The 68,726-nt window shown below is 46.6% G+C and overlaps 5 protein-coding genes across 14 annotated transcripts; 4 read left to right on the top strand and 1 right to left on the bottom strand.

Annotated features, from left to right (window-relative positions):
- Window positions 1–4,605: 4,605 nt before the first annotated feature.
- On the top strand, window positions 4,606–13,470 carry LOC121440293 (protein FAM3A). Of its 5 annotated transcripts, none has more exons than XM_041641077.1 (9): window positions 4,606–5,126; window positions 7,155–7,268; window positions 7,768–7,791; window positions 10,468–10,591; window positions 10,717–10,775; window positions 11,159–11,209; window positions 11,521–11,605; window positions 11,696–11,822; window positions 12,763–13,470. In XM_041641077.1, the coding sequence occupies exons 1-9, from the start codon at window positions 5,114–5,116 to the stop codon at window positions 12,856–12,858; spliced, it is 693 nt and encodes a 230-aa protein (XP_041497011.1). In that variant the 5' UTR covers window positions 4,606–5,113; the 3' UTR covers window positions 12,859–13,470. The 5 variants fall into 5 exon arrangements, with proteins under 5 accessions (XP_041497011.1, XP_041497009.1, XP_041497010.1 ...); XM_041641075.1 differs by having other exon boundaries at window positions 4,997–5,126; window positions 11,464–11,605; XM_041641076.1 differs by having other exon boundaries at window positions 4,997–5,126; window positions 7,155–7,301.
- Window positions 13,471–22,318: 8,848 nt separating this feature from the next.
- On the top strand, window positions 22,319–26,972 carry LOC121440307 (P3 protein). Of its 2 annotated transcripts, none has more exons than XM_041641117.1 (2): window positions 22,319–22,447; window positions 24,824–26,972. In XM_041641117.1, the coding sequence occupies exon 2, from the start codon at window positions 24,955–24,957 to the stop codon at window positions 26,383–26,385; it is 1,431 nt and encodes a 476-aa protein (XP_041497051.1). In that variant the 5' UTR covers window positions 22,319–22,447; window positions 24,824–24,954; the 3' UTR covers window positions 26,386–26,972. The 2 variants fall into 2 exon arrangements, with proteins under 2 accessions (XP_041497051.1, XP_041497052.1); XM_041641118.1 differs by lacking the exon at window positions 22,319–22,447 and adding an exon at window positions 22,481–22,651.
- A 296-nt stretch (window positions 26,973–27,268) lies between these two features.
- LOC121440308 (ubiquitin-like protein 4A) lies at window positions 27,269–28,457 on the top strand. The gene is made up of 4 exons (XM_041641119.1): window positions 27,269–27,428; window positions 27,591–27,696; window positions 27,948–28,156; window positions 28,272–28,457. The coding sequence occupies exons 1-4, from the start codon at window positions 27,381–27,383 to the stop codon at window positions 28,380–28,382; spliced, it is 474 nt and encodes a 157-aa protein (XP_041497053.1). The 5' UTR covers window positions 27,269–27,380; the 3' UTR covers window positions 28,383–28,457.
- Window positions 28,458–40,562: 12,105 nt separating this feature from the next.
- On the top strand, window positions 40,563–41,830 carry LOC121440310 (EKC/KEOPS complex subunit Lage3-like). The gene is made up of 3 exons (XM_041641123.1): window positions 40,563–40,815; window positions 41,080–41,208; window positions 41,506–41,830. Exons 1-3 carry the CDS (start codon window positions 40,616–40,618, stop codon window positions 41,618–41,620), a joined length of 444 nt encoding a protein of 147 aa, XP_041497057.1. The 5' UTR covers window positions 40,563–40,615; the 3' UTR covers window positions 41,621–41,830.
- Window positions 41,831–46,828: 4,998 nt separating this feature from the next.
- LOC121440272 (plexin-A3) lies at window positions 46,829–63,299 on the bottom strand. Of its 5 annotated transcripts, none has more exons than XM_041641045.1 (33): window positions 63,006–63,299; window positions 60,599–61,221; window positions 59,662–60,201; window positions 59,044–59,226; window positions 58,558–58,686; window positions 58,387–58,487; window positions 57,862–57,985; window positions 57,622–57,778; window positions 57,434–57,533; window positions 57,061–57,175; window positions 56,714–56,926; window positions 56,335–56,431; window positions 56,011–56,201; window positions 55,780–55,925; window positions 55,589–55,709; window positions 55,330–55,466; window positions 55,047–55,217; window positions 54,693–54,786; window positions 54,368–54,607; window positions 54,137–54,280; window positions 53,823–54,057; window positions 53,590–53,732; window positions 53,242–53,498; window positions 53,051–53,117; window positions 52,799–52,945; window positions 52,560–52,719; window positions 52,308–52,411; window positions 52,032–52,128; window positions 51,575–51,765; window positions 51,149–51,318; window positions 50,446–50,658; window positions 50,147–50,297; window positions 46,829–47,969 (listed from the first exon to the last, which is right to left on the bottom strand). In XM_041641045.1, exons 2-33 carry the CDS (start codon window positions 61,193–61,195, stop codon window positions 47,874–47,876), a joined length of 5,631 nt encoding a protein of 1,876 aa, XP_041496979.1. In that variant the 5' UTR covers window positions 61,196–61,221; window positions 63,006–63,299; the 3' UTR covers window positions 46,829–47,873. The 5 variants fall into 5 exon arrangements, with proteins under 5 accessions (XP_041496979.1, XP_041496981.1, XP_041496982.1 ...); XM_041641047.1 differs by having other exon boundaries at window positions 52,560–52,695; XM_041641048.1 differs by having other exon boundaries at window positions 52,799–52,894.
- Window positions 63,300–68,726: the final 5,427 nt, after the last annotated feature.

Here is a 68,726-nt window from a genome sequence, read left to right as displayed (position 1 = left end):
TAGAAAATATATGGCACATTCATGACATAAAAATGCATGGCCATGTGTATGCAGGGGAAATCACATATATTATTGCTCAAATTTGCTGTTAACCTACAATTGTTCTTATTCTAGTTTGATTTTCTATTACCTTGATAAACATTATGATCAAAAGCAACTTAGGGAATAAAAGAGCTTATTTCATTTTATAATTCCCAGATCATAATGCATCACTGAGGAGAAGTCAGGGCAGGAACTTAAAGCAGGAATCTGAAGGCAGAAACTGAAGCAGAGGACATGGAGGAATGATATTTGCCAGTTTGTTTTCAGGCTCACATTCAGGTACCTTTTTTCTATAGCTCAACCAGGTCTAACTGCCAACAATAGGCTCAGTATTTCTACATCAACCAGCAATCAAGAAAATACCCCCACAGACATTCTCACATGTGAATCCCACCCAGACAATTCACCAATTGATGTTTCTTCTTCCCAGGTGTGTCAAGTGGGCAACAAAATGAGACAGGACAGTTGTTTAAAAAAAATAAAGTCTACTTTTAAAATTTGTAAAATTTAGACTAGAGATGTAGTTCTGATGTGAAATAAACATTCTGTATCCTATGAATATATGCTGCTCTCATTGGCTCATAATAAAAGCTGCTTTGGCTTATAGTAAGATAGAATATAGCTAGGCAGGAAAGCCAGACTGAATACAGGGAGAAAGAAGGGCAGAGCTGAGTGAGTTGTAAGCCAGCCACCCAAGAAACAAGATGTCAGAGAACCAGTAACCCATAGCCATGTAGCAATACATAGATTAGTAGAAATGGGTTAATTTAAATGTAAGAACTAGTTAGTAATAAGCCTGAACTATAGACCAAACAGTTTGTAATTAATATTGAGCCTGTGAGTGATTATTTAGAAGCAGCTTCAGGATGTGGAGGGGCAGAGAAACCTCAGTTTAAATAGATCAGATGGTAGAGTGCTTACCTGGCATGCATGATGCCCTATATTCCATCCCCACTGAGTACTACATAAGTCAGGCATGGTGGTACAGACCTGAAATACCAGCACTTGGGAGGTAAAGGCAGAAAGATCAAAAGTTAAAAATCATCCTTGGCATGCAGCAAGTTCAAGACCAGCTTGGGCTATGTAGTAAAATCCTGTCTTTTTAAAAAAAAAAAAAAAAGAAGAAGAGAAAGAGGGTCAGGGAGATGGTTTAGTGGCTAAAATACTTGTCATGCAAACAGGAGGACTTACATTCTTTGAGGGGGAGGAGGGGTTGTTAGTTTGTTAGGTTTTTGTTTTGTTTTGTTTGAGATAGGGTTTCTCTATGTAGCTCTGGCTGTCCTGGAACTCACTATGTAGAACAGAGTGGACTTGAACTCACAGAGATCCACCTGCCTCTGCCTCTGCAGGACTCCTATGCTGTTCTTATCCCCAGAATCCATGTGAAGCAGGACAGAGTAGCACCTGCCTGTAATTCCAGCACTCCAGTGGGGAGATGGGAGACAGAGACTAGAAGCTCTTGTGCCTTCTAGGGAGGCATACACAGCAATAAAAAGTGAGACTGTCTCAAACAAAGGGGAAGGTGAGGACCAACACCCAAGGTTGTCCTTTGATCTCTACACATGTGCACTGGTACATATATGTCTACACTCAACATATAAGAACATGGACACAAGGCTGGAGAGATGGCTCAGCGGTTAAGAGCATTGCCTGCTCTTCCAAAGGTCCTGAGTTCAATTCCCAGCAACCACATGATGGCTCACAACCATCTGTAGTGAGGTCTGGTGCCCTCTTCTGGCCTGCAGACATACACACAGACAGAATATTGTATACATAATAAATAAATAAATATTAAAAAAAGAACATGGACACACACACATACATACACACAATAAAAAAGAATTAGAACATTATAATCAATTTAAAAATCTTACAGGGCATGTTGTCATGGATTTAATTCCAAGACATGGAACGTAGACCAGGAGAATCAGCAGTTCAAGAATACCCTGGAGGTTTGTAATCCTCCACACATAAGTCTTGCCTCAAACATTAAACAAATAAAAGGAACATCCTTGAAGCCAATCTGATGGAACTCACCTTTACTCCTAGCACTTTAGAGGCAGAGACAGACAGGTGGATCTATATGATTAAAAGCCAGTTTAGAATACAAAGCAGGTTCCAGGCCAGCCAGGACTACACAGTAAGATCCTATCTTAAAAAACAAAATGGAGCTGTGGTGGCGCACACCTTTAATCCCAGCACTCAGGAGGCAGAGGCAGGTGGATCTCAGTGAGTTCGAGGCCAGTCTGGTCTACAGAGCTAGTGCCAGGACAGTCAGGACAGCCAGGACTGTTACACAGAGAAGCCCTGTCCCTCTTTTTCTGTTTTTTTTTTTTTCAAGACAGGGTTTCTCTGTAGCTTTGGAGCCTGTCCTGGAACTAGCTCTGTAGATCAGTGCTCTTGTAGTCCCGAGTGCTGGGACTAAAGGTGACACACACCTTTAGTCCCAGCACTCAGGAGGCAGAGGCAGGCAGATCTCTGTGAGTTTGAGGCCAGCCTGGTCTACAGAGTGAGTTCCAGGACAGGCTCATTCTTGTGTGACTCTGCAGAGTAGGAAATTGACCCTAGACCTACAAGGAGATTTAAACTTCCTCTGCGTGCTCTAAGCAAGGTACAAGCCTTGTTTTCTAAGCACCACTAATCTGGCAGATACTTGGGTGACCTATCAGTTTGAGGATATTAGTAGCTGGCAGCTTCTACTGAGCCCTACTGAGGAGGGCATTGTGCCCAAAGTTGATGCCAGAAGTACATGAGGTCACCAAACTCGGTGACAAAACACAAACACAACCCCCTGACTACAGCAGAAGGCTGCTAAAACAGATGGCCTTGACCATGGTAAGGAGAGTGCCTATGAAGGATTGTCAGCCAATATAGAAACTACTATATTCTTTCTAGATTCTTTTTTGGTTTGTTTTATATTCATTTTGTTATTACTATTTTATCTTTTTTTCTTTACTAAATGTTTTCTTTTAAAAATTGTAATTATTGTGTGTGTATGTGTATGTGTGTGTGTAGGAGGAAGTCAGAGAACTGTCAGATCCCCTGAAGCTGGAGTTACAGGCAGTTGTGAGCAGCCTGATGTGAGTGTTGAGAATCAAACTCTGGTATTCTGTAACATTATTCTGTATATGTGCTCTTAACCACTGAGCCATCTGTGCACCACATGCAAACCTAATGCCTGAGGAGGCCAAATTAAGTCATCAGATCCCCTGGGACTGAAGTTACAGATGGTTATGTGGGTACTGTAAAAATGAACCTGAGTCCTCTGAAAAAAGCAACAAAATAGTCTTAACCACTGACTCATTTTTTTTTTGGAGTGGGGGTTCAAGACAGGGTTTCTCCGTATAGCCCTGGCTGTCCTGGAACTAGCTCTATAAATCAATCTGGCCTCGAATTCACAGAGGTCCGACTGCCTCTGCCTCCCTATTACTGGGATTAAAGGCGTGCACCACCACCACCCAACAATTTTTTTTGAAGATAGGTTTTCATGCAGTTCAGGCTGACTACAAAGTCCTAGCTGATACTGTCCTTGAATTCCTGATCTTCATCCCTGTACTTTCCAAATGCTGGGATTAAAGGTGTGAGCTCCATTCCCATCATTTTTTTTTTTTTGAGACAAGGCCTAATGAAGTTCAGGCTGACCTCAAACTTGATAAATGGCTGAGAATGCCTTAAACTCTTGATCCTCCTGTCTCCACCTCCCAAGTGCTGAGATTACAGTACCCAAGCTGAAAATGTTATGTTTAAGTGCTTCTGTAAACTTTTTCTATATTTTGGAGCATTACCTAAGTGGGGTAGAGTTCCTGTAAATCATTGGGTCAAACGACAGGAATGTTGTTTTACTTCTGTCCAGCTGCTGCCTGAGAAGACAGATTAATCCAGCTGAAAGGACCATCTCAGCTGCCCTGGCACTCTAGGTGGTAGAGACAAAAAGATCAAGCATGAAGATGGATGGTAACGTTCCAGACAGCCCCTCACTGAGTGATACATAAATCAGAAAGAACACTCTCTGGGAAAAAAATACACACGTAAACACAAAGCAGAAAGACAGCAACCAACAGCTCTAGGACTCAGGCTTTGTTTTACCTCCATATGTGCTTTCTGGACTTCCCATGTTTTTAAAGAACACATGTCAACCTTATGTCGTTATCTGTATCCCCAGATCCATCTTACCAGCCATGAGAGCTCCAATCTCAAGACACAAGCAGAGTTTCAGCTCACCAAATGTAGAAATGGAAGCTCTCCCACTGAAGAGAATGTGTGGAGGCAGCGGGGGAGCTGGATATGGTGGTTTGCGCCTATAACCCCAGCATGAACTATAGGGTATGGTCCCAATTTTTAAAAAAAGTGTAGAAGGAGATTCATCTGGCAGCAATGACTCAGGCTCTTTCTAGGAAGCTAGGAGGCTGAGCTTGAGCTCAAGCAGCAGAGAAACAGCTTCTCCAGGCACCTCCCACCTAGCCTCTGGTGAAGAGGGAGGAGGCGGGTCTGGAGGTGGAGCATACGTGAGGACCTGAGGCCCCACAGCGCAGCCTATGGGCCTATGGCGGAGCGGCGCCTATGGGCTGTGGCCCTCCCTGGGCCGCCATTGTCGCGCCTGTCAAGCTTGTCTACGTGACTCGTTTGCTTCACCTCGCCGGCCGAACGAGACCACTGGGAAATTCCCTGATCCGGTCTGCGTCTCGCTACACCCAGGCAACGTCCTTGGCCGCCGGGTCTCTGTCACCAGCCTCGAGAGGACGGACCCAAGCCCCGGGCCTAGCACGGGAGGGGCCCGGGTCTGGGAGAATAATTGCTACGTTCCAGTCCTGGAGGCTTCTGTTAGCCAGACTGTGAGCCCTGACGGGTTCTCAAGGCCCTGCTGGCTAGGCAGTGGTGCTTCTCCCAGCGCTCATGAGGAACTGAGCCTAATCTGGTGTCTGGAGGAACAAGTTGTAGCACCGATCGCGCCCAGCACAGATTTGCCCTTTCCCCACCACCCAAACCTACTCTCCTGCTTCATTCCTCCCAGATCCCACGGTCCCTAAACAGTGCACCAGCCGGAGGTCCCAACCCAGCGGGAGAAGTGGACATGAGGTTGGCAGGTGGGTGGCTTCCACAGCGAACGGAAGAGAGTCCAGGTGTCCTAGTGGCTGTGTCAGGACTGGCTCGGGTAGTCACTGGTTTGTTACTAATGGGTGACTGTGCACAAGCACTTATTTTATGAGCAAATTCTTTCACCTCTAAGGATTTCAGCTTCCCAAACTATAAGTCAAGGATTGATATTTAGTCAATTGGCCCAACTCAAATAACAGGCCAGATGCTTTTTGGAAAATGACTTGTGAGGAAAGGGTTCCAGAGAATCTAGTGACTGGGTCGGGAGGGGTGGAGAGTAGAAGCAAAGAGATGTGGACTAAGAAGAGAATTGACGTAGGTGACTGTGAGGTTGGATATGATCCAAGTGGCCGCCTTACTGTCAGCTGGAAAACTAAGATGAAGATGCCTTGTGGGAATGAAAATGGTTTTTGGAGGGGACTGATTGCGGTAAGAGTAGAATTTGCGAACTGGTAAGGTAGCAATTTCATGGATAAATCCTGGTAAGGGTAGTAAGGAACTGACTGGGAGGATGTGGGTTCAAGACAGATCAAGACTAGAGCCAGAAATTAATGTGTCATTGTCACATGGTGTTTAACTTGATAACTGTGGTAGATGAAATCTCCCATAAACAGAATATGCAGACAAGAGAAGGCAGTCTGAAAAAGAATAGCTTTTAAGGAGAGAGTAATCAAAGATGGCCTAACCAAAAAAAGAAGTCCCAAAGAATCGGGTCAAGAAACTGTGGTGTCCAAGAAGCTAGCAGTGAAGTGTTTGCATCAGGATGGCTAGGGCAGCCCACCAAGATGTCGAAAAAGAGCAGACAGGCAGTCAGAAATGTGACATGAAAGTCATGGATGGTCTGGTTTGGAAGGTCATTTGTTTGCTGTTGTGGCAAGACTAGATTGGTAGAATTTTGGGAGAGAGTGAGGGGTAAGATGATAGAAATCACAATGTAGATGACTTTTTTTAAATATTTATTTATTATTTATTATGTATACAATAGTCTATCTGTGTGTATGCCGAAGGCCAGAAGAGGGCACCAGACCCCATTACAGATGGTTGTGAGCCACCATGTGGTTGCTGGGAATTGAACTCAGGACCTTTGGAAGAGCAGGCAATGCTCTTAACCACTGAGCCATCTCTCCAGCCCTGTAGATGACTTTTTATGTGTATGCTGGGGGTGGAACCCAGGGTCACATGCATACTGGACAAAAGCTCTACCACAGAGTATAAAGTTTTAAAGAATTTGGTGGGGAAGTGGAAGGTGAGGAGTCAGAAAATGAGATTTTTCTTGCAGGAGTTCTATTTCATCTTTATCTTACTAAGTTAGGACCTTTTAATAATCTGAAAGTGAGGTAGAAAGAAGGAAGGAGCCTTAGCACAGCATACCTAAGACAGGAGAGAACTTGATGGATCTTGAAGCAAGTAGGAGAACTGGTCTTTATTTTTTTTAATATTTATTTATTTATGATGTATAGTGTTCTGCCTGCATGTATGCCTGCAGGCCAGAAGAGGGCACCAGATCTCATTACAGGTGGTTGTGAGCCACCATGTGGTTGCTGGGATTTGAACTCAGAACCTCTGGAAGAGCAATCAAGTGCTTTAACTGCTGAGCTATCTTTCCAGCCCTGAGAACTGGTCTTTAAAAGGAATATAGATCCTCCATCAGAACAAGAGGAAAGGAGAGGCAGATGGTTGAGTTGTAAATACAGACAGTTTCAGAGGCAAGATGCTGAACTTGGTGATATGGAACCTATTCAGAGCTTGAGTTCTAAAAGGTTCCTCCCAGCCTGCTGGGGAGAACCAAACAGAGCAACCTCAGCGTTTGAACTCACTTTCTTCCCTCCACAAGGAGGGAGGGAGTTCAAGTCTCCTTCTTGGGTCTGGTGGGTAGCAATGGGTTCTCCACCTTCTAATCCTTCCATAACTCATTCCCAAGTAGAAGGGGAGATCTGGTCGTGTAAGGCAGTGGGTCATTGCTGCATTTGTTCACTGGTATCTGAGATGGGCCTGCCCTGTGTCTACCCTGCCTACAGGCCCCCTGCGCATCGTGGCCCTAATCATCACTATGGGTCTCACCTGGATCCTAGTCACCATCCTCCTGGGTGGTCCTGGTGGTGGCCTTCCTCGAATTCAGCAGTTCTTCACCAGTGAGTGTGGGGACCCTCTTGCTTCACTAACAGGTTAAAATATGGGGTGTGATGGTTGGGTTGTCCCTCCCCTTCTTGAATAGCTTCTTTTTGCTGCCCTTAGCCTATCTTCTAACACAAATGCAGCCTTGTTGTCCCTACCAACTGACCTAGAGAGTAACACCCCCTAACTGCAATCCAATATTGAGTAGAAATTGATAGAGTAAGAGTAAGGAGTGGAAAGCCCTCCACTAAACATTGATCATCTTGGACTTTCTGCTGGGCTCTGACATACACAAGGGATTCTGCATCTTAGTACCAAGTCACCTAAGCACTACTTATAATTCCAATTCATCCTTTTCCTGGAGCAGGCAGTTTTACATCAGGGCATCATTGAGACTTGAGTGGGGAACATACCAAGTGTAGCCTGATTTGGCCCCAAGTCCGTGATCCTGTCTGCTCTGCTATATAGGCTCCTGGAGGCCTCCATGCTAACAGAAACAACCCTCTGTATCCACAGGCCCAGAGAACTCAGTGACAGCAGGTAAGCTGCCTGTCCCTCCCCTGTCCCCTCCTGTGCCTGCATATCATACTGCCTTTTGTGACACCCCTGCCTGCTCCAGCCTGCCCACCAGGACTTCTGTTGTCCATCTGACCCTCTACCCACTAGCTGTCATAGCTTTCTGTTCTGTGAACCTAGTAAATAAGGTATCCACCATCAGAAGGCTAGAGAAGCAGGCATAGTAAAAAAGAAAAAAAGAACACTCCCATTCTAAATGGGAGACACTGGAGAAAGGAAGTAGGGCACTCATGGTTCTAAGCAAATCCCAAACATAGCAGGGCAAGGCAATTTTTCTAAATTCCAAGTTCTAAAAAGAAATGTCTATGTTCAGATACTCTGCTTCTAGACCCACTAAAGTGACCCCATCCTCTGGAATGGGAGATAGTGTCACCCTCTGAGCTTGGACCCTCTTTGGCCTCTTCATTCCTGGCTCTATATTCAGAATCTTCCTTCCTTCTTTCTTTCCTCCCTCCCTCCCTTCCCTGTTTCTTTCCTTCCATGTTTCCTTCCTTTCTTGCTTCCATCCTTATATTCTTCTTGTCTCTGTCCTTTTCATAGACTGATAGTGTTTCTGTTTGTATAAACTTCTAACAAAGTTTGCTGGCCTCTCATGGGATTCATGAGGGCCCAGGTTATATAAGACAAGAGAATCCTCCCATTTCAAATCCAGGCTTCTGAGAGGCGGGAGCACATCCACAATTACACACTTCATTTCCTTAGCAAATCCTAAGCTAGCCATCCTCTTTGTGTTCTCTCTAAAGGATGCTTTTTAAAAAATATATAATGCTGGAAATTGAACTCTACACTGAGCTATTTTCCTAGCCCATAAAATATTTCAGACTTTTTTTTTGGATAGAGTTTCACTCTATAGCACAGATTGGCCTTGAACTTACCTATGTAGCTCTCAAGCTGTCAGTGATCCTCCTGTGTTACCCTATCAAATGCTGGAGTTACAGGTTTGGACTGCTTTCTCGGTTTTTATACTATAATTAGGCTAACATTTTCTTTCTTCCCTTCTTTTTTTGTGACAGGGTTTAATGAATCCCAGACTGTCATTAAATTCACTATATAGCCAAGAGTAACCTTAAACTCTTGATCCTTCTGCCTCCATCTCCCAAGTGCTAGGATTTGTTTTCAATCTTCATGTTCTAGCTCCTTCATGATCGATAGTTCTTTCCCCAGCTGCTCTGTCTGCTCACATTTTACAATGAACAGCAGCAAGCAAAAAAAAAAAAATCCCCATTATAGAGATAATACCTTTACCATTGTTTGAGAGTCTCCTCTGCTAAATCTACAGAACAATTGACACTTTATAACAAGGATGACCTTTCCTCCCACGCCCAGTTAATGGCTTCTTCAACTTCCTTCTAAGATCTCACCAAAAGACCTGTAATATTCATGTTCCTATCAACACTTGTTTAGGATGATGCAAGTGAAAGATTCAACAGAAGAATCTTTCTCTATTGCTCATTTTTCTGAGCTTGCACCAAAACTGTGTTTACTATCCATTTTGCTAAATCTGTTTTAATACAAAGACTTACTAGGTAGCTCAGAATAGCCTTGAAATCATGATTCTCCTACCTCAGCTTTCCCAGTGGTGGGATTAAAGATATGCAGTAGCATATCTGGCTTCACTCTGTATTCCTATTAGCAGGTTGTTTTCTTTTTTTTAAAGCAGTATAGACTCTTTCTATTATATACCTCAAAACTCTTCATCCTTTGTCCACTCAACCCAGTGGCAAATTCATTTCCACATTCTTAGGTATTTGTGTTATTTGTTTATATAAACCCCCCAATTCCTGGCACCAAAACGTATATTAGCTTCCTGAAGCTTCCCTAAGAAAAGTAGTGCCTTAAACAAACCAAATTTACTTTGTTACAATTCTGGAAGCCAAGAGTAGGAATGAAAGTATCAGGAGTGCTGTGCTCCCACTAAAAGCTCCAGGTAAGGGTCTTTCTGTGCCTCTGCAGATCCTAGAAGCCTTCTATGTACCTCATCTTGTAGCTGCATCACTCTGACTTTTGCCTGTACTATCTCACAGCATTTCCTTCTGTTTGGTTTTATCTCTTCTAAGGACACCAGGCACACTGCATTAAGGGCTCAACATAATCCAGTATGACTTGAACATAACTTACTTGTCTTAAAGACTGTTTCCAAGCAAGACAACATTCTGAGTAACTAGAAATTCAGACTCCAGAATATTTTATAGGGTCATAATTCAAGCCATTATAGAGATCATCCCCACCCTCATCCTGAAGAAATCCAGAAGCTAGCAGAGCCCCCATGCTCCACCCACCTACCTCAGTTCATCTACTTTGGTCTGACTGTGTACCTCATCCATGGAACTTCCACCCTGACTTTCTGGACCTCTGCTTTTTTCTGGTTGTATAAGGGTTCCAAGCCAACTCTCAACCCCCATTCACTTTTCCTATCAGTAGCAAAAAAGCTACTGGTCTTATTCTTGGTGTCCCTACACCCTTGCCAACTTACTACTTGAAAGCATCCCCAGCGTTGGGTATGAGCCCCACCCACCTCCTTCCCAAGTTCCATGCACTATGACTGCTCCTTCAGCCCTATGGCTTGTCCTGACCTCCACCCTCAGATCTTAGGTGATACCAGGGCCAGGCACATGGGTCACATCTGCTATCATTACTCAGAACCAAGGGCCAGGAAGTACAAGTGCGGCCTGCCCCAGCCATGTCCTGAGGAGCACCTGGCCTTTCGCATAGTCAGCGGGGCTGCCAATGTCATCGGGCCCAAGATCTGCCTCGAGGACAAGATGTGAGCATATGGGCTGGGAAGTGGGAGGGGAACTTGAGGCCAAGTCTGCAAGGGCCAAGGGCTAAGGGCTATATGAGGAAGAGATATCTGATATGACCACAAGAGATCTTCTGCCCCCCTGCTAGGCTCATGAGCAGCGTCAAGGACAATGTGGGCCGTGGGCTGAACATTGCCCTGGTGAATGGTAAGTCCCCCATGTTGTAGGGTCAGCGTTCAGACCATAGAAGCAGATTCATGCTATGGTTGCCCCCTCCACTCCATCACTCCCTATGCAGGTGCAGGTGGCTTCTGGGTACTCCCAGGGAGGCTTGTGGGGAAAAAAATCTATGCCACCCAAAAGCTCTACAAAGGAAGTTACCCAGTGAATAACCAGTAGTGGTGGATGCATAGCGCCTCATGCCAGAGGCTCCATGGGCTGTAGCTCTGTGAATGAAAGGATGACAGGGCATGTTTGAAGCTTCTGGAAGAGCTACCACCTTCCATGTTTGAGCCTGGGCGAGGAGCTGAAGCATTAAGGTAGCATGTCCCAGACAGTTTGCTTAGCAGGTCTTCCTCTTCTTGCAACAGGGGTCAGTGGTGAGCTCCTGGAAGCCAGAGCCTTCGACATGTGGGCTGGAGGTGAGTAGCCACCACAGCATCCTATTATATATTTTCTCCCTAAAGCCCTGCCCTCTGTATCTTTGTGTTCTTATAGCTTTGGGTTCACAAAATATAGGAGATAGGGGATCTCTGTCTGGAGTCTATGTTTTATGACCAGATGGCCGTAGCTTCTTTACCAGTTTGTCTGTGCTCATACTGGTAGCCCTTAAGGTGGAATAGCCCTTGCCCAGTCCCTACATTGTTTTCCTCATTAGAAGAATATTGTTTGGTAGGGAAGGGCTGCTCAGTGGAACCTAAAGTTCCATTGCCTGTGGGCCCATCACCAACAGATGTCAATGATCTCTTGAAGTTCATCCGGCCATTGCATGAAGGTACCCTAGTGTTTGTGGCATCCTATGATGATCCAGCTACCAAGTAAGTAACTATCAAGTTTAGCTTCAGTGTTGTCCCAGTGCAGTTACAATCCCAAGTTCATATTTCTTCTTTCTTCTTACTGTGTGACAGGATGAATGAAGAGACCAGGAAACTTTTTTCTGAACTGGGCAGCAGGAACGCCAAGGAGCTAGCCTTCCGTGACAGCTGGGTGTTTGTGGGAGCCAAAGGTGTACAAAACAAGAGCCCCTTTGAGCAGGTACAGCAGATAACCTGGCACTTCTGCCCCCTATCCCTGGTAACCTTGCCACCCCTTCTCTTTACACCAAAGCTTCCCTGAATATATATTTCAACCTAAAGAGTCTTTAAAAGTCAGAATGCCCATTGAATATAACTAAGAAATCTTTTTCACAGACATTTTCAGGATGCTTAGTTCAGGGATATAGCTCATTTATGGTAGGTGTTTGAACAGCATACATGAGGCCCTGCATTCAGTACTTAGCATTGTATAAAACTGGGCATGGGGACACACCTGTAATACCAGCACTGTGTAAATGCAAAAAAAATCAGAAGTTCAAGATTATCCTTGGTCATATATGAATTTGAGGCCAGCATGAGGTACATGAAATACTGTCTCAGATTTAAAGGAAAAAAAAGATGTTCATTACCATCCTAGCTTTGTCACAACCTGGTTTCCCAATTTATACTACACCCTTCTTTCTCAGTCTTCCATGGGTTCCCTCTTAGGCTACACCAGTCATATGTTGTGCTAGGGGCTGCTAAAGAGGGGAGGGTCCCTGGTATCATCGTTACCTAAGAAGGTTCCCAGCAAAAAGTCTTAGGTAGGCCCCCAAGTCCTGCTCTCAACAAATACAAATTTCTCCATAGCTGTGGCTGACAGAAACAAAAGACAAAAAAAAAAAACTTCAAGCTCATGCCCTCCAAGACCCTTCACCCCAAACTCAGCAGCAGCTTCCAGCATTTCCCTGAAGCCAGGGCCACATGGACTTCCTCCAGTCCACAAGGCTCACAGTCCTGGTGTATATCAGGCCCATGGTCCATCCCCAGTTCACTTGTGAGAGAATAAACCACTGCAGCCATCCCATTTTCCCTGCATGAAGGGAAGGGCACAAGATTGAAGAGTACCCTGGTGATTGGCCCCTGAGGGCTAGATCATAACTTCCTGTTAACCCCTACAGCATGTGAAGAACAGTAAGCACACCAACAAATATGAGGGCTGGCCAGAAGCCCTGGAGATGGAAGGCTGTATCCCTCGAAGGAGCATGGCGGGCTAGCACAGCAGAGCCCTGGGACCAGACTGAAGGAGGCAGCATGGCACCAGTATAGGGTGGAGGCCTTGCCCCATGCCCAGGCATGAGGCTCCCCTGCCCCAACACATCAGGGTTCGAATGTGACTTCAAGGTGATGAGAGCTGCAGGGCTGGGGCATTTCACTTTGTCACGGAGCTTAGGTAGCTGTGTCCTTGTTTTCCTAAAGCTGATCCCACAGTCAGTTCCACCCAGCCCCTTCCTCTGCCTCTCCTGTGTCATCTTCTATTTCTTGAGTGCCCCCAGAGGCAAGGGTCTTCAGTGCTTGCTCCTTTCACTGGAGCAGCCAATGGGTAGGTTAGGACATCTTCCAGAACATCTCCCTCCCAGAGTCACTGCCCTGCCATCCAACCCTGTTTTCAGTGTGATCCTTTTTAAGTAAGCCATATCAGAGTTTAATCAGATCAAACCTGAATGGAGGACTGGCCTTTGGTGCCCAAGTAGCTGGAGTCCAATCAAAGTTCCTCATAAAGTATATGGTAATATGCAGATTGTCAGAGAGCTCACCTTCTAAGCAACCTGTTTGTTAATAAACTAATCAATTTCAGTGGAATAAAATGCATTCAGATGTTGTCCTCAGTAGAGAGTCAAAGATGGTGTTGTCCTTTGTGTATGGAGGGGACAGATGAGTCCCAGAGGATCAACCAACATATTGCTCTTGGAGCTTGAACAGACAGCCTTTGTCAACAGGCCCTGCAGCTCAGAAGTGACTCAAATAGGAGGCAGAATGGCATCACCCATTGCCTTGATTAGAGAGATGGTTCTGTACTCTGGAAACCAAGGAAACTCACCAACTCTCACTAGCCCAGTGTGAGCCTATAGGGAGACAGATGGGAATTAAAACTGGTACAGGCACTAAAATATCAACTCCAGGAGTGCAGAAGCAACCTGGTTCCAAAATGGAGAAAACACAACTTAGACTTCCTAGATGGGAGACATCAAGGCATAGTAATTTGAGGAGCCCATAAGGAATCCCTGAGGTGGCCATGCCAGAGGTGACAAACTTAGAAGTCCTACTGTGGCAACCTGCTTTCCAAGCCTTCAGCCCATCAGTGTTAAGTACTGTGTCTCAAGAAAAATGGTAAGAGCAGACAGGCCTTAAGAAAGGAGAGTAGGGCTGGGTATAGTAGTATGCATCTATTCTAAAACTTAGGAACTGGAATGCGGTAGGAGGTTCAAAAGTTAAAATTAAACCATGGCTACTTAGCAAATTCCAGGACAGCCTGGGTTACATGTATGAGGTGCTGTATCCAAAAAGGGGGTGGGGGCTGGGGGAACTCAATTAGATAAAGGCACTTGCTGCCAAATCTGATGATCCCCAGAACCCATGGTAGAAGGAGAGAACCAACTCCTGCAAGTTGTCCTCAACCATGTATAGGCACATACATGCACATACACTAAATAAGTAAATGTGAAGAGAGATAAAGGAAAAGGAATGGAAGTATTCAGTAGCAGACATATGCTAGTTTAGAAGTGTGGAGTGCCAAGGAGGAGAGGCATGCCAGGAAAGAGAGAGTTGTGTATCCAAGACTAAAGGGGGCAAGCAAGAAAGTCAGCAGGGCTCAGCTCCTTATCTCAGATATAGTGATGATAACAGTTAACACCCAGCCCCTAAGTCTGTACCAAACTCTGTCTCTGTCTCTGTTTCTCTGTTGAGATTGAAAGCAGAAGCCACCAGGCCCAGCATTAGTTACTTGTTTTGTTGTTTTGAGAAGGGTCTCACTATGTGGCCCTAGCAATGATCTCACAATGATCTGCTTGTTTCTGTCCCCCAAGTCCTGGGATGAAAGGCATGTGCCACCACATTCCACTGCTTTTATTTGTTGGTTTGTTCAAGTGGCCTGGAACTCAGAATTAGGTATGGCAGACTAGCCAGTAAGCTCCATTTATCCACCTATATCCGCCTCCCCAGTACCGCCCCCACACCAAAATATTTGTCTCTTGAATCTTCTATTATGGAAAGTTTCAAAAATCTCAAAGAATAGAGAATAATATAAATCCAGTACACCTTTCACTTGCTTCCACAATGTAGCCAGTATTGCCTCAGCTACACTTAAAAGGCTTCCAGCGGAGATCAAGAAAGTTTCAGCTTATTCATTCAAGATTTTAGTTTTAAAGCTGAGCAGTGTAGGTGCTCGCCTTTAATCCCAATGCTGAGGAGGCAGAGGCAGGTGGCTCTCTGTAGGTTCAAGACCAGCCTGGTCTACAGAGGGAGTTCCAGGACAGCCAAAGATACAGAGAAACCTCATCTCCAAAAAAAAAAAAAAAAGAAATTAAAAAAATAGTTTTAAGCAACTAACTTACATGGCTCACACAACACTAGGAAGTCTGGTCAATAATGTCAATTACAAAAAAGATAAAGGTCACCTAGAGGTTAGGAACCAGATGAGTGGGCTCCCTAGGTTAGCAGCTTACTCCCAGGTGGAGCAGAATCTCACTGAATGTGCTTACTATGATGCTGGTAGGACAGAGACTTTCCTGTGCCTCCCAGACAATTGGACAATTGTCTTTTTGTTTGTATGTGTTTATCTGTGAGTCTGTGTGTCTGTCACCGTGTGTGAAGGTATTTATTGGCAAGAGAACAACTTGTGAAAATGAGTTCTGTCCTTCCACCATGTGGGTCCTCCCAGGGATCAAACTCAGGTCATCAGGCTTAGTGACTTTATTCACTGAGCCACCCCACTGGTCTCCACCTTGTTTTTTAAGACAGTCTCTCATTGGCCTGCAACTCACCAAGTAAGCTAGACTGGCTTGCCAATGAGCCACAGGGATCCTTCTGTCTTTACCTCCCCAGCATTGGAATTACAAGCATTACCACCATGTTTTGTAGATTGAATTTAGGTCCTCATGCTTGCAAGCGTTTTATCAACTCTGTCCAGTTGTTTTATAAATATTAACTAAGTGCCTGTGTTCAGCAGTCACTGCTGCACAATAGGAAGAGAGCCACAGATAGGGCAACACAACTTATCTCCCATTTGACCCAATACAGGCTAGGAAGCTGATAGTGGGGAGCACTGTGTAAATTACTCCCAAAAGTTTCAGGACAACTTTGAAGGCTAACTCTCCTTAGTTGAGATTGGGTTATAGGTTTGTCCTACCACCAACCTAACTGGCTATGTACATCAGAGCATGTACCTACCCTAGAAGTCTGTATTAGGGTCTCCCATGTGTTCCAAGAGTGTTGGTGGGACAGTTGATGCAGATAAAACAAGGTGTTGCAAGCTAATCTAGCTGAACAAAACAACTGTTGTTATTATATTTCATACAAGTATTGGATGCACCTTGCACATATCTGTGTAGATGCCTTCCTTATCTGACTGGAGAATGGAATATAAGCTGCCTCTCAGGGTCACTACTGTGGTCCTGTTGCACATTTCAGAAGGTCTCCCATCTGATGTTGTCCCAACTCTTTTTTTTTTTTTTTTTTGGTTTTTTCGAGACAGGGTTTCCCTGTGGTTTTGGAGCCTGTCCTGGAACTAGCTCTTGTAGACCAGGCTGGTCTCGAACTCACAGAGATCCGCCTGCCTCTGCCTCCCGAGTGCTGAGATTAAAGGCGTGCGCCACCACCGCCCGGCTTGTCCCAACTCTTACTATTGTTTTTTCTCTGATCCAGATGACTTCTCTTTTGGAACTTGATGTTTTTATCTAATATAAATAGCTCTTCCTTATTCTCTTCTGAGGTAAATTATTAATTCCCATAGCAAATTTCAAATATTTTCTTGCCTCTCTGCCCCCTTTCCTGCAAACAAGGCTGCCAAATTCTTCATGTTAGACTTCCCAACACTCCCTCTGGCTTTTCAGAGAAGGCTGAAATGGCTAATGATAACAAGGAGAAATCTTCTGACCAGTCTTCTTACCAAATTTTCTCCCCTGATTCCAGCACATAGCAGTAATTGGTGGCTTTCAGGTGGCCAGGCCCAAGTGAGTTCCACTCAACAACATGATTTCCACCAAGGACACAACTCTTAAAATTTCTGTCCCGACTTCTTTCAGCTGATCCATCTCTCTCTGTGGCCTACTTACTTATTCTTCAGATGGACACATTGCCCTTTCCAAACTGGATCTTCAGCCCAAGAGTATGACAAACCCATCCCTCTCACATGTCCTGACTTTAAACTGACTTCTTCCAGCAGTACCTCTCAAACCCACTTGAGACAGACAGTATCAACATTCTGAGATACCAAATATACACACAGTGGTGTGCTTACTGATCCTCTGAGGATAAACAACCTAGCATTAAGGCTTCAAAATATTAGTTTTATTTTGTTTTTTTTATTTGTGTGTGTGTGTGTGTGTGTGTGTGTGAGAGAGAGAGAGAGAGAGAGAGAGAGAGAGAGAGAGAGAGAGAGAGAGAGAGATTAAAAAAATAATAAAGCTTATCCTCTACCATACTTAGGAGCAGTCATATTTTTGAAGCCCTAATGCTAGGTTGTTTATCCTCAGAGGATCAGTAAGCACACCACTGTGTGTATATTTGGTATCTCAGAAGTAGGAACAGGGACATCTGGGAGAGTCCAGATGTCCAGACTGAATTGTGCCATGTGGAGAGAGGGGGAGGGGAAGAGAAAGGGGAAGGGACCAGGTGCAGCAGCTAGGAGGCCCTTATGTGCAAAGAGAACTGGCAACCAAAATGGTTGGATTATATAGTGAAGAGCAGCCTAGCCCCCTAGGCTGGAGAAGTTCAGGGTAGGGGTTGGTTTATGCCAGCCAGGAGGGCCCTGTAACAGGCAGGGACTGGGAGATGCAGAGAGAACCTGTGAGCCACTTATGCTTTGATGTGTTAAATAGGTACCTCAGCCATGTGTCGTGTGTGTGTGTGTGTGTGTGTGTGTGTGTGTGTGTGTGTGTGTGTGTGTGTGTGTGTGTGTTACATGCCCATGTGTGCATGCCATATTAAGGCGAGAAAGGTAGGGGGAACATGAGGTCTCTGCATTATTCCTTTAAGACATTTTCATATTCAGATTCAGGCCTCTCACTGAATCTAAAGTTTACTGTTTTAGCTAAGCTGGCTGGCCAGCAAGCTCCTGGAACCCATCTGTCTCCACCCACAGCAACACTGGGATTAAAAGCACATGCAGCAATTTGGATTTTTACAAGAGTACTGGGATTCAAATTTATGTCCTGACTATATAGAAAGTGCTCCTACCCACTGAACCATCTCACTAGCCTCCAGTTTTTTGAGACAAGGTCTCACTCTACAACCATAATGGCCTAGCTCACTATTTTTTAAGCTGACCTCAAGCTGATCCTCCATACCTCAGCCCCTCTGTCCGTGCTAGAATTACAAGTGTGAGCGCTCATTCCCAGCTGCAACTGTTTGTAATCATTCACATATCAAACTCTTAGAGTAGTGGTTCTCAATCTTCCTAATGCTGCAACCTCTTTTTTTTTCTGAGACAGTGTTTCTCTGTGTAGCCCTGACTGTCCTGGATCTCACTCTGTAGAGCAGGCTGGCTTAGAACTCAAAGAGATCCACCTGTCTCTGTCTCCCAAGTGCTGGAATTCAAGGCATGCAACCTCTTAATACAATTCCTCATGTCATGGCGACTCTCAACCATAGTTATTGCTACTTCATAACTGTATTTTTGTTGCTGTTATGTAAATAAATATCTGATATGCAGATGATCTTAGGTGACCCCTGTGAAAGGGTCATTTGACCCCCAAAGGGTTTGCAACCTACAGGTTGAGAATCGCTGCCTTAGATAGAGCATGTTTACCCCCTAACATATATACATACTTGTATGTAATATATATATATATATATATATACTAATTTAAATTTTATAAAACACACAATATGGGACTGTAGAAATAGTAAGAGTGCCTATTGCTCTTCCAGAGGACCTGGTTTCAGTTCCCAGCATCCCTGTGGCAGCTGAAAACAAATAACTCAAATTCTAGGAGATCCAACTCCCTCTGACCTCCAAGCATTCCTGCGCACACATGGTACACATAAACTTATGCAAGCGCACACACAAACATACATAAAAATATTTTTAAAGATACACTTCAAAATTGTTTTACCATCATTTTCATAGCTGTGGATGTAGGTCAGTTGGCATGAACAAGGCACTGAATTTGATTCTCAGCACCATATAAATTGGTTTTGGTGTTGTGATGATGCAAGCAGAAAGATTCAAAGTTCAAGGTCATCTCAGCTATCTTAGGAATTTGAGGTCAGCTCTGAGATTCTGTCTCATAAACAAACAAATAAATAAATAAATTAGTCTAGCTGCTTCTTTTTAGGGAAAATACCAAATGGCAGATGACACTGGTGCAGTAAGAGTGCCCAGGGACGTAGGGCTCCAGGTTTAGGAAGCTACATTGGCTTCCATAGAGTATTTGGCAGTGGTTTTAGGCACCATGGTCATGGTTGAGGCGATGGCCGTGGTCAGCACTTGTGAAGGTAAAGCCAAAGATGAAGAGTGTTTCCCCATCAGTAAGCTGGACCTTCTGGTCAAGGATATGAAGATCAAGACCATGGAAGAGATAAATCTACCTGTTCTCCCTGCCCCATTAAGTAATCTGAGATTATTGACTTTTTCTTGGGTGCATCCCTAAAGGATGAAGGTCTAAAGGTCATCCCAAATGGGAGGCGGTGGTGGGGAGGAGGCAGAAATCTTTAATAAATAAATAAAAAAGAGGGCTGGAGAGATGGCTCAGTGGTTAAGAGCATTGCCTGCTCTTCCAAAGGTCCTGAGTTCAATTCCCAGCAACCACATGGTGGCTCACAACCATCTGTAATGAGGTCTGGTGCCCTCTTCTGGCCTGCAGACATACACGCAGACAGAATATGTATACATAATAAATAAATTTAAAAAAAATAAAATAAATAAAAAAGAAACAGAAGAGAAAAAAGAGTGGAGATCAATAGAGGAAAAATAAAATAAAGGTCATCCCAGTGCAGAAAGACTCTGGCTAGCCAGTGGATCAGTTTCAAGGCTTGTGTCACTATTATGGACTACAATGGTTATGTTGGTCTTGGTGGTAAGATCTCCAAGAGGTAGCCACTGCCATCCGAGGGGCCATTATCTTGGCCAAGCTTTCCATTGTCCTTGTGCAGAAAAGCTACTGGGGGAATAAGATTGGCAAGCCCCACACTCTTACATGCAAGGTTTGGTTGACAGGCTGCTTGGCTCTGTGTTGGTGCATCTCATCCCTTCACCCAGAGGCACTGGTATAGTCTCTGCTTCTGTGCCCAAGAAGCTGTTGCTGATGGCCAGTATTGATGACTGCTACACATCAGCCAGGAACTGCACTGACACCCTGGGCAACTTTGCCAAAGGCACCTTTGATGCCATCTCCATAACCTACAGCTACCTGACCCTACCCTCTAGAAAGAGACTATGTTCACCAAGTCTCCTTATCAGGAATTCACTGACCATCTTGTGAACTGCACAAGAGTCTCTGTACAGAGGACCTATGCTCCAGCTATGACCACCACATAAGGGTTTTTGTTGTTGATGTTTGTTGTTGTTTTGTTGTTTAGAGACAGGGTTTCTCTGTGTATAATGGTTTTTATACAATAAAAATGAAGTAAATCAAGTCTATTTTTCTTAAAGTCTAAACATGGCTGCCCCAGCAGTGATTCTATGGAACTGCATACAAGTGGCAGTTAGCTTATTGCTTTTTTTATCAGAAAAAAATTCTTCAGATGGTAGCATCAAGTGAGCTAAGAAAGGTTTGCTCAACTTGTCCATACACTAAAGTACCTTTGACAGAGAGGCTGGCTTTCATAGAGTTATGAGTTGGGTTCAGTTTTCCTTTTATTCCCCTGAGACAGGGTTTCTTTGTGTGGCCTTGGCTGTGCTAAAACTCACTCAGTAGACCAGGCTAGCCTCGAACTCACAGAGATCTGCCTGCCTCTGTCCCCCTTGAGTGCTGGTATTAAAGACGTATACTATCCCCACAAACTGGGTTGTTTTCTTCACAAGAACTTCAGAATACACTCTACAATGGAAAAATCATATTATTGATGGAATGAGGCTTTATGTACAAGCTTAGAGACCAAAGCTTTGCACCAAGATCAAACATCTATGAAGAGAGATTTCTGAATCTAAAACTATCCATTAAATAAATGTAACTGAGAATAGAATTTAAATGTATTTATGGTATCAGATTTACTATTTTTAAATTATATGTGTGTGTCTTTGTAGGGGTATGTGCACATGATTGCAGGTGATTTCAAAGTCCAGACGAGGGTATCAGATTTCCTGCAGCTGGAGTTACATGCCACGTGTGGGTACTGGAACCAAACTGAGGTCCTCTTCAAGAACAGTACATGCTCTTAACCATTGAACCATTTCTCTCTAGCTGCAAGATAAATGTATATTTAATACTATTATTATTATTATGGTTTTTGAGACAGGGTTTTTCTGTGTAATCCTGGCTGTCATGGAACACTATACATCAGGCTGGCTTCAAACTCACAGAGATCGCCTGCCTCTGCCTCCCAAGTGATGGGATTAAAGGCATGCATCACCGCACCTGGCAAGTCTCACTTTAAAAAAAATAGTAATAATAATAATAATAAAATAAAGTTTATTTTGTACTCTTGGAAAACAGAAGCGTACAAAATAAAGAAGCACTTGGGAAGCAGAGGCAGGTGAATCTCTCTGTGAGTTTGAGGCCAACCTGACCTACAGTGTTTCATGACAGCCAGGATTACACAGAAAAACCCTTTCTCAGAAACCATAATGAAGCCGGGCGGTGGTGGCGCACGCCTTTAATCCCAGCACTCGGGAGGCAGAGGCAGGCGGATCTCTGTGAGTTCGAGGCCAGCCTGGTCTACAAGAGCTAGTTCCAGGACAGGCTCCAAAACCACAGAGAAACCCTGTCTCGAAAAACAAAAAAAAAAGAAACCATAATGATAATAATAGTATTAAATATACATTTATCTGGCAGCTGGAGAGAGATGGTTCAATGGTTAAGCGCATGTACTGCTCTTGCTGGGACGGCAGTTAACAGAACCACCTGCATACAAATCACTTTTTTTTAAGATTTTATTTTTATATGTGTATGAATTTTGTTTACCTGCATGATTGATGGGCAGAGGCCAGAAGAGGGTATCAAATCCCCCGGAACTGTAGTTACAGGTGGTTGTGAGCTAAGTGGGTGATGGAGAATCAAAAGTTGTAAGTGCTCCTAACCACCGTGCCATTGCTTCAACCCCCACATCACCTTTAATTCAATATTTGTTTACTATCTTCTGACATCCTTTCTACACCTTACCACACCACCCACTTCCCCCCCCCCCCCCCCGAATGTAACTACACAATGTAACTATTTCACGGCACGCCGAGCAGCGCGGACTCAGGAAGTCAGGTCTCACGTGGTAGGGCCTGTTCGTCGCTCCCAGAAACGTCACATCCTGTGGGAACCCGACCTGCGCCTTCCGGAGGTGAGGGCCTCTGTAAGAGGGCGGAGTCCTAGCACGCGGGTGGAGCCTCTGTGGGGCGGAGCCTGTGGGGGCGGGACGAGGTCCGGGCGGGACGAGCTTGCCCGCGTCTGCTGGCCCAGACGCCGCTTGTGCGGAGCTCTGTGGCTGCGGAAGCAGGTGAGAGACTTCTACCGGGAAGGGGATGACGGGAGGTGGCTTATGGCTCCGACCGCAGTCCGTGATCACCCGCTCGGGCCAGGCCCAGCGTGAGGCCTTGCGGGCGCCGGAGTGCCGTGAAGGCTCTCCTGAACCCAAGACTGACTGAGGGGTTGTGAGCCCTTCCAAACTTCTCCAACCACCTGACAACCCTCGGACTCCCAGGTGCGGAGGAGGCCTGGTCATCACTGCCAGATATCCTAACCCCCAACACTTGGCTGCTGTGGGAAAAGCTTCCCGACAGGATTGCTTCCTCAGCTTTGGAGTGTATTTACCGTAACTCATCCATCCCCTCCATCAGCAGAGGTCTAGGATAGGGGCCAAATCCCTCTTGCAGTGACTCAGGTCCACCATTCCTACTGGAAGGATGGGGTATGGGTGGATGGCCCTTAACCTCTCCCTTAACTGGTTCACACCACTCTGATGCGTACATCTTTTCCTCTCCACTTGACTTGTTACCCTACTCTGGTTTTTTGCCTCCCTCTTCATCGGTAAGACAAAGGGCTGAACCAGGGTCCCAAGGTAAGTGATCCATACTCAGCAAAGGCCATATAGATGGAGGTCTGGGGCCAGAGACTGATCAGGATCCAGAGAACTTAAAGGCACCTGGCAAGCCATAATGTAAAACCTGCTGTGTCCACTGCCATCTAGTTGCCCCAGTTCTAGCAGGTAATACTAGGGTGATAACTATCTAGTTGAGACATGGAAAGAGGCAGACCCCTCCTTTCACCCCAAGTTACTCCACCTTTAGAAATACTCAGGTTCCACTGTAAGTTTAAATTTCTAGTAGGTGGCTCACACTTTTATCCCAACATTTGGGTGAAATCAGAGACTGCTCTTTTCTTTTCCCAGCCACTCAGACCCAAATAATCACATAGAAACTATACTCTCTATATTCTCCCAGCCTGGCTATATTCTGCCCTGCCATAGGCCAAAGTAGTTTATTAATCAATGGTAATAAGACATATTCCTAGCATACATCATTTTGGGAGGCAGAGGCAGGTAGATCTTTGACTTCCAGCCCACTCTACATGGTGAATTAATTCCAAGCCAGCTGAGGCCCTTTCTCAACAACAAAAAGTCTCTGGTAGGGCTGAATGTGGTAACCTACTCCTTTTAATTCCAGCACTTAGAGACAGAGACAAGCAGATCTCTGTGTGTTTAAGGCCAGCCTTGTGTACATAGTGAATTGCAGGCCAACCAGGACTACATATAGAGACCCTGGAAGGGGAATGTATGCCAGAAGTCTCTGAGCAGAGGTTTTCGGATATAGAAGGAACTATGAGAGTTCAAATTCTGAATCTGGGGAGCTTTAACAAGAGGTTACCTTGTGAATATCTAACCCAGTACTACTGTAACTTCCTTGAGAAGTAGGGATGTGCTTCTCACAAAGACTCCGATCTCATTAGTATAGGAGGGTAGGTAGGACAGGACATGTAGCCACAACAATGGTTTACCCAACTCCATGTCAGTAGCAAACATAACCCACTGCAGACACTGGTTCAGTAAGTCACTTTGTCACCACTCTGTAGCTGGCAAATGGCATTCAGATTCCCCTATTCTGTTTTAGAACCTGGATCTGGTACAAGGCAATGTTCCCATCAGCACTCTTTTTTTCTTCATTTTTGAAGACAGGGTTTCTCTGTGTATTCCTGAGACTCGGTTGTAGTCTAGACTGGCCTCAAATTTACAGAGATCTGCCTGCCTCTGCCTCCTGAGTGCTGGGATTAAAGGTGTGCGCCACCATCTCCCATTGGCACATTTTGTTCTCTGACTAGTCTGCTTGTCTTCCCCAGGAAGCTATTTTTTTTTTATTTGATTTGCTTTGTTTGGAAACGGAGTATCAAGTCCTCCAAGCTGCCCTGGAACTGGCTATGTAACTGAAGGGTGATCTTGAACTGATTGTCTTGCCTCCACTTCCCAAGTGCTAGGATGACAGCAGTGAGCCACAATACCTAGCCCCTTTAGGAAGCAGTTTCGTTCATTCCTACAGTGCTATTAGGGCATCTTGATAGTGTGGAGTAGACTAGTGGTGGCAGGGGTAGAGATTGCTCTCCTAAAACCCTCAGTACTAGAATATCTCTTTTTAGAGATGTTTAGATGTTTAGAGAGGTCACCGTAGTAAGCAAGTCCAGAGAATTGGCAGACTGAGTGGGCTTTCCTATATGTGGGTGACCTCTCTTGAATGAGAAGCTTGAGGCAGCTGTACTGGAGGAAATGGTTGCAAGGATCAGTACTATCCCCAAACTAGAAGTAAAAGGTTCTCTGAGAGCCCCATGCTCCTGAGCTTGCAGTTTCTCCTCTCATATGCCATTTTTTTGCCCCTTCTCTTTTCAGAGGAAGCCGTGATATCAAAGAAGACCACACAGGACCAGGACCTTCCCATGGACCCTTCTCAGGATATTCCAATAGCACAAGCAATGGTGTTCCTCTAAGACAAAAGGAGCCACGATCCTTTGAGAAGAGCCATGGTGGTCAGGAGAAGCAGAGGTAGCTCCCAACAGTTGCCTAGCCTGGGACAGGGTGGTTGTACAAGTCTCCTAGGTATGCTCAGAGCTACCCTGCTGCTCATCAGCCTGCCATGGGGGGCCCAAGTGATGGCCAGTGCCAACCTCAGCACTGCTCTGGGCCACACTGTGCCACTGACCGGTGGTCACTATTTGAGCATTGGGGATGGCTCAGTGACAGAGTTTGAGTTCCCTGAAAAGAGTGAGGGTATCATTGTGATCTCTAGCCAATACTCGGGACAGGCTAATGGGACAGGAGTCAGCCCCACACTGAGGGTTATATCCCTGGACACAGAGGTACTAACCATCAAGAATGTGAGTGCCATAACCTGGGGCAGTGGGGGTGGCTTTGTGGTGAGCATCCACTCAGGTCTGGCTGGGCTGGCCCCACTCCACCTCCAGCTCATGGACTTCCATGAGGCCCCACCCTTGCTGATTGAAGAACGAAAAGATTTCTGCATCAGGGTGTCACCTGCTGAAGATATCCCTTCTACCCTCAACCCCAACTTGGGCCACTTCTCAGAGAACCCAATTCTGTACCTGCTCCTGCCTCTTATCTTTGTCAACAAGTGTTCATTTGGGTGTAAAGTGGAACTTGAAGTTTTGAAGGAGCTTCTACAGAGCCCCCAACCCATGCTGTTGGGTCTCTTGGGCCAGTTTCTGGTCATGCCCTTCTATGCTTTCCTGATGGCCAAAGTCTTCATGCTACCCAAGGCCTTGGCTCTGGGCCTCATCATTACCTGCTCATCACCTGGCGGTGGGGGGAGCTATCTTTTCAGTCTCCTCCTTGGAGGAGATGTCACCCTGGCCATCTCCATGACTTTCATCTCAACAGTAGCTGCCACGGGTTTCCTGCCACTCTCATCAGCTCTCTACAGCCGTCTTCTCAGCATCCATGAAACACTCCACGTGCCCATCTCCAAGATACTGGGGACTCTGCTGTTCATCGCCATCCCCATAGCAGCAGGTGTGGTGATCAAGTCTAAGCTCCCCAAGTTCTCAGAGCTGCTGCTACAGGTCATCAAGCCCTTCAGCTTTGTACTTCTCCTAGGTGGCCTGTTCCTGGCCTACCACATGGGGGTCTTCATCTTAGTGGGAGTCAGGTTACCCATTGTACTGGTGGGCTTCACAGTGCCTCTGGTTGGCCTCTTGGTGGGCTACAGCCTGGCCATGTGCCTGAAGCTGCCGGTGGCCCAGAGGCGGACAGTCAGCATTGAGGTAGGGGTGCAAAACAGCCTGCTAGCCTTAGCCATGCTGCAGCTGTCTCTGCGCCGCCTTCAAGCAGACTATGCTTCTCAGGCCCCCTTCATTGTGGCACTGAGTGGTACCTCCGAGATGCTGGCTTTGGTTATTGGCCAGTTCATCTACAGCAGCTTGTTTCCTGTTCCCTGAGGACCCTGGCTGAAGTTTTCTAACCCCAGTCCCCATACTCCATCCACTCTCCCCACAGTTCTTGTGTACCAAAGGCCTTTAAGTTCCCATGCACTATGCATTCATACAAATCCAGGCTTATTTTTTGTTACTTTTTTTTCAGCTTTCAGTGCCAAAGAGGCCAATGCTGAGTTAGAAATATATTTCAATAAAAGACAAAAGCAAGCTTGGGTCCATTACAGTCTTTGTCCCTTGGAGCCTATGAATGGGGATAGGAAGTGTGTCTGGGCTGGTATGGGCCAGAATGGTGAACAGGCTTGGTGATCCTGCAGAGCCTACTCTCTCCTGGCTCCCTGTTTTGCACATGGTAGACAAGTGTTATACCTTTGAGCTGTATCCCCAGACCTACAAAAGCTTTTCTCTATCAGCTCTCCCCAACGGGGCAGACCTCTCTGTTCTATAATGAGTGAGGAGATAAAAGGCCTGGGTTCAATACTTCAGGGCCTCAGTCAGGATATTTTTACAGCCAGACTAAAAAGGAAGAAGTAGAAAGCCTCGGGCTATGGCAGGTAGGACTGGATCATTTCTGTATCTGAGAGACATCACTAGTCTGCACTGATTTGGTCCACCAGCAGCGTAGGAATTAGCGCAGGTCAGGCCTTGCCAGAAGCTGATATCCTGGTCCTTCTACTTACAGCTTCCAAGTGAAGCAAGCCTGACCCCGCAGGTTCCTCGCTTCGGTCCTAGGGGGCGGGATACCCCCACTTCCCCGCACCAAAGCCACTGAAGGCTTGTAGGCCGAGGTGGGGGGCAGGGAGGCAGACTCTACCCCAGGCTCTGGCAGGCGCGAAGGCCCGGAGGCGGGACTGAAGAACATGGGCGGGAGCCACGCGGCGGGCGCGCCCCTTTCACGGCTTCCGGCGGGCGGTTCCTGCGCGCGCCCGGGGCAGCGGTGCGCGCACGGCAGGGAACCGTTGGGGTTTGCATTGGCCCTAGTGGACGCGGCTGTGGACACCATGCAGCTGACCGTGAAGGCGCTCCAGGGCCGGGAGTGCAGCCTACAGGTAAGGTCACCCCTGCAGGCTGCTGCACTCACATACTCTTGCCGCTGGGGGCCAATGGCGGGCGGGGGAGGTCGGGAGAGCTGACCCCAGAAGGGGGCACAAGGGCTTCGTCACCCAGGGAATTCGGGCTAAACCCTTGCCTCTCCACCTCGGCCCGGTCAGGTGCCGGAGGACGAGCTAGTGTCTACACTGAAGCACCTGGTCTCGGATAAGCTGAACGTCCCTGTGCGCCAGCAACGTCTGCTGTTCAAGGGCAAGGCCCTAGCAGGTAACTAGGGAAAGAAACCATCCAGGGACCGCCGCAGGAAGTTGGAAACAGGGGGGACGGGATGTACAAGCCAGTGTAATGAATTAGGGCACTGGCTGCCATTGGACCTCAGAAAAGTAATTGAGCCACCACCACCCCACCACCCCATAGCCAGATGCTGCAGTGCTTCACTCTGGCTGGCTGTGACAAGATTGCTCTCTGGCCACCCCCACAGCAGTGAGGAAGGAACCCCACCAATCTCTCTTTGGCAGATGAGAAACGACTGTCAGATTACAACATCGGGCCCAATTCTAAGCTCAACCTAGTCGTTAAACCTTTGGAGAAGGTGCTACTAGAAGAAGGGTCTGCCCACAGACTGGTCGACTCCCCACCCCTACCCCTCTGGCAGCTGATCTCCAAAGTCCTGGCCCGTCACTTCAGTGTAGCAGATGCCAGCAGGGTCCTGGAACAACTACAGAGGGTGAGGAGAGTAATGCTGGACCTCCAATCTTAATGCTTCTAGCCCCAGCCCCTCCTGTTCTAGCATACTCCTTGCAACTGGCACTCCCTGAACCCACCTGCTCTTCTCTCCTCAGGATTATGACAGGTCCCTGAGCCGCCTAACACTGGATGACATCGAACGTTTGGCCAGCCGCTTTCTACACCCTGAAGTAACTGAGGCTATGGAAAAAGGGTTCTCCAAATAGCATTCTGGGATTGGGGGGAGAAATTCTAGGTCAGGCCACAGCTGCATGTTGCATTAAATGTGTTCTCATGTCGCAGTTTGGCTCATAGTGATAATAATAGCTGGTATGTACCCAGCTCTTGCTAGGTGCTAGGCACTACTCAAAGTACTTGGCCTGAATTCTCTTCTGCCTCCCACAGGACAGTTGAGGTTGCACTGTAGAGACACCTAGCAATGGCTTGGGACAGCCAGAGTCCAAGTCTAGCCAGTCTTAGAAGTGCCTCTGTAGGAGAAAGAGTGTGCTGTTTTGAGGGATGGGCCTTACCATTCCCATTTAGCCCACTCAGCATACACCCTCAACTCCCTCAGGAAGCCGCTAGTCCCTGTCATTTGCCCTCTAGTGTATCTGGCATAGCCCTTGGCAAATCTCCATAGGAAGCCAAGTGGTAGCCATCCAGGGCCCCTCTGCAGCAGCAGCCAGTGTGCTCTTGATGTATGACACAGGGGCTGGAGGATCAGAAAGATACCCCAGCTCCAATGTATGACTTGAGTCAAGTTTCCATGCCACTTTGGTCCCCAACCATTGAATCTGTTCAATGATGGCCACTCATCTGACCTGAATAAGTTTCCTTCCCCTTTTGCCAGCTCATGGTGGGAGTCTCTGCTCTCATCACCTGCAGTTCCACCTTGTGTTCAGTAAGCAAACTGAAGCCAAGCATGGGCCACAGATGGAGTATCCTGGGCCTCCGTGACATAGCTCTTCTTGGGGCCACCCTATCTGCTTGGCTCCTCCTGGAAGTGGGTCTCATCCATGAGGGACAGCAGGTGACTCAGCAAGGCATTGTCACAACTAGGACTCTGCCTTGGTCTCCTCACCCAGCGCTCACTCACAACATGAGACGGATGCTTCCTCTGCCACCTGTGTACAGGGGCTTTTACTTTGCACACCTTCATTGCTTAAGAAGAAACTCAGGGTGCTGAGGAGGAAATAGAAAAGCTGAAGACAGTGATTCTTCTTTTCAGTGTACCTATGCTTGGGTGCTAAAGGTCATGTAAGTACTAGCTCCTTTGAGGAGGACCCCCTGGGAGCAGTTGAGGCTGGAAGATAGCCACCTTCAGGACACGACTCCTGCCCCTCCACTCTTGCCAAGGAAGCCACTCTGAATGTTGTCGGGGCTACACTTGCCTTTCTTGCCCAAGGGCCTCCTGGGACAAATCTTGAGTCCCCATAATGGAATGATAAACTAAAGTGAGGCCTGAGGGGATGAGCAGCTGACAGATCCTGGTCCTCCCTAAGACTTGGGATATCACACCAGGGACCTGCTTGTGAGCACATGTATGGACTGGCAGCTCAGATAATAAGCTTACCAATGTCCTTGTTCACTTTGAGTCAGGGAACGTGTTTGGAAAATTAAATAACACTAAAGGTGAGACTTTTCACCAAAATGAACTCTATTAATAAACTAGGCTGCTTTTGGTTTCCAATAATTGATTTAACAACACAGGAAACATGTTGGCTTATAAAACTGAAAAAGCCCAGGAGTGCTGGCAGTGGATGAACAATTTCACCAGCTTTTTTCCTGCCTCTCTCTGAATTCTCCAGGATCTACTTCATCCTTACCACTATTTCCAAGGATCAAAGGGTGGCTGCCTGCAGCTTCATCGAAACCCTTCATTCTCTGCCAGTGAGGAGCACTTTCTCTCTGTAGCATAGCTTCTGTCTCAGATGCCCCAGCAAATAAATGCTGTCTCTTATTGGTCAGAACTGAATCCTGTGTAATTACTTGGGCTGGGCATATGGGAAAAGGAGCTGTTGATTATCTGTTAACAGCTACTCAGCCGGTCTTGGTCTACTTTTCTGGGCACATGTGAGTTGTACCAGCTGTCCCTCATTCTGGTGGATGCAGATGGCAACTGTCCACTACAGGAAATAACTAAACCAGAAAGAGCTTGACTCCCTTGGAGATAGTAAAGGAGGAAGGGATGAGGACTCAAGACAAGGAGTGTTTTCTGAGACTTGCATCCAAAGACTCTTCAAGTTTCTAAAGGTAGAAACAAACCATGGACGTGTTCATGAGTCTCTTGAGCCAGTGTTCCTCAATTCAGAGCACCGGAAGTCTTTAAAATGGTCACCTTAGCCAGAGATGAGACAGTGAGACAGTGGTGTTTAGAAGAGTACAATTGGCAGGTTTTTCTGTGTAGCTACCTATAGAGCAAGAAAATATAGGTTCATCGGGAATCAGGCTATGCCTGAAACAGAAAATTCACAAGTGTAGGAAGGGGTTCAATTGACAACTGATTGCCTTGGAAGGCTGGGATGGCTATATGTGGGAAGTCAGGGACAGGAGATAAGATTGGACATAGAGATAAGTGAAGAGCCCTAGGGGCCCTATAATGAAAAAGCTGATCCAGAAAAGTAGGAAGACTCCTTTCGATAGTCAACTATTGTATTTCTATGCAGAGCACTTCCTGTTTCATTCTCTTCTGACTGCCAAATGTAGGAAGTAGATGAGCAATAACTTGAACCCAGGTCTAGCTTTATTCTTTGGGCTCATGTAAGCATACTGCTATAGCCAGGAATTTTCTTTACACGGAGAATCTTAAGATACTGGAAGGATGACTGAGGTGGCTGACCTGAGAAAGGAGCTAAGGAAGAAAGGAGAGGTCTCAAATTCAAGGAGCCAGCTTCACTAACCAGAGGAGTTTAGAAGGGAGCCCGAAGTAAAGGTATTGATTGACAGGAAGTGGTCACAAGTGCAAGTCAAGGGCAGGCCTCCAGAAGAGAGAGACCATCGGTGCTGCCACTACAGGGACAAGATGGAGCCTCTCTCTGGAATTCTTAATATGTAGGTTATTGCCACTGTATGACAGGCCAAGGAGTCCTCAGGAACCTCTCATTCCACAAGATGTGTGTACAAAGGAATGGAGACAAATAGGTAATGTTTGTTAGGTCTCAAATCCAGAACAAATGGCTGAGATGCCTACTGAACATATCAAAGCAGACACAGCCACCAGGTTCTCCCATATCTCTCAGTCCCTACCTATTCCAGGATCCTCCTGGCTGGCATTCCCCATTCCCTATGCTCAACATCTCCAGCCCAGGAGGCTGGGCTGCTCTTCTATAAATAATCCAACCATTTTGGTTGCCTGACCTTTTTGTCTGGCCCTTACCTTCCTGGCTTCTTGGTCCCTTTCCACTCCACACTATCCTCACATGGGTCAGGGTCATGTCCACTCTGGACTCCCCCGGATGTTCCTGCCTCTGGCTATGCTCTCCCACATGTCTGCAATACACTTTCTCCTCCACCGCACCTAGGAGCAGTCATGTTCATTTCCTTTCCTTTTCCTTTTATTTCTTTTTTCATTCAGTGTTAAGCCTTGGGGAGTTCTGTCAGGGCAAGGATGTCAGATAAGAGGAGGGAAGACAAGAGATGACAAATGCTGCTTGAATAGGCAATAGGAAGGGGGCCATAAGAGGAGGCTGGGAACTTGGCGAAAATAGAGTGACTGCAGGATGCAGACCTTCTCTTTGCCCTGAATTTGATATGGCCCTCCATGTACCAGCAGACTCTAAATTCTTGGGGCCCTCATCAGGGATTAAAACATTAGCCATAGGCTCTGTGCCCTGCTGAGCCGCACACGTACACCCAAGTGGCAATAATCCGCTCCCTGCTCCCTGCTCAATACAAGTTCCTGAGAATCCTTCCTGACTCTCAGATTGGGGCCCTGGTCCTAGGTATGAGATGTGATCACTATCACACCAGAGATAGCAGCAGAAATGAAGGTCCCGGCTCAGATGGTCTCCCAAAGACAGAAATGTTCAGAGAGCTGGGATGAGATATTTGGTGGGCCAGCAGGAGTGGCAGACCCAGGAGCTCAGCTTTTATGGTGAGCCTCATTGAATTGGATATTCACAGGGGATAGATTAATTAATGAGACAGTTTTTGGTGTGAACTTGTGATTTCTTTCATGTCTATATGAACATGGCAAAGTAACACAAGAAGAGCTGCCAAACAATCACATTTTATATTTTTTTATTTTATTTTTTTTTTTGCTGTTTCCTTTTTTTTTTTTGAGTGTGTGTTTCTGGTTTTTTTTAAATTTATTTATTTATTAAAGATTTCTGTCTCTTCCCCGCCACCGCCTCCCATTTCCCTCCCCCTCCCCCAATCAAGTCCGCCTCCCTCCTCAGCCCAAAGAGCAATCAGGGTTCCCTGCCCTGTGGGAAGTCCAAGGACCACCCACCTCCATCCAGGTCTAGTAAGGTGAGCATCCAAACTGCCTAGGCTCCCACAAAGCCAGTACGTGCAGTGGGATCAAAAACCCACTGCCATTGATCTTGAGTTCTCAGTAGTCCTCATTGTCTGCTATGTTCAGCGAGTCCAGTTTTATCCCACGCTTTTTCAGACCCAGGCCAGCTGGCCTTGGTGAGTTCCCGATAGAACATCCCCATTCTCTCAGTGTGTGGGTGCACCCCTCGTGGTCCCGAGTTCCTTGCTCGTGCTCTCTCTCCTTCTGCTCCTGATTTGGACCTTGAGATTTCTGTCCGGTGCTCCAATGTGGGTCTCTGTCTCTGTCTCCTTTCATTGCCTGATGAAGGTTAATATTCAGGAGGATGCCTATATGTTTGTCTTTGGGCTCTCCTTATTTAGCTTCTCTAGGATCAATAATTATAGGCTCAATGTCCTTTGTTTATGGCTAAAAACCAAATATGTGTGAGTACATCCCATGTTCCTCTTTTTGGGTCTGGCTTACCTCACTCAGGATAGTGTTTTCTATTTCCATCCATTTGCATGCAAAATTCAAGAAGTCTTTGTTTTTTACTGCTGAGTAGTACTCTAATATGTATATATTCCATACTTTCTTCATCTATTCTTCCATTGAAGGGCATCTAGGTTGTTACCAGGTTCTGGCTATTACAAACAATGCTGCTATGAACATAGTAGAGCATATACTTTTGTTGTATGATAAGGCCTCTCTTGGGTATATTCCCAAGAGTGGTATTGCTGGGTCCAGGGGTAGGTTGATCCCGAATTTCCTAAGAAACCGCCACACTGCTTTCCAAAGTGGTTGCACAAGTTTGCATTCCCACCAGCAATGGATGAGTGTACCCCTTTCTCCACAACCTCTCCAGCAAAGGCTATCATTGGTGTTTTTGATATTTAGCCATTCTGACAGGTGTAAGATGGTATCTTAAAGTTGTCTTGATTTGCATTTCCCTGATCGCTAAGGAAGTTGAGCATGACCTTAAGTGTCTTTTGGCCATTTGAAGTTCTTCTGTTGAGAATTCTCTGTTCAGCTCAGTGCCCCATTTTATAATTGGGTTGATTAGCCTTTTACGGTCTAGTTTCTTGAGTTCTTTATATATTTTGGAGATCAGACCTTTGTCAATTGTGGGGTTGGTGAAGATCTTCTCCCAGTCAGTGGGTTGCCTTTCTGTCTTAGTGACAGTGTCCTTTGCTTTACAGAAGCTTCTCAGTCTCAGGAGGTCCCATTTATTCAACGAGGCCCTTAATGTCTGTGCTGCTGGGATTATACGTAGGAAGTGGTCTCCTGTGCCCATGTGTTGTAGAGTACGCCCCACTTTCTCTTCTATCAGGTTCAGTGTGTTCGGATTGATATTGAGGCCTTTAATCCATTTGGACTTGAGTTTTGTGCACGGTGATAGATATGGATCTATTTTCATTCTTCTACAGGTAAACAACCACATTTTAGAACAGTCTGAGCATCCTTCATCCAACTGAACCTTTCAGAAAAGAGCCATGAAAGTTTGGGACATTCCCTCATGCCTCCTTCCTGTTACAATAACTTTATTCTAGCAACTCAATATACTCTAGGCCCACCTTATAAACTTTCTTGCCCTTGACTAAGGATCAGCCTTTTACTAGAGAATGGTATTTATTTGTTTCTCTGTTTATTGAATGGTATTTAGAAACTAAGATCTGTGTGAAAGATGTGGTCACTATTTCTAGACTCCTATAATAGACAAGCCTTAGAAATATAAATACCCGCGCCAGGCGGTGGTGGCTCTCGCCTTTAATCCCAGCACTCGGGAGGCAGAGGCAGGCGGATCTCTGTGAGTTCGAGGCCAGCTTGGTCTACAAGAGCTAGTGCCAGGACAGGCTCCAAAGCTACAGAGAAACTCTGTCTCGAAAAACTAATATATATATATATATATATATATATATATATATATATATATATATCCATATATATTAAGAAATCACAAGTTCGAGTCTGGCGGTGGTGGCCCATGCCTTTAATCCCAGCACTTGGGAGGCAGAAGCAGGCAGATCTTTGTGAGTTCGAGGCCAGCCTGGTCTACAAAAGCTAGTTCCGGGACAAGCTCCAAAGCTACAGAGAAAAAAAAGAAGAAGAAGAAGAAATCACAAGTTCACGCTGAAACCTTCAGCCATAGTTTTGTGTCACAGTTCTTTCACACCTTCCTCATTCCGCAGTGAAAATTCTAGCTTCTGACAGCATCGATATATTTACTCATTTGTTCTACCAGATAAAGTCTATCTTAACATATACCCAAAATAACTTCACACTCACCTCATCCAGACCATTATCCACATTAAATATGCCAAGAAGGAAGCCAGTTATCTTTGTGCACAAGAGAGTATGGTAGTAGAATTATATATAAAGGGCACTGACTTAGCTGGATGTGGTGGTGCATACCTGTAGTCCCAGCTACTCAAGTAACTCTAAGGTCATTTCAGTTCAGGACACAGAGACCAATTGACCAACAATTGATTCTTTACAAAAAAATATTTAAAACATGGAAAAGGGGGCCAGGTGGTGGTGATGCACACCTTTAATTCCAGCACTCAGGAGGCAGAGCAGGTGGATCTCTGAGATTGAGGCCAGCCTGGTCTATAGAGCGAGTTCCAGGACAGGCTCCAAAGGTACACAAAGAAATCCTGTCTTGTAAAAAATGTAAAAGAGACAGTAAGGTGACTCAGCAGGTAAAAGCCTTTGCTGCACAAGCCTGGAGAGCAGCTATCTCAATTCCCTATAGAAAAGCATTTTAAGTAGTTTCTGGTTTAGCCTTCCTGAAAATTTTACCACAGTAATTATGTGTACCTGCATGTGTGTTAAATTCCTGCTATGCTTTTTTCTTTTCTTTTCTTTTTTGTCTTTTACTTCCTTGTTTCATGAGACAGGAAGACTACCAAGTACTCTCTATATACCCCAATCTAGCCTCAAACTCATGGCAATCCTCCTGCTTCAGCCTCTCAAGTACTTGAATCACAGAAGTGCTATCATGTCCAGTTTTGGTTTATCTGCTTATTTTTGTATTTTTGGGGTAATACAGATTGATCCCAGAGCCTTGTACATTCTAGGAAAGAATTTAACCAATAAAACATATCCTCAGCTTTTCTCCCCTTTAAATGTTAAAAGCCAGGCATGATGGTGCATGCCTTTACTCACAGCACTCAGGAGGCAGAGATAGGTGGTTCTCTGTGAGTTTGAGGCCAATTTGGTCACATAGTTCCAGGACGGCTAAGAATATATTGAGAGACTCCATCTCAAAAACAAAAACAAAAAATAAAAATTAAATAATCTTTTAGGTTACCCTACAAAGTAATTGATTTCATCATAGCATCTTCATTTTTAAAATTTCTTTTTAATTTTCCCCCTTTCATTTAAAATACATTCTTGCCAGGCAGTGGTGGCGCACACCTTTAATCCCAGCACTTGGGAGACAGAGGCAGGCAGATGTCTGTGAGTTCAAGGCCAGCCTGGTCTACAGAGCGAGTTCCAGGACAGGCTCCAAAGCTAAACAAAGAAACTCTGTCACAAAAATAAAGAAAGAAGAAGAAAATAGATTATTTTCTCACATAATTTATCCTGATTACACTTTCCCCTTTCCTTCTACCCCCTTCTATCTCTCATTAGAAAAGAACAGACTTCTAAAAGATAACAACAAAACATAACAAAATAAAATGTAACAAGATAGCCGGGCGATGATGGCGCACGCCTTTAATCCCAGCACTCGGGAGGCAGAGGCAGGCGGATCTCTGTGAGTTCGAGACCAGCCTGGTCTACAGAGCTAGTTCCAGGACAGGCTCCAAAGCCACAGAGAAACCCTGTCTCGAAAAACCAAAAAAGAAAAAAAATATAACAAAATAAAAGCCATCACATAAAAGTTGGACAAGGCAAAATAACAGAAGGAAAAGAGCTCCAAGAGAAGGCATAAAAATCAGAAACCCACTTATTCACACACTCATGAGTCCCATATAATACTAAAATATAAAATACTCTATTATTTATTTTAATATTTAAATACTATAAAATACTATATTATGAAAGCTATAATATACATACACAGAGGACCTGGTTCAGACCCTGTGCTTATTGCTTCAGTCTGTGAGTTCATATGAGCTTTGATCAGTTGTTTTAGAGGTTCTTGTTTTCTTGGTGTCCTCCATCCCCTCTGGTTCTTACACTCTTTCCACTTCCCCATTTCCATGGTGCTCCCTGAGACATTCAATTTAGAGCTGTGTGCTCTGAGCTCTCTCTCTCCTTCTCTTCATCCATCTCCCTCTCCTTCTTCTTCTCCTCTCTGTGGTAATATCTGGCTGTATGTAGGTCTCTGTTCCTATCTGCTACCGGAGATGCTTCTTTGAGAGTAACTGAATAAGACACTGATCTATGAGCATAGCAGAATATCATTAGGAGTAATTTTATCTCTATTTTTATACCAGTAAGTTGTATCTAGTTTTACCCTAGGTTTCTGGGATATCTAGTCTCTGTTTCTTGCTCACCCGAGGAGTGTTGGGTATGGGTTCTATTGTTGATATTCTGAGTTATGAGGGATGATCAAAGAAAGAGGTCCCTCCAAGATATAATCAGGCTCTGAGGTAGAAGGAAGAAATAGTCTCTGACAGACTGAACCCCAAAGAGCCATGCGGAAGCATATTTATTGTTACACAAAAGTTTTCTGGGCAAAACAAGTTCCTCATACCAAAGCCCCTGATCTAATCTATATGTTTTGTGAAAGAAAACATCACACCCCTGCAACTTTAGTCTTTATTGTGCACTGTTTGAAATACTCAATAATGCATGACATTCCAGGTTTGACAGAACCATATGGTTATTAAAGTCATGCAAAAGCTGTAAAGGCCCTTCATAAAAACAACTGTATAGAAAACAAAAAAAATCACTGTTTTCTATAACAATTTTTTCAAGGTACTTCAAGAAAGCACCTATTTCATTCTAATGTTTACCCTGGATACAATAGCTAGTAGTGACTCTACTAGATTAACTACTATATTCCAGTTCATGGAGTAAGCCTTAAGTCAAATCAGACATTGGTTGATTACTCCCACAAGCTTTGAGCCACCATTGCCCTAGCATATTTTTCAGGAAAGCATTGTAGATCAAAGAGTTTGTGACTTGTCCTAGCACTCAGGAGGCAGAGGCAGGCGGATCTCTGTGAGTTCGAGACCAGCCTGGTCTACAAGAGCTAGTTCCAGGACAGGCTCCAAAGCCACAGAGAAACCCTGTCTCGAAAAACCAAAAAAAAAAAAAAAAAAAAAAAAAAGAGTTTGTGACTGGGTTGTTGTTTTGTTTCTCTCTCTCTCTCTTTGGTTTTTCTTTTTTTTTTCCTTTGCCTCCCGAGTGCTGGGATTAAAGGCATGCGCCACCACCGCCCGGCTCTCTTTGGTTTTTCGAGACAGGGTTTCTCTGTGGCTTTGGAGCCTTACCTGGAACTAGCTCTTGTAGACAAAGTTAACCTTGAACTCACAGAGATCCATCTGCCTCTGCCTCCTGAGTGTTGGGATTAAAGGCGTGCGCCACCATGCCATTAAAGGCCTGTTTCTCTTTTTGAGAGCCTGTAGAGTACCTTCCTGTACCAAATACACTAGAACATAGGGGTGAAGGTTCTATGTAGGCACCAGCTTGTCCTATCCATGTTCAATAAGTTCTGTGGTCTTGTCTTGAGCAATGGGACTTTACTATTACTTTGAGGAAAGCAATCTATTATCTTGGCAACAACCTGGGTTGTTTGGGGGTTTCCATGGAACCCCTTGACCAACAACACAATTGGATGTAACCCAGTTGTGGTACTAGAAGTGTCATTTGGTGACAAGAGATGGCCAGTTGGGACTGCATCTCCCTCATTATTTGGAGACCCTCATTATTAGGATCACCTTCATATATTTTAGCATTTATCATTTAAGTGTTTCTCAGCCATTTGAGTTTCCTCTATTGAGAATTCTCTGTTTAGACCTATACCCCATTTTTAAATTATATTATTTGAATTTTGTTATCAAGTTTCTTTAATTATTTATGTATTTTAGATATTAGTTCTCTATTGAATGTGGAGTTGGCAAAAGTCTTTTTCCATTCTGTAGGCTGCTGCTTTGTCCGAATGATGATATCTTTTGCCTTACAGAAGCTTTTCAGTTTCTGTTATCATTCTTCTACATGCAGACATTCAGTTTGACCAGCACCATTTGTTGAAAATGCTGTCTTGTTTTCCAGTGTGTATTTCTGGCTTCTTTATCAAAAAAGAGGTGTCCATAGGTATGTGGATTTATATGGGTCTTCAATTCAATTCCACTAACCAATATGTCTGTTTTCATGCCAATACCATGCTGCTTTTAATACTGTAGCTTTGTAGTACAACTTGAAATTAGGAATGGTGCGACCTCCAGAAGTTTTTTTTTTTGTTTTTGTTTGTTTGTTTATTGTTCAGAATTGTTTTATCTGTCTTGCTTTTTGTTTTCTTTTGGTTTTCGTTTTGGGGGTTTGTTGTTGTTGTAGTAGTTGTATAAGTTAAATTTGGACATACAGCTTACCCAATCAGTTACATCTTATCAATATTAGTAGAGGCAAGAAGATTAGAAGGAATATTTTAGTCTCTAGTTTTTAGCTGTGGTCCTGAGACCTAGAGTATAATCCTAATCCATAGAAGACAAAACCAAGTTTTAAGTTTTAACATCCTTGTGAATTCCTGGGAATTTTCCTAGTGCCTGATTTCTCACTAACCCCATAATGGCTCCTTCTTTCAATGTATCTCTTTCCTTGCTCTCCCTCTGTGTTCTTCACCCAACTCAATCTTTCTGATCATTCATGTTCTCCTCCCTGCTCCCCTTCTCACCTCACTACTCCCCTATTACACCCCCCACCTCCCCACGCCCCACCTCCCACCCCCGCTGCCACTACCAAAGAGATCTTGTCTACATCCCCTTCCAGGGGGGAATCCATGTATGTCTCTCTTACGGTTCTCGTTGTTTCCTGTCGTCTCTGGGGTTGTGGCCTGCAGGCTGGTTATCCTTTATTTTATTTTATTTTATTTTATTTTATCCACTTACGAATGTGTGTAGACCATGTTTGTTTATCTGTCTATCTGTGTCTGGGTTACCTCACTCAGGATGAGAGCTGCTATCCTAAATGCTGGAATTTCAGGCAGGCAACATCCCACTAGGCCAATTTTTTTGGTTTATAGCATTTTATTGCTATTTTTGATTGCTTTGTTTTGGTTTGGGTAAATATCACCTTAGATCCTTTTTTTCTTCTTTCCCTTCCTTCCTTCCTTCCTTCCTTCCTTCCTTCCTTCCTTCCTTCCTTCCTTCCTTTCTTTCTTTTTTATTGGTTTTTCGAGATAGGGTTTCTCTGTGTAATCCTGGCTGTCCCGGAATTTGCTCTGTAGACTAGGCTGGCCTCAAATTCACAGAGATCCACCCCTTACTGCCTCTCAGGGCTAGGACTAAAGGCGTGTGCTACCACTGTGCAACTCCTTAGATCGCTTTTAAGAAACTGAAAGGATCCTACTGCACGCACTGGCTTTGTGGGAGCCTAGGCAGTTTGGATGCTCAACTTACTAGACCTGGATGGAGGTGGGGGTTCCTTGGACTTCCCACAGGACAGGGAACCCTGATTGCTTTTCGGGCTGGGGGGGGGACTTAATTGGGGGGAGGGGGAGGGAAATGGGAGGCGGTGGCGGGGAAGAGACAGAAATCTTTAATAAATAAATAAATTTAAAAAAAAAAGAAACTGAAAGGAAAGCTAGGCGTGGTAGGGCACTTTGGAGGCAGACGCAGACCAGATCAACATCCTAGAGATCCGGGCAGAAGTCTCCAGGTGGGACTGACCCAATTCAGCAACTTTATCGCCCGGCCATTCGCGCAGGTGCAAGTGGTGATTGGCGGCCTGAACGAGGGCGGAGCTTCCGGAGGATAAGGCGGGCTCTGGGTTGCAGCGGTGGCGGAGGATGGGTTGGAAAGTGGAGCAGCAGTAGACATGCAGGGAGCACAAAGAGGGTTAGGCCACACTGCACATGGCGCGGATTCACTGACTAGCTGCTGCTGTCCTGGCGATGCAGGCACAGTGGCAGTTATTCCCAGTGGAGCTCACCCTGTTGCACGAGCACCGGAAGTCTCCGGTTCGAGCAAAAGCACCATGCCTTTAACCCAAAGGCCGGGGATCCGACATCACAGATTGTATCCTACCGACAGAGACAACTGGGCCACCTTCTGGATGCTTGAGGCTGGGAAAGGGGTAGTCGGGGCGGGGGTGTGATTGAGGTATGTTAACCATGGGCGGTCTGGGCATGAGAAGAGAACAAAGGGTGGAGGGAAATGAGCAGGAATTGCTCAAGTAATGTGAAAGATGTAGTCTGGGGAGCTTAAACCGGATGAGATGTTTTTAGAGGTGCAAGGAGGCAAAATTGATTCAAGATTGTGCCTTTCCTGACTCTCCATCAGTGCTCTTACAGTGCCTTTCCCGACCTCTTTGGAGGCAGAAATCGCCTGTGGGTCCCTAGCTCCTGATGCCGAACCGCACCAAGGACTGTTGGGGAAGGAGCTTAAAGTGAGCGGCTGCGTGCTGGAAGTGTAAGTGCTGAAATAGTCTGGCACTCTGGGTAGGTGACTGGGCTGTTCTTCACCCAAGACTGCACTTCTTTAGAGATGGCACACTAGGGTGATTTCTAAGGAGAGGATTGGTGCACTGGACCAGTCTTTATCTGCAAGATATGAGGGGAGATCAAGAAAGGGAAGGAAGCAGAGGCAGATTTCTATGAATTCCAGACCAGTCAGAGCTACATTGTGAGATTCTCTCTTTCCAAAAAAAAAAAGGAAAGATAGGAATTATGATTTTGAACTTAATAACAATATTATTTTTCCTCTTAGACACTGGATCTCGGAAGACTCTCGCCTCCTCCGAATTTCCATCATGAACTTTCTTGACCAGCTTTCCCTAGTGGTGAACACCATACAGCGCTTTGGGCCCCCAGTTTCTCGTTAAGCCTGGCTAGGAGAAGGCGCTCAGGTTTGACCTTATGTCCGGTCCCTCCTAAGCAGTACAAGCAAGAGATTCCAAAAACAGTAGCTGCTACTTAAATGTGAGGCCTAATATTTTTTGCCTGACTTGGTCTTCAGGTACTTAGCGGCCACTTGTTTAGTCTGGTGCTTAAATGTTTGTTGCTGAAGAAAATAAAGCTGTGCTTCTAATCTGTATTTGAGTTTATTTTCAGCCTCTAGATTTTCTTTGACTTTTTCCTTGTGTCAGAGGAGAGACTCTGGAATTCAGGTATTTGTTAGTACAAGATAGGAATATTCACCTAAAGTATGTGGTCCTTAATTCAATCCCAACACTGAAAGTAGATGAAGACAATTTCAGAAATAAAGGAAAATTAAAACTACATGCACCCTCTCATGCAAGGCTCACTAGTGCCTCCACTTTGGGAAACTTTTGGTATAAGAATTTTATCAGTATAATAAATGTGTTGCAATATCATGAGGCCCCTCTTCTGAGGAGATATTGGCAGTTAATGGCTGCTGGGGAAACTGAGTTGTTTTTCTTCAGTAGTGTAACCACTGTTAAATTGCTCATACTCCTGTAAATAACCCAACACCCATGACTATGCAAGCAACCCTAATTAAACTTAGTAGGGCACTAAAGACAGACATAAAAACAGAGATGTAGTTGTTAGGAAGAAAGGGTTCGATGAGGATGAGAGGATAATAGGGGATAATATAATGTACTTAAAATACTTTATAAACATATATGAAATTGTCAAAAATTACTTTTTTAAAACAGACTATCATTATGTAGCAGTGGCAGTCCTGGGACTTGCTCTGTAGACCAGGGTGACCTACACACAGATGCACAGAGCTCTTTCTGCCTTTGCTGGGATTAAAAGTGTGTACCTCCACCACCTGGCTTTAAGATTTATTTTTATTGAGACTGTAAAGATGGCTCAATATTAAGAACACTGGCTTTTCTTCCAGAGATCCTCCGTTTGATCTGCAGCATGCACATGGACTCAAACTGTTTATGTCCAGTCCCAAAGCATCCAATGATCCCTTCTGGCCTCTGTGGTCACTTTATTCATGTGGTATACAGACATACAAGCAGGCAAAACGCCTATACACATAAAATAAAAAGTTTTTTAAATCACTCACATGAAAACATGAATTTAAGTCCTGAATACCACAAAGTAACAGGAAAGGACCAACTCCTAAAAGTTGTCCTCTGACTTTGGGGAGAGCTTGCACATGTGCATACACACACACACACACACACACACACACACACACTAAATAAATATAATTTTAAGTGAATAGCAATAATAGAACGCAAACTTTTTCCAAGTTTAGCATTGTAGTTCTTCCTAAGTATTTTTTCACCTAAAGTGAATTTTCCCTTTCTAGTCAATTTGTTGTTTTTATTTTTTGAGACAGGGTCTCATAGCTTAGGCTGGCCTCAAACTCCATAGCTGCTTTTTGTTTTGTTTTGTTTTGTTTTTCGAGACAGGGTTTCTCTGTTGCTTTAGAGCCTGTCCTGGAACTAGCTCTTGTAGACCAGGCTGGCCTCAAACTCACAGAGATCTGCCTGCCTCTGCCTCCTTAGTGCTGGGATTAAAGATGTGAAACACCACTACCCAGCACATAAAAACAATTTTAAGCATTGTAGAAAAGGCACATATATGATGCAATTTAATATAATTGTTGAATACTTAAAAATTCATTTCATTCATTCATGGGCAGTGGTAGTACACGCCTTTAATCCTAGCACTTGGGAGGCAAAGGCAGGAGAATCTCTTGAGTTTGAGGCCAGCCTGGTTTACAGAGCAAGTTTCAGGACAGCAAGAACTACAGAGAAAAACCTGTCTTGAAAAACAAACAAACAAACAAAAAAATTTGGGTACCAAGTTATAAGGGTGACTCACATGTTGAACTAGAATAAATGTAGTACACATCAGTAATCCCACATTCTGGAGGCAGAGGCAGGGGACTCTCTAGTTCTAGTCTAGCCTGGGATGAATGATGTAGTGATCTTTAACCCCTGCCTAAGTTTCCAGACATGATCTTTGTTCTTTTTTACCTTTGTTCTTTTTCACCTTTGAAGTTGGAAGAATGGAAAAAGACTTTGTTTTCCCCTAGTGTTAATGTTTACAAACACAATTGAAAATATTCCAATAAAGAACTGCATCCTCCAAAAAAAAAGTTTGAACAAATCATTATTCTTGGTTAATTTTTGAGCTATCAGTAAGATTTCTTTGAATGTTCTTGACATACCCCAGTGAATTGAAAATGAGTCTCTACTCACCAGATACTGTTTTCCCAAATCCTTAGCACTGCTGATATTCCCCCTCCTAAACCAAATACCAATATACTCTCCCCCCCCCCCAAAAAAAACTTTGTTTATGTAAGAATAAATAACCCAGAAACAGAGCTTAGGTTTTGTAGCCTCTCCACCTATCAAGGAAAAGTGCCTGACAACTGGCATTTGGGGATACACATTAACCCCTATAAAACATATGTCTTGCAACTTGGCTACATTCAGCCTAGTGGTTCATCTGTAGATGCCATGAGATTTTCATTATAGATTATCATGTTTCTTAGAATAAAGGCAGTTGTGCCTCTTCCTTTCTACTCTGAATGACTATTTCCTTCTATCTGAGTTGAGTTTTTCCGCTTCTTTGTATCCCTTGGAAAGCAACTGAGTCTTTGTATGTTACTTTGAGGGTGTGCTGCATGGAGCAGAATCTTTCTGTGTATAGAAGTAGGTTTTCATCACTACTAAGGCATGACTCTTCTGACCCTGACCCTGCCTCACAAAAGAGGAGGGAGCTACTAGTCCCTGTCTTGTTTTCAGTGCTAGGCAGTTAAGACAGGGGCAGATCATTTTCCCAGGTCTCAGTCTCTTTCCTCACACATCTGTGCTACTGTGTCCTGTGTAATATTCAACTAGAACCCACTGGGTGCATCTAGGCTTCTGTCCCTCTGCTTGCCTTTTCTTCACTATTCTGCCCTGAATTCAAAAGCCATTCCAAGTTCCTATTCGGAGTCTCATCTGTTAAACTTGGTGTCAGTTATTGATCTGATGGGCTCTGGTATTAGTGTTCTCTCTTATTTCTTTTCTTTTCTTTTTTTTGGTTTTTTCGAGACAGGGTTTCTCTGTGGTTTTGGAGCCTGTCCTGGAACTAGCTCTTGTAGACCAGGCTGGTCTTGAACTCACAAGATCCGCCTGCCTCTGCCTCCCGAATGCTGGGATTAAAGGCGTGCGCCACCACCGCCCGACTTTATTTCTTTTTCTTAATCTTTATTTTAGAGACAGGAACTGGAGAGATGAATGTAAGTCCCTATTGCTGAAGACACCATGTTTAAGATACAAGATTTAATTTAAAAAAATAATTGTGTGTGTGTGTGCTAAGTTTGAGTTCATGCATGTGAGTGCATGTGCCCCTGGAGACCAGAAGAAGGCATCAGATCCTCTGGAGCTGCAGCTGAGTTCACTGCTGTGGATGCCAGGAACTAAACTCAAGTCCTCTGGAAAAACAACAGTGTGTACCCTTAGTGGCTGGGCCATCTCTTCAGTCTCCCAAACAAGGCACTTACAATATTTTTAATTGATTCTTTGAGAATTTCATACAATGTATTGTAATCATTTACCCCCACCCCTCCCTTAACTCCTCCCAGATTCATCACTGCTTCTTTAACCCCCTCCCCAACTGTGTCCTCTTTTTAAATATAACCATCAAGTCCAATTTGTGCTGCCCATGTATTTCTGGGTGTGGGACCATTCACTGGAGCATGGTTGATCTATAAAAAACCACACCCTTAAAGAAAACTGATTTTCCCTCCCCTAGAAGCCATACACTATTAATAGCTCCCCAGTTATAGGTGGGAGCTCATGAACTGCTTCCCCTTAATATTATACTGTTGGCTACCTTGATCTTGTACAGTTCTTATGAGGCAACTACAGCTGCAAAACAAGACTTTAACCCTTTAGCGGAAAAAAAAAAAAGAATCCCATAAGCCAGGTGTGGTTTTCATATTGTTTTTTGATAGTTCATATGGCCCATGCTGGCCTAGAGTTTAGTGTATAGCTGAGGCTGTGCTTGAATTCCTGCTGCCACCTCCAAACTATTAGGAGCAAGCTACCCTGATTTATTTATTTATTTTGGTTTTCAAAGACAGGGTTTCTCTGTGTAACAGTCCTAGCTGTCCTGGAACTCACTCTGTAGACCAGGCCTGCCTCTGTTTCCCAAGTGCTGGGATTAAAGGCGTGAACCACCACCTCCCAGCTTTTATTTGATTTTTCTCATGTGTATGTATATGCACGATCCAGTATCTATGGAACACCTGTTGCATGTGTGGAGGCCTGGGGTTGATGTTGAGTTTTTTCTATCACTCTCCACCTTATTCTATAAGGCAAGGTTTTTCAGTTGAACCCAGAGCTTGTCTATATGACTAGCAAGGCTATCCAGCTTGTCCCAGGATACCTACCCTCATTTCTGCTTTCTGAGTGCTGTAATTACCATCTTAACTCCAGTCCTCAAGTTTGTGTGACACTGAACCATTTCCTCAGTCCCAAGCTATCCTTTTTCTATTGTACAAAATCTTCACCACATATGCATCATCTAATAAGTGATGGGGTAATTTACATACAGGTAGATCCATCGCAATTATAATCTAATGAGTTGCCATATCTTCAGAATTTTGGATACAAGTGAAGTCATTGAAAGTTTTTCTTTTAAATTAGTTTGATTTTATGTTTTATGTGTGCATGTTTTGCCTGCATGGTGCATGTTTTGCCTGCATGTATATCATGTGCATGCCTGGTGCTTGAAGAGGCCAGAAGAGGGCATCAGATTTCCTGGAACTGGAGTTACAAATGGTTGTGAACCACTATGTGGGTGCTGAGACTTGAAGCTGGATCCCGTGGAAAAGCAACCCATGCTCTTAACTACCCCGCCATCTCTCTAGCCCCCACTGAAGAATTTTTGTAACACGAGGGGACATATCTCTTATTTGCAGCATCTCTCTGTCTTCAACTCCAACTAATACTGTGCTAAAAGGGCAGGGTAGAAGCAGGGAAATAGGCAAATCTGAGTAGAAACAGTGAATGCAAGGAAAAGGAAGCAGATTTATTCAGTCTTGAAGTAGGAGCCACCAGGATTGCCTAATGAACTATCCATTGCTATGATCTTCCTCAAATCATCAGAAATACTATAAAGAGTTATATTTCCTCCCACAGTCTGGCTCATCCATAGCCCAGCAGGTCTACCCACTTGCCCCAAAGACAAAGATGAGCACTGACCCCATTTCCCAACATTTAATTAGGAAAAATTACAACAACAAAGGAAAACTCATGCAACAAAAGAAGAGTGGACTAGGGGTCTGGAACCATCAGATAGGGTCAGATTCCTCAGAGGAGGCAGGAGACACAAAATAGTAAGGCACTGCCACCTTGGCCCCTTAGGGGTGGGCACATGATGGGGCAGTTGAGGCTGAAGAGGTTCAGGGCAAGTGCCTACAACACTGAGGAAATTTGGCAGTAGGGACACAAGGAATGTCCCAGAGGCCCAGGCCCACATCAGGCCCAAGCACAACCTGGTTATAGTTTTCTCAGAGACAACAGGCCCCATGAAAATGTGGTCTGACTCCTGAAACATCTGTAGAGGGACAATGGCTGGCCAGGCCCAGCCAATTTGAGGGCAGCTTCAAGATGTATCATCCAACCCCAAATGCTGCTGGTACCGAAGCTCTGTTAGGACAAGTGGGGCCTGACACGGCAAAGGTGAGATGCCAGAGGCTGAGCCAAGGCTAGCAATGTCACAAAGGAACCAGGACAGGAAGCAAGGCCCAGATCAACCAAGGAGGCAGTCTGTGAGGCTGGCAATATCCCATGGGACATGTATATTTACATATGGAAATTAAGGTGGGGTTAGGTTAATAAATAGGTGGGTAGGGTGTACAGAGCTAGGAGGGCAAGGGCTCTCTTGACATAGGAACACAAGGCAAGAGGGTGGGGGTATTGCTGCTGCTGGTAGTGGGGAGCTTGGTCCTATCACCCCCTCCCCCTGCAGGGCCCAAAGCAAGGCACTAATGAAGGGGGCCCAGGTGTGATGGGGGCAACTTGGCCTGGTAACCTCCCCAACAACACCAGATCCGAATCTTATCTCTAGAGACTCATGCTAGAGCCAGCCACTCCCCTGCCTCAGAGAATGGCTCAGAAGTGAGAAGCCCCCTCCTCACCATCTCCCCACTCAGCTGCTGCTGGACACCAGGCTGATGATCTGCTCCAGCTTCTGTCGAAGCTTGTGCTTCCGACAAGAGGCATCTCGGTCCAGTGAGGTAAGGATCTAGGAGATGAGGATCCACTGGAGCAAACTCCAAGGCAGGCACCACTTCTGCACAAAGTCTTTGCTTCCTAGATGGGTGCTTCCCTCCCACAGTCTTCAGTTCCTGTGCCAAGCTCAAGCTCTAAACCTCTAATTTCTCAGGAAAACCACCGACTTTTCCTTGACTCCTAATACCACTCCCAATTCCAGAGATTTCTCTCCTATCATGGCTCACGTGTAACCTCTTTGGAGAGTGAGCCATACCTGCTGTTATGAATTCCTTTTTCTGCCTAACCCAAACTCCAACATCTCCTTGGCAAATCTGGTCATTCCATCCTCCCTGATCCATGCAGGGGCCTGGCTCAGGATACAGAGCTGACTCTACCAGCCACCTCTGGGTTCCTCCCAGTCCTCTGCTAGTTCCCTCTTTCCTCTTTGACCTGTGAGGGGCTCAGAGTGCTGTGCTTGGCCAGATCTCCCTCTATAGCCCTTGATCTCCCTTGGTGAGCTCCTTTTTTTTGAGGCAGTATCTTACTATGTATCTCTGACTGTCCTGCAACTCACTTTGTAGACCAGGTTACCCTTGAAACACAGCAATCTGCCTGACTCAGCCTCCACTTAGCAGGGACTATAGGTATGTGTCACCATGTCTGCCCATGCACATCTCTACTTGTCTGTGTACATATGCATGGATGTGAAGTCCAAGAGGTCAATACCTGGTTTATCTTTATCATTCTCCACCTATTTAAAAACGTGTGAGTGTTTTGCTTGCATGTATGTATGTATATCACATGTGGTGACCACAGAAGTCAGAGGAGACCGGATTCCCTGAAACTGGAGCTAGGAGACTGTGAGTTGCCATATGGGTGCTAGTACTGAAGCTCTGTTAGGACTTGGATCCTCTGGAAGAACAGAAAGTGCTCTTAACTGCTTTGCCATCTCTCCAGCCCATCCACCTTATTTTTTGAGATATGGTCTTTCATGGAACATAAGAATTCATTGAGCCGGGCAGTGGTGGCGCACGCCTTTAATCCCAGCACTCGGGAGGCAGAGGCAGGCGGATCTCTGTGAGTTCGAGGCCAGCCTGGTCTACAAGAGCTAGTTCCAGGACAGGCTCCAAAAAAAAAAAAAAAAAAAACCACAGAGAAACCCTGTCTCGAAAAACTAAAAAAAAAAAAAGAATTCATTGATTGGCTAGACTGACTGACCAAGAAGCTATGAGGATTTGTCTATCTCCACTCCCCAGTGCTGGGATTATAGACATATGCCACCACACCCAATATTTATACAAGGGTGCTCTAAATCCAAATTCATGTCCTCATGCTTTCATACCAGGTACTCAATCAACTGAGCCATTTTCCCCATAGCCCTACCTCAAGGCTTTAAATTCCATTGATGGTTTCCAAAAGTGTACTTCCTTCCAAGACTTCCCCTGAATCTATCGACTCCTATGCCTTGCATACTTGTCATTTTAAGTCTAGTTAGCAAGAGAATAGTGTCTGGGCTCAACCTTCCCAGTGTGACCCAATCAACTTTGATTCCATCCTGCTACCCATCCCATGATGCTCTATGTTCCCTCGGGGCGTTAGCTATTTCTGCGACTTGAGTGGTTCTGAAGATTCTTGACTTTGTTCCCTGGGCCCCACAAGGCTGTTCCATCCACAGTCTTTCCTGCGGTTTGTAGTATTACTAAGTTTATGGTGGTGAACTTCATCCTGTCAGCTACTTAGGCTGAAGAACTCCTGCAGTCATCCTTGATTCCAGCTTGTGGCCAACATCCAGCTACTCAGAACATGAATCCAAGTCTCCACACCCTGTTGTGTTCCTCTGTCTGCTGACATCTCCAACCACAAAAGTCACAGGCCTTGCTAATAACTGGATGCACCTATCTCTGGCCCCACCCCATAACTCTTTGCCTACCCCTTCTGATTCTCCAGCCTTTTAACTTTTATCCAGTGGTAATTCTATACTCCAGCTAGTGGTTTCTCTCCTGTATTCCTTAAATCCCAGCATCTAGGGAAATTATTCCTATTCCTTTCCTAGGCAAGGAATGAAATGTGGACAAGATACAAGATGGATTCTGTGTTCCATCTTGCTCAAATCCTTGGCAGTCCTCAATCCATCAACCTCCCTGCCTTTGCCCCTAATTGCATCATCAGAACCATGCAACTGGGGATCTGTAAGTTGCATCAACATACCTCCTGACGATACTTGGTGACATAGAAGTAGAGCTCACTGAGTGCACTTAGAACATTGAAGTCATTGGCATGGAGGCGGGATTGTTCCACTAGGTAGGCATCCATGTCCTGGTCACTGATTGATGCCATCTTTGCGATATCTCGGTAGTACCTGAAGAAACCCTGGGTGAGTCAATCATGCACATGTCACAAAAGCCAAAACTCATGTGTCATCAGTGTTTGGCCAGCCTCAGACAGGCTGTTTAGGCAGGCAGTTCCAGCCAGCCACCAGCCACACACAGCAGTTTCCCAGGGCCCACCTCTCTACCCAGCTCTTGTAATTAGGGATATCCTTGGCGTAGAGCAGCTTGTTGGAAGGGGAGTCCTTGCCCAGACGGTGCTCTGATGTAGAACAGGAGTCCATGAAGGTCTGGGCCACCACTGACAAACAGGCATCCGTGATGCTATTCTTGTGGATGTCAAACACAAACTGCGGGTTCTTGATCACATTCACCCAGAAACGCAGAGGTAAGCTGAACAGAGGGATATACACTCAAAACTCCCCAGTAGCTGTATGGGCCCCTTTCCCCCCACTACCTTCCTTTACACCTTGTTCCTGTCTGGCCAGCTCATAACTACTCCTGAGGTAAGAGCAAGGACACATTTAGGATAATGATTTTTTCTTTAACTTTCTGCTTGACTCAGGCTTTCTGTCCTCAATCTCCACCCCTGAAGTTTTCACTGTCTCCACCACCTATGCCAAGTCATCAGTATCTCTACCTTGTGCAGGACCTTGGAGAAAATGGCCAATTCCAGTGCTAGACTAGCATTTTCCATCCACACAATCCAGCAGTACCCATCTTCTATATACTCATATTCAGTTCCAGGCCAAGCCACTGTCTGATAGGCTATTCAGCCGCCAGTCAACCTGCCTCCATGGGCCTTGGGCCTTGGCTAAGTCACTAGTCTCTTCCTCCCACCCATCCTCAAAAGGGCCAGCAGTATCCAGGAACTAATAAGTACCAGTTGCTTTTCCAGGTGTGGCGCACATCAGGGTCACTGATCTGGCGCTGGTCGGCCTGTTCATCCAGGAAGTCAAACATGTACTTGATAGCCAAGGGTAAAGCCGAACCCCGATGGGCCGTACTGAACACAGTTTCAAATAGGTCATCCACAAACTTCTGCAATGTGCCCTATGAGTGACAGTAAGGCCACTATGTCAAGGAGTTCCCCAAATCTGACAGACAGGGGAAGAAAAGCTCAGTAAAGTACTTTCCTGAAGGGCCAGCCTTCCTAAAATGGAACTGCTCTTGACCTCAGGCCTAGAGGTCCTACTGCAAAGGCCCTGAGAGTGTGGTCCCTGCCTGGTAAGACCAGCTCATCTCATGGCTAAGACTGGGCTAGAGGGTGTCTATGCAGATACCAAGGGAGCCTGGGGCAGGCCCACACCTTGGTGGCCAGCAGCCTTGTCAGATATATTTCTGAGACCATCTTGTTGCCACGGTCTCCCTCTCGGTGATCAGCATGATCATGGTTCTTCACCAGATGCCACAGCTTGGTGCCTGCCTCCTGGTCAGGTGTAAGCATAGGTGCTCGGGAACGCAGGCTATCCGGGCTGCTGGCAGCACGGAGCAAGCTCTCTAGGGCAGAGGAGAGATATGACCCTTAGGCCCCAACAGGCCATGGCCATTACCCACCCTCTTACTCCACTCTCCTCCAAGAGCCCAGGAGCCTTTGTGGAAACCATCTGTTCTTGCCACCCCTCCCTACCAGGCTCTACAGAACGGGTGCCCAAAGTAATGGTAGATTTCCAGCTGGGTCAAGACAACTACTTGAAGCTTCCAAAGATGGCTTACACAGCCTTAATTAAAGGGTCAGCAGAAGTCACCATGATGATGATACCTACCGTAGCGACTGAGTGAACGGGTGAAGGTGAAAGAGTTGGCCATGTTATAGGCAGACACTTGTTTGGGCACCAAGGCTACTAAGGAACCATCTGTCACCTGGAGATCCAAAGACAAAGAAGGGGCAGTGCAGAAAGCCAAGGCGCCACCACTAATCCAGGCTCTTCAATGTAGTGGTAACCAAGGCCCTATGAGGAGGGTTCATGAGTATAAGGATAAGGGCTGGGAGCCACTGCTCCTAGGTAGCCTGGGGTATGAATAGGCTGCCAGTTCCTCACCTGGTAGTGGGCCAGTGAGTTGACCCTCTTCCAGTCACACTCTATCTTTGTAGTGACATCCTCATCTTGAAGGATGATTCGGGCCATGCGGCCCTGGCGCCATTCTGCAGACCACAGTCAGCTCTTAGGGACATTTACCCCACAAAGCCTTAGACTCATTTCTCTTAAGGAATAGAGCTCAAGTACAGAGTGTGAGAGCACCCTGGGAGGGTTTGGAAGGTGGGGGGCTAGGAGAAAGGGGAGAGACCTTACCCAAGTCCATGTCCTCAGCTTTGGGGCGCTGAGAGTATGGGATACCCTTGTACACAGTATCCAACAGCTTGTCTTTGGCCTGGGTGATGCTGTCACAGTTGAGAACCTTCACAGGGACCTGAGCACTGCCCTCGCCCTCCGGGCACACACAATGAAGAGTCTAAGAGTGAAGGACCCCAGCATCAATCCTGAGCAAAGCTCCTCCACCCCTTCTCCTATTCACATGGCCCCATGCTCACCAGGGTCTTGTAGTCAATCTGCTGCCGGATGAGTTTATCCTCACTTAAGGAGTAGCGGGCCTCGCCTGTTATGGCATCAATGGGACCTTTCTCCATCTGTTGCTTAATGGCACAGTACAGCAGGAAAAGTGGCTCCCCGGCACACTCCTACACCCAGAGTCAAGAGCATAGCTGGCTGCCTGTCTGGCCTACCAATCAACTGCATCTACCCCTGAACATTCCTCCCCTACTGCCCAGCCCTACTAAGCACACCTTCAGGAACTTATGCAGCAGGAATGTAAACCAGTTGGTGAGCATCTTCTCAGCCACTGACTCTGTCCTGTGGTAAGAGATAGGTCCTGAGGCCCTGGCCTGGCAAGGGTGGGGCTTGAACAGACAGAAGGGCCCAAAATAGGAAATGGAGGAGTGGGCTAGAGGAGAGGCCAGGCAAGAGAGTTACATACCTGCGCAATAGCAGCTTTGGGTGGTTCTTGCTCTCCAGGTTTTTCTCTATGAGGTCAGCCAGCAGTTGCTTGAGTAGTCCAGTGGCATAGTCAAGCCGGCTCTGCAGAGCCACCATGGTGAGGGATGCTACAGTGCCACGGTCACGCATAGAGAAGCTGCTCTGGGCCTCCAAAGTGTGGATGAAGGTGAGCAGGAAGGCACGGCTGTGCAGCAGCTGCCCAAACAAGCGTAGGGCCTTCTCCACGTTGGGGGGAGTCTGTGGGGACCAGAGATTCTCAGAAGGTAGGCAGTGGTGGCTCTGGGGGAAATAGAACATGAACAGGCTGTGGGGGCAGGGGGTGGCTTACATCCAGCTCCTTGAGCACTGGGTGGGCCTCAATGCCAGGGAAAAGCACCCGCACGGCATAGGTCCGATAGTCCAAGAAGGGAATCTGCACACCATCCATGTGGTTTGTCAGTTCATTGATATCTGTCTGTAGCTCAGCAAAAGCTGGGGGAAAGTAGGGTGGAATGAGTTGAGCAAGAGGCAGGGAAATTCCTCAGCTCTCACAAACTGTGGTACACTCCCAGCTTTAGGCACCTTCTTTGCACTCCAACGCCACACGAGATTCCAGGTTGTCCATCTGTAGCTGGAGCCGCTTTAGTGTTCGGTCTGCATCTTGAGTCTTTCGCTTGTAGGCAACCAGCACAGCAGTGATGGCCAGCAGCAAGAGCCCACCCCCTGCTGCCAGCCCCACCATAGCTGGTAAAGTTAGTGCCCGATCAGCAGTGATGTGCAGGGTGCCCAACCAGAACTCCAATCCGCCCACCAGTACCTGTAAAAGGAGGCTCATGGTGAACCAACACCCATGTACATCCAAGGCTGCCCTGATGGCCTCTGAAGCCTATACTCACCATGACTGGTTGCCGGCCTGTCTGGCTAGGGGAATCACACAGAAGTTGAGTATCTGAAACAGTCAGTGCACATGGCTGTCCTCCAATCAGCACTGTATAGTTGAGGCGGGAGCTGCCAGCTGCAGCAGGGATCAGGTTCTTGCCCTAACAGTAGATAACCCACACAGACACAGTCAAACTCTCCAGGTCTCTGCTCCTCCCCTCCTTACTCCCTACCCCTATTCCCAGCACCTTCAATACAACATGTGAGCCAGGTTTGACATCTAGCACACCAGATGGCCCAAGTGGTTCAAAGCTGGGATCGGGATAGTAGGTGAAGGAAGAACGGTTGAGGGATCGAGCTGTCTGCACATGATCCAGCAAGAAGCCAAACTCATCAGGGTGCTCGCCTTGGGCCCGAGGCTGAGGGTGCCCAAGGAAGATGCCAGGGGCCTTACATAACATTGCAGTGTCATTGATCACCTGGCATGTCTGTGGAGACAATGGCAATCACCTCAGTGCATGAAGCCTTGAGTAAGTAGAAAGGGTGGGAGAGGAGTAGGAAGCTGCTACTTACATTAGTGGTCTCAATACCACGGTACTTCGCCCGTACACGGGGTTCTTGCACTGTCAGCAGATGGGTCCCACTCACAGTGATGGCAGTACTTCCACTGGAGAGATGGGGAAAGGTCTCAGGCTCCCCCACCCCCACCTGCCCTGAAGTTACCAAGGTTTTTCTGAGAGCTCAGAGCCTCGAACTTTGGATCATTTAGTAGGTGCAATGCTCTTATGGGCAGGAGAACTCTGTGCTCCTTACTGACGTGGGTATAGGAAGGATTTGATGCCCCAAGACCCAGTAACAGGTAAGACCCAAAGAGAGACACTCAGAGCCCCAATTCAGTCCTTAATCCCATCCTCCTCAGGGTCTCACTTGATGATGCTCCAGGTTGGCTCAAGGTGTGTGACAGTGGGGTCCTGGGTGTAGGTGTAGATGACTCCAGGGCTGGAGATGTTGGCATGGTCAATGGCAAGGCTGATAGGGGCCTGGCTTGGGCCCAGGGTGGAGACAGGCGAGATACACACGATTGCCTCGGCATCTCTCCTACGTAAGAAAGCAGGTAGGCTTGGAGCAGGTGGCCTGGCATCTTTGACAACCCTGTCCCCATAGCCCTCCACATAATGCTCAACTCCAGACTGCTTGTGCTCAGGCCCACCTCACAAATTGGCACTCGCCATCTCTTACAATCACCGTGACCCTGCTGCCAGCATCCAGAGAAGTTCCAGAGATGGTGAGCCGAGTGCCCCCAGAAGCTGGGCCCCGAGTAGGACTCACACGGTCAAATGTTGGGGTCTGGGAAAGAAGCAGCCCTTAAGAGGAGGTAGGAGCCAGCCCCATCCAATGGCTACTCCACATTCCCCCAGATAGAGGAGGGAGAAAGCTTGGGAAGGAGAAGGGACTGGTAGGCCACATACCACAAAGCTGTAGAGCTGATCCGACTGTGTGCGAAAGTCAGCTGAACAGTCACCTACACAGAGCTCAGCAGGCCCAGATGGTGGGTTGGGCACCAGTGATTCCTCCATCTCACATACAATCCTAGGAGTCACAGAAGGTCAGGACCAGCCGTGGTACACAAGGACAGGGTATGCAACATGGCCACACTCACCTTTCAGCACTAACATATTCAGTGGGGATGGAGTTACAACGTACACCAGCTACTCGCAGGCCAACCTCACGGAAAGTGAGGCCCAGGTTCTCACCCACAATGGTGACCCGGGTGCCACCTTCCTTGGGTCCTGTGAGTGGGTGGATCTGTAGAACAGGATAAGAGGCAAGAAGATCATGGCAGACTCATACATGCCCAGCAGGCCAGGTAGGACTAGTATGTGAAGCTAACCTGGGTGACTCGCGGATGGCTGCATCGGGCACCCTTCTGGCTTGGGTGCATCCAGTTGCTCTTGGGAGCTGGGCAGTGAGCCCTCAGTTGGCACTTGTGCTCCGAGATGCACCAGCCACAGTTGAAGCGGGGATCAGCTTTGAGGCAGAGGCCACAACTAGGCCTCTGAGCCCAGCACTTGTAAAGAAGGGCTGCAGGCACAGAGGACTACTGATAGGGCAGGCAGTGGCAGAGAAGCAGGGGGATCTAGGGCCTCCAGACTTGCCCCCAGTAGTGTCAACCCTGCCCCAGGAACACATTCCTTGGACCATTTTCATGCCTTACCTCGGAAGCTGGGAGGCTTATCAATGGGGAAATCTCCATCCCAGACCACAGAGAAGTCCAGTTCGGTGTCACCAAACTCATCACCTTCATAGAAATACTAAGAAAAAAATGGAACCACATGAGTATAAATAAGATAAGCAAAATCCTTGCCCAATTTAGTAATCCGCAATTTAAAAAAAAAAAAAGACTGGGGGGAGGGAGGGAAAAAAAAAGACTAAAATGTGCCTGCCAGAATCAACCAGATCAACCAGAGGCTTCCAGATCAGTAAGCTGGGCATACGCCAAAAAAAAAAAAAAAAAAAAAACACCAACAAACAAACCACCACCACTGACAGCAACAACAATATAACAACAAAACAATTGTCCCTGGCTGACACACCCTGGACCTCACCGAAGCATTCTGGCACTGCACACTGCTGCTGTTAAAGCGCACTGCAGGTACCCGATGCTGCCGCCCCTGTACACGGACTACACATTCATAATTCTTCTGGCCTGACTGAGGTTGTGGCAGATTCTTAGCCCGCAGGGTTAGAGGCTGCATGACACCCACAGGGATCAAGAGGTCTCCTCGAGGCAGGATCTCAGGACATCCCTGGGAGGAGAACAGCAGTCAGAGCATGTTGATCTACCCACCATTCTCCAGGCCCAAGGAAATAGTAGAACAAACAAAAAAGTGTGAGGCCAGCCAAGGAGCCCAATCTTTTGCAGCGCACTGCACCACCTCACCTCAGGGCTGTGGACCCTGCCCTCCTGGAAGGAGCACTCGTGTGGGTGGCTGGTACACACATGGCGGTACTTACACCAGTGGCAGGGGTAAGGGCTGCCAACACAGGACATGCACCTGGAGAGGGAAGTGGCTTCAGAAATAACAAAGAAGGTTACACCACCCTGTTCTCACCCTCCAACAAAATGCACTGGGGAACAAATGAAGAGGGCAGGCAGAACCTGCATAAGTCACATAGTGCACATAAGGATTGGACAGAAGTGGGGACAGAGCTCACCCCAAAAGTCCTAGAAACAACCACACTGCAAGTTTTATATATCCAAAAGCACCTATCTATCCCCAGGCCTAGGGACAGATTCTGGACCTGGTACTCACGACTGAAGGGCACTGCAGTTGTAGAAGACAAAGTCAACCCCAGCAAACCTCACACCAGTCTCCATGGAGAGCAGCTGCAGCTGCACAGTATGAGTGGCCCCTGAAGCAAACAGGTGGCCATCCCATCACCAACTAGCCTGGAATCCTGCCCTACCCCACAACACCCAAAACAGCCCCAGTCCACTGACCATGCCCTCTGGTAAGTGTCTGGAGCTCCTGGAGGGATGGTGAAGGGCAACGAAGCTCTCCAGAGGGCAGGAGAATAGCCTCTCTTTTAGTCACCTCCTCAAATGAACAGCTCACACCCGCACTAAGGTCTGGCACGTTGCGCATGGCTATTGTCAGCTGGGGAAGGCAGAGAGCTCAGAGCAGAATGTGCCCCTCCCTCATGAAGCATAATGGGCCCAAGTACCCACCATATCACTTACCTGCACTCCAGGGGATGTCACCGACACATTATTGGGCCGGACCCGCACCTGTACACATTTGTTCAGCTCCTCGGCAAAGCCATGTGGAGCAGAGGCACCTGAGCAGGCCTCTTCACGGCAGCACCTGCATGGGAACAGGCCAGAGCAGCCTGAGCACTGTCCCAGGAGGGGTTGTGCTCATGTGACCAGATGGGGTTGCAGTAAGAGGCTGAGAGGGGCAGAGGACAGCATACCCAGCTCCTACTGCCAGGCAACAGTGTGCCTTGGCCTCATCCCCTGAGATCCAAGGGACGTCACTCAGGTTAGAAGTTCTGCTCATTAGCTGGAGAAAGTGGAGGAGAAGGGAGGGAGGGGAAGGCTCAAGGCTCAAGGCTGGGGAAAATGGAGCAGGTGGGTGAAGGAAAGTATAGCAAGTGTGGCTGGCTTCTGTCCAGTTGGCAAGGCCCTCTTAAGTCCTTCTGTCTCCCAAGATAATGGCCCCAGGGAGCCCATTGCTGCCCCATGTCCCTCACCCACTGCCCTCACCTGTGCTGTAGCACACACCAACCACAGTGTGGGTCCCCTGAGCCCAGGCATGCAGCGCAGCTCAGATACTGCTCACAGGTCTCCACCGGGAGTTGGCTCACCTGGGAACAGCCACATCAGCACACAGCCCACCCCTACCCCACCATCCACCACCACCCACCATGGGCCCACCTGCTTCTCACTCAGGAGATAGATGTGCTGGTGGTCAGGGCTAAAGAGCAGGTCTCGGAGTATGGGGCTGCCCTCTACAACAGAGACCGTCTCATACAGCTGGGCATCCTGAGAGCCATCAACCCGCACCTGAGCCACAAACCAGGACAGAGAAATGACAGACCAGCTTCACCCTACCATAGTTCCCAGTACCCAGGGACTGTCTAGATTGCATCTGAGCTGGTCAGACAGGACCTCCTTGAGCCTGCACTCAGTCAGAAGGCCGGTAGCTCCAACTCTTGGATTCAGCTAAAAAATGGCTAGTGAAGGTAGATGGCAGAGAAGTTACCCAAGGAGGAGGACTCAGCTCTTGGGGCCTAACCTGCGAAGTCATCATACCCTGTTCAGAGTAACCTAGGCTCATGTGCACATTCTGTTCCCCAGCCCTTCTTCCCATAGTGTGAAAATATGTTTCCAATCCCATAATACAAGGGTTCCAGGACTAACCTTCTTCAGATTACCACTGCGTGTACCGATGAAAACCACAGAGTGCTGGTGGTAGGTATAAGCAGCTACACTGGCCATGCCGTCAGTGCTGTCGGCCAACAGGGGTAGCCCCTCAATCACGTGTAGGCCACCCAATGGTTGATTCAACACTAACCCACAGAAGTTTCCATTGATCTGCATGGGCTGGTGACACAAGAGGGGTGAGTGAGAGATGCTATTAGACCCCATGTTCTGTAAAGAAGCAGAACCTGGAAGCTACTGCCCTCTAGACATGCCTGACAGTTTGCCCTAGGACCCCATGGGAAAATGGGACTGGTGACAGAAATGAGGGAGAGGGAGGAGAAACCTGGGTTTACAAGACTTGATATAGAACAGAGAGCAAGCTGGGAATTAATAGTCAGAAAAATGAAGGTGATAATATATAAACAGGACACTGGCCAAGACCTAAGTACAGAGTTAGGCTCTCAAGAAAGGTAAAGCAGGTGTCAGAACAAAGGTGTCAGTCACTCCCAGGACCATGCCAAGCCTGGGATTGGACAGACAGCCACCCAGCAGATAAGCAGAAAAACAGAGTTGTCATGTGTAGCACAGGGACATCAGGGCAAGCAAAGGGCTCACGGTGTTGATGCATGGCAGCTCCTTATTCAGCAGCCAGGGCAGGGCCAGTGTGCCCTCCCCACGGTAGCATGATTGGATTCGCTGCCGCATGTGGGCATTGATGTTGCTGAGAGTGAAGAGGCAAAGGATGGTCTGCCGAGGTGGGCTGGCTCGGTTCTTCTGGCCCTGAGAGAAGATGGTGAAGAGGACATCCTCATCGGCTGGCACACCCAAAGCCTGGGCCAGGAGCTGGCCAGGCTTGGCCAAGTGGGCACTCTGCACTAAGCGGTACTCCACACCATGCCAGGAGCAGCCAATGGGAAACTCTACATAAGAGTAGAACTCTGAGTCTCCTGAACACATGCGCACAATCTTGGATGTGAAGAATTTCTCGCCTGCTGTATCCAGCAGCGTCTGCTGGGTGTCCAGCTGCAGTGTTAAGAAGTACACGAACGAGGCACTGACAAAGCCATATATGTAGTAGATGTCAAAGGCAGGGTACAGGGAAAGTGTGTCTGAAGGAATCTTGATCTGAGAGGAGACAAACTCATCCTGGTACACCTGGAGAGTAGAGCAAAGTATGAGTACAGGACAAAGACCTGCTCTCTTCGCCACCTTCACTCCCCAACCCTGCTCTAACAATGTGGCCTTCCAAAGGCTTCCCCTGCGATCTCCCACCTGCCAGGCCTGGGCAATTACTGGAATCCACAGCACAGAGTGCAAGGTGACCTCAGCCTCTCCAGAGACAGGCTTTCCACAGGTGAATTCTGCCCAATTTCCTGTCCTCGGCAGCTGATCTACATCTCTGTGTCAGTGAAGGGTCACAAATTCCCTCTCAAACCAATACTTTCCTTCCCAAGAAGTAGGGTCAAGACCGAGAGAAAGGAGTGAATAAGGCCTGGACTCATAAGAAGCAGAAGAAAGAGGAGAGAAGGAACAGACATAATATCTCACCCACCAGACTGAACATATCTGCACTGTCTTCATCCTCGATGAGCTTACGGGAACTCAAGGTGGGAAAGTATTCAGACTTGCCATCAACTGCAGTGCCCACAAACAGCTTGCTAGGCCCCTGGCCCTGTTCAACAATGACACCAGCCATGGAGTCAGGCTCTTGGGCCCCTGACAGGTAATGCTCCTTGCGATGGTGGGGCTCACCCAACTTGAAGAGATCATCCAGACGCAGGAATTGGCAGATGCCCTGCCAGATACTGCCACAAGCTACCAGACGACGGGCTGCATAGTCTATGAGGAGCAGCTTGTTCACATTGTCCACGGGCACCAGGCGATGGGAGCACACACGCATGCTAGGGGGTGGGTAGCAACGAGAATTGTCCTCAACGGGCCCTGTAACATGGGCCCGTAGCTCAGTCAGGTTTGGAGCCAGCTTGAAAACTCTGTTCACTGCACCTACAAATACCTCACCAGTCACTCGGTGGACAGTCAGGTGAGTCAGTGTGGTATCTGTCACCACAAAGGTACGAAAGGGCCTGCTGCTACCCAGGCACCCTCCTATAGTGAAGAATAGCAATGGGAGAAGGCAGACAGTGGGCATGACCGGCAGCTGTACCAGGGACAGGCCTGAGGAGAGACAACAAGTGGGAGTCAGAGACCCCAGGCCCAAGCTCTTCTCCATCCCCCTGACCTGCCCGGCCCAGGGACCCTGGCAGGCCAGGCTCCATGCCACAGAGGGGCAGGGAAACTCATCCAACATGACAGAGCCCCAGATGGTGACTGAGGCTGGGAGAGGGGAAGGGCCTCTAATAGGGCAAATGAATGAGTAACAAGTACAGGCAAGCTTGGAAGCCATCAATCATCCTCCACCCCTGTACTGGAAAGAAGCCAAGAAGCCTTGTCTTAACTGGACCACACCCAAGGGGGCAGCAGAGCCAGATGCTTAAAAGGATGGGGTGGGAGGCCATACCAGAAATGGGACCCAAACATTACACCCCAAGGCTGAGAGCAGTTGATGGCAGAACATCACAGGGGAGCCTCGACTCAAATACCCCTTGCCTGAGCTGGGGAAGGAGAAAGGCAAAGAGAGAACAATCACATGCTGGGGCTGTGAGTGATGCTGCCAACAGGAGTCCTAGAGCGAAGCTCTGGAGAATTAAGGCCTGAGATTGGTTTCAGTGCCACCACTTCTCTAGCTCATGGTCTCTCAGGTGCTTTCTCTCCCTGAGGGTCTCGGCTGCCTATTCAGGAGTCTGCTGTCTGGCCTTAGTGCTGCAACACAAAGCCAAGACTCTCACCGAGACAGATGTAAGTCAAGCTTTGCTCAGATACAGGCAGACAGATGCTCTGCCAGGCCTGTGTGGCTCTCCCTGAAGATCCAGAAGTCAGTCAGAGAGAGGTAGGGGCAGAGGGGTCTTACCCACTTTTGGGAGTCCAAGAAGTCTTATATGTAGGAAGCAGCATCCTCAAATACAATTGCAGCCTTAGGGATGTGGGGCAAGGCACACACAGATAGGGAAAGTGCACTTCACCCCCAGGCCACACCCAGCCAGCCCCAGGCTGCAAAGCAGAGCAGTCTCTGCAGTCAATGGAGCAGAGCACAGTGCTACCTTTCACTGCCCAATTTCCAAGGGACACAGGAGGGACTCAGCATGGGAGGGGGGCAAGGAGGCAGAAAAAAGAAAAAAGAAACGCAGGAACAGGGAGCAATTTCAGTTTGAAACTGCCAAGTTTCAGCTCAGATTGATCAGCTCTCTGGGGTTCTTTTGTCAGGTCTGCATCCAGGACCCCTCATGCAACAGCCAGAAGAATGGAAGGAGAAAGAGAAAAGCAGCTGCATCCTGCCCTCACCTCTTCTACACTCTGAAGAAAGCCAGTTTTAGAAACTGGCCAGGGACAGACTGGGAATGAGACCTGGAAAGTCGTGATTTGCAGCCCAAGACCCCACCCCAGCCCCCACCTCTAAGTGGCAACCTCAGGCATCACAGACGCACCCAGTCCCTCTGCTACAGCCCTGGCAGCAAAGAGCATGATAATGAGGAAAGCTCCATACAGATATGTGGGTCCACAGCCCCTGCTCTCCCACAATGCTCCCCCATGGTGCTACCAACCCAGCCAGTCCTGCCCCCATTGGGAGCACCCCTAGGCAGAACCGTGGAGACCTTAGTCGATGCAGAGGCCACAGCAATGCTCAGAGATACTGCTCCTCCTCTACAAAAGGATCATATCAGGCAATGGTGCTACAATAGAGTTGACCATCTCTTCCTACTCAGGGTATATAGTGCCTAGTGAGCCTCGAGATGCAGGGACAGAGCCTGACCCCTGAAACCATCTGGACCCCCTAGGCTGTCTGAATCCCGGACATCCATCAGACTACTGGCACACAAGTTGTAAGGATGGCAGCCACCTACCTGTCCCTCCAACGTGGCTGACTCGGCGTGGCCACTCCTGGCCACGTGGACGTGTCCCCGTGCCCTACAGCAGCCCCACTCGCGTGGCCACTCAGCCTCACCCCGAACGCAGTGAAAACTGCAACCGCCGTCGCCCACACACTGGGCTGGCCCGAGGCCGCCTGGGCCTTTTAAACCTGGACCGTACCACCACTCCAGGAGGGGTCTCTCAAGGAGGATGGACCCGGGCCTGAGAGGCAGAGCGCATGGGAATGAGGCCGCTGCTCCTTGGGCCCAAGACTCTAGTGCACAGCGCAAAACGCCCATGGGCCGCTGGGGAACCCTTCCTGAGAAACGACCCCCTACGCTCAATGGCTGAGTCCTAGGCGCGCGCTTCCCCACACCCCCAGCTCCTAGCTTGCTCCCTCCAGCAACCCTGGAATCCGTGCGCGCCCACACCACACCCCCTAGGGCCTGAGGCACGAGCCAGCTCCTCCTCCGGGAGCCCTGGGCCACCTGCTATGGTCGCAAGATTTTGTTTGGACCTATCAAAAGCATACTAGCAAAGATTGCTTGCTAAGTCAGGGCTCTTTCCCCAGTGGTCCATAAACTGGAGGGCTCATAATGTACAAGTACCCAGCACAAAGCTTGGAGTACTACAATTTATAGCCATTTTCATCTAGCGCCTTCCTCAACAAGCCACTCTGACAGGGAATCTGGGATTCTAAATCCCTTGTTTTTCTTTTCCTCTTTTTTTTCCTTTCATTTCTTTTTCCTTTAGTACAGTGTGGCCTCGAACTGACCACCCTTCTGCCTCACCCTCCCAATACTGGAATTATTATGGGCTCATACCACCACAGCTGGCATTTTTTTCCCACCTTGCTTTGAAACAGTGCCTCACACTGTAGCTCAGGCTGGCCTTGAATTTCCAGTGATCCTCTCTCCAGCTTCACCTTCCCATCTTTTGGAATTACAGGTGTAATTGTCAACAAGTCCAATGTTCTTTTATTTGCACGCAGTGTGTGTGTGTGTGTGTGTGTGTGTGTGTGTGTGTGTGTGTGTGTGCCTCATGTGTGCAGGTGCCCAAGAAGGCTAACAGAGGGCATTAGAGTCTATGGAGCTGGAGTTAAAGGCAGTTGTGAGCCACTGAATATGAGAGCTAGGAACTCCAGTCTATGCAACAATAAGAGCAAGTGCTCTTAATAACTGAGCCGTCTTTCTTTTTCTTTTCTTTCTTTTCTTTTTTTTTTCAAGACAGGGTTTCACTGTTTAGCTCTGGTCTGGCTGCCCTGGAACTTGCTTTGTAAACCGGACTGGCCTCGAAATCACAGACATCCACCTGCCTCTGTCTCGTTAGAGTTAGGTGCACCACCACCACCCTGGCCCACTGAGCCATCTTTCTAGCCTCTTTTTTTCTTTATAAACAGCTTTACTGAGATATACTTCACCTTTCATATAAGTCATGTATTTAATGCATACAGTTCAGTGGCATCTTAATATAATCACAAAGATGTGCAACCATCACTGCTATCTAATTCCCAAACATTTTCATTACTTCCAATAGAAACTCTGTAGCAAGTAGTTAGCTATCATTCTCCATTCCCCTCATATACATACCCAAGCTCTGGAAATCACTCATGTACTTACTGACTATGGAGTTGCTCTTCAGGACATCTCAAATACAGTCATAATCATGCAATATAAATATATGTGTTTTTATATCCTTCACTTAATATTTTCAAGTTTTGACAGAGTTAACCATGGATGAAGACTTTCTTTTTGGGCCAACTAATATCCTGCTGCATGGATAAGCCCAAATTGGGCTATTGTGCATAATGTAAGTAGGAACACTTCTATACATTGTTTCTACATAAAATCTCAGGGTTTCTCTGTGTAACAGTCCTAGCCTACCACCACCACCACCACCACCACCACTGGGATGCTGACCTTGAATTCCTAATCCTCCTGCCTTCACCACCTTCGAAATGTTGGGATTACAGATGAGCACGACTTTCTTTTGGATTCACATGTATATGAGTACACGAGTATGGCAACCATCTCTACCCTTGTGCACATGCATCGAGGCCAGAGCAGAACAATTGATGTCTTCTTCTATTGCTCTCTGGCTTATTGTCTGTCACCTGTCTCCACTCCTCCAAAGCTGTGGTTGTGGACACATGTAAAGCCATTATTGACTATTTACATGAGCGCTGAAAATTCAAGCTCATTTCCTCATGCATACAGAGCAAAAGTTCTTGCCTGCCAAACCATCCCCCCAGCCTTCTTTTTGGATCTTTGAGACACTCTTTCTATAAAGCTCTGCAACTCACATGTACAACAGTAAACTAGGTTGTCTTTAAACTCTCAATGATCTTCCAAATTCTAGAATTAGAGGCATTTGATATTACTCTGGCTCCTATTTTTTGTTTTGTTTTGTTTTGTTTTTGTTTTTCGAGACAGGGTTTTTCTGTAGCTATGGAGCCTGTCCTGGAACTAGCTCTTGTAGACCAGGCTGGTCTCGAACTCACAGAGATCCACCTGCCTCTGCCTCCCAAGTGCTGGGATTAAAGGCGTGCGCCACTGCTGCTGCCTGGCAGCTCCTCTTTTTTTGTTTGGCTTTGTTTTGTTTTTTGAGACAGGATTTCTCTGTGTGGCCCTGTCTATCCTGGAACTCTTTCTGTAAACCAGTGTTGTGTGATATTTTGTTTGTATCCTGACAAATAAAGCCTGCCTGGAGATCTGAAAGTGGAACTAGCCTAGTTGACCATAGAAGCTAGGTAGTGATGACACATGCCATTAATCCCAGCACTCCTGGCTCATGCCTTTAATCCCAGCACTTGGGAAGTGGAGACAGGACAGGAACTGATAAAGTGGGGGTGTAAACAGGATCTCAGCTTTTTGGACTGAAGAAGAAGAGAGAAAGGAAGCAACTGGCAGCTCCTCCCAGTTCTTTGAACTTCCAGGTTTTTACCCCAGTATCTGACTTCTGGTTTTTATTAAGATTAGTCTAATGCTTCAGACCAAGCTGGCCTTAAACTTGCCTCCTGAGTGCTGGGATTAAAGGTGTGTGCCATCGCTGCCAGGTCATGACTCTTTTTACTTTTTATTTTAAGATAGGGTCTCAATAAATTGCCCTAGTTGGCCTTAAACTCACTCTATAGCTCAGAATGACAAATGATTTTTCTACCTCGAGTAGTTAGGATTACAGGTCTAACAAGTCCCAGATTTCTTGTTTTGAGATAGTGTCTAGCCCAGGCTTGTCTTGAATTTTTTTAAATTACAATATTGTGTATTGAACCTAGTGCCTTGGACATACTAGGCAAGTACTCTACCACTGAGTTGCATTTTCAGCCCTTGGGGTGGGAGCATATGTATGTGGCCTTCATTCATACACATACTTTTTTTTCATGGGTGGTAGCACATGTGTGTACAATGCATATGTGGGGTCAGAGATTGAAGCCAGGTGTCTTCCTCAAGTATGTTCCATCATATATATTGAGACAGAGTTTCTTGTTTGAACTCAGAACTTGCCAATTCAGCTAGTCTAGCAAACCAATTTGCCACAGGGATCCCATCTTTGCACTAGAATTCCAGGTGAGCTGCCATGGCTGAAAGGCATTCCTGTGGATTCTGGGGATCCAAACTCCAGTCCTAACACTTGGACAGAAAGTGCTTTATACACTGAGAAATCTTTCCATGCCATCTAGCCCTTCTTATCTATCTATCTATCTATCTATCTATCTATCTATCTATCTATCTATCTATAAGTTTTGTTTTGTTTTGATACAGGGTCTCACTATGTAGCCCTGGCTGTCCTGGAACTCACTAAGATCTGCCTACCTCTGCCTCCTGAGTGCTGGAATTCACATAGATCTACCTGCCTCTGCCTCCTGAGTGCTAGGATTCACATAGATCTGCCTGCCTCTGCCTCCTGAGTGCTCGGATTAATGGTGTGCATCATTATAACAGGCTCTTTTTAATTTTTGTTTTATTTTGGTTTTTATAAGACAGGATTTCTCTATGCAACAGTTCTGACTGTCCTGGATCTTGCTCTGAAGACCAGGCTGGCCGCAAACTCACAGAAATCACCTGCCTCTGCCTCCTGAGTGCTTTGATTAAAGGCGTGTGCCACCACCACCCAGCTCATTTTTCATTTTTTTACCCAGCTCAGTTTTCATTTTTTTAAAGACAATGTCTTGATAACTTGTCCAGAATAGCCTTCCATTCACTCTGTAGCCTACACAGGCTTTGAACTCTTGGTTTTTCTGACTCAGCCTCTTGATTATTTGGGATTACAAACCTCCTCCACCAGGGATGGATAGCCTCAAAGTAGTTTTTTAAGTATTTATTGCTGGGCAATGGTGGCACACATACACGCCTTTAATCCCAGTACTCGGGAGGCAGAAACAGGCAGATCTCTGTGAGTTTGTAGATCAGCCTGGTCTACAAGAGCTAGTTCTAGGACAGCCAGGGCTGATACACAGAGAAACCCTGTCTTAAACCACCTCCCCACCACAAAAAGATTGATTTATTTATTTTTGTTTTTCGAGACAGGGTTTCTCTGTGTTTCTCTGGCTCTTCTGGATCTCACTCTATAGACCAGACTGTCCTCAAACTCACAGAGATCCACCTGCCTCTGCCTCCCAAGTGCTAGGGTTAAAGGTGTGTGTGACCACCGCCCTTATTTTATTATTTTATGTACATAATTGTTTCTCTGCATTTATATATGTGTACTACCTGTTGGAGGTCAGAAGAGAGCATCACAACCCATGGGACTGGAGTTGCAGATAGTTGTGAGCTGTCATGTGGGTGCTGGGGGGTTGAACCCTGGTCCTATGAAAAAGCAACAAATGCTCTTTACCTCTGAAAAAAGTCTCCAGACCTGGTCTCAAACTCTTTATTCCCCTGCCTCAGCTTACCAACTGCAGGAATCATAGGCATGCTTTACCACCCAGAAAAAAAATAAATTTTATTTTTTAAACTTTTAAAAGTTTTATATGTATGGGTACTTTGCCTATATATCAATTGACGCACTGTAGGCATGCAGTGCCCTTAGACGCCAGAGGAGGGCACAAGATCCCCTAGAACAAGGAGTTATAGACAGTAATTAGTTACCAGAATCAAACCCAGGTCCCCTGGATGAGCAGCCAGTGCTCTTAACCACTGAACCAACTCTTCAACTCTAAGGATGAATTTTATACTGGGTGTTAAGGAGATGACTCAGCAGTTAATAGAGCATACTGCTCTTGCGGAGGACCCAAGTTCGGTTCCCAGTACCCACATCTGGTAGCTCACAAATGCCTGTAACTCCAGGTCCATGGCATGTGATGCCTCTGTCCTCAACGGATATCTACATTCACATGCACTTACTCAAAGGCAAGCACAAGCACATGTAATTAAAAAAAAATTGAGATAGGGTCTTATTGTGGAGTACTAGTTTAAGATGTGTTACATTTGTTTATGCTGTGGAACATTTGTTTAATGATGTAAAGATGTGTTGCTTTTGTTTATGCTGCGTTTGTTTAACTCTGTGAGGCTGTGCTACTTTGACTGCCTGAAACACCTGATTGGTCTGATAAAGAGCTGAATGGCCAATAGCTAGGCAGGAGAGGGATAGGCGAGGCTTTCAAGCAGAGAGAATAAACAGGAGGAGAAATCTAGGATAGATAGAGGGAGGAATGAGAAAAGAAGAGGAGGACGCCAGGGGCCAGTCACACAGCCACAGAGCCAGCCACGCAGTAA

This window comes from Microtus oregoni, unplaced genomic scaffold, assembly GCF_018167655.1.
Source record: "Microtus oregoni isolate MIOR12 unplaced genomic scaffold, Mior012 000067F_001, whole genome shotgun sequence".
Classification (NCBI taxonomy): Eukaryota; Metazoa; Chordata; class Mammalia; order Rodentia; family Cricetidae; genus Microtus; species Microtus oregoni.
This window is presented reverse-complemented; position numbering and strand designations above follow the sequence as displayed.

What these genes read in the sequence shown, in the direction of transcription:
- LOC121440310 (XM_041641123.1), top strand. Translation starts at nt 40,616, where the DNA reads ATGCAGGGAGCACAAAGAGGGTTAGGCCACACTGCACATGGCGCGGAT. An exon ending in GGGATCCGACATCACAGATT is followed by an intron (nt 40,816 to 41,079) that starts GTATCCTACCGA and finishes ACTCTCCATCAG; the next exon opens with TGCTCTTACAGTGCCTTTCC. An exon ending in AGCGGCTGCGTGCTGGAAGT is followed by an intron (nt 41,209 to 41,505) that starts GTAAGTGCTGAA and finishes TTTTCCTCTTAG; the next exon opens with ACACTGGATCTCGGAAGACT.
- LOC121440272 (XM_041641045.1), bottom strand. Translation starts at nt 61,195, where the DNA reads ATGCCCACTGTCTGCCTTCTCCCATTGCTATTCTTCACTATAGGAGGG. An exon ending in AGATTGACTACAAGACCCTG is followed by an intron (nt 52,720 to 52,798) that starts GTGAGCATGGGG and finishes CTTCACTCTTAG; the next exon opens with ACTCTTCATTGTGTGTGCCC. An exon ending in CCGTTCACTCAGTCGCTACG is followed by an intron (nt 51,766 to 52,031) that starts GTAGGTATCATC and finishes CCTCTGCCCTAG; the next exon opens with AGAGCTTGCTCCGTGCTGCC.
- LOC121440307 (XM_041641117.1), top strand. Translation starts at nt 24,955, where the DNA reads ATGGTGGTCAGGAGAAGCAGAGGTAGCTCCCAACAGTTGCCTAGCCTG.
- LOC121440293 (XM_041641074.1), top strand. An exon ending in CCCTCTTGCTTCACTAACAG is followed by an intron (nt 7,302 to 7,767) that starts GTTAAAATATGG and finishes CTGTATCCACAG; the next exon opens with GCCCAGAGAACTCAGTGACA. An exon ending in ATCTGCCTCGAGGACAAGAT is followed by an intron (nt 10,592 to 10,716) that starts GTGAGCATATGG and finishes CCCCCCTGCTAG; the next exon opens with GCTCATGAGCAGCGTCAAGG.
- LOC121440308 (XM_041641119.1), top strand. Translation starts at nt 27,381, where the DNA reads ATGCAGCTGACCGTGAAGGCGCTCCAGGGCCGGGAGTGCAGCCTACAG. An exon ending in CAAGGGCAAGGCCCTAGCAG is followed by an intron (nt 27,697 to 27,947) that starts GTAACTAGGGAA and finishes TCTCTTTGGCAG; the next exon opens with ATGAGAAACGACTGTCAGAT. An exon ending in TCCTGGAACAACTACAGAGG is followed by an intron (nt 28,157 to 28,271) that starts GTGAGGAGAGTA and finishes TTCTCTCCTCAG; the next exon opens with GATTATGACAGGTCCCTGAG.